Source organism: Gossypium hirsutum, chromosome A06, assembly GCF_007990345.1.
Source record: "Gossypium hirsutum isolate 1008001.06 chromosome A06, Gossypium_hirsutum_v2.1, whole genome shotgun sequence".
NCBI classification, from domain to species: domain Eukaryota; kingdom Viridiplantae; phylum Streptophyta; class Magnoliopsida; order Malvales; family Malvaceae; genus Gossypium; species Gossypium hirsutum.
In genome coordinates, this window is record NC_053429.1 from 15757669 (window position 1) to 15818184 (window position 60516).

Below are 60516 nucleotides of genomic sequence, written 5' to 3' on the forward strand. Positions count from 1 at the left end.
ATGAAGTGTGGTAATGAAAAAATACATGGGTTGTATTGTTCCATTTACTTCTTTGGGTTATTTGATTATTATGAGAAATGTGTTAATGAGAAGGTGCATGTCTAGGATTGGATCTAGCAAGGAAAGGCTTGGTTTTAAGTGGTCAAATACAAATCACCTCCCTTTCTTGGGAACCTACCTAGTGCACGGTTCACATTCATTTCTTTGGTTTTTCCCTTAAAAGAAAAAGTGTAGAGAATCAAAATTGTTTGGTTGACTCTTGTGAATAATTGAATATGAATATTATAAAATTGTCATAACATATCATGCATATATGAGATAAGCATGTTATATAGTTTAGGAAAGAATGTCACATGTACTTGTCATACATATATTGATCATACATGATTGAAACCGAAAATTATAAAAACCTTGCATGCTTTTTTAAAATATTAAATGAGAGAAGGTCTTTAAACAATACCTACAACCTCTATCAATGGTCTCTTTTAATGGCAAGGCAAGTACGCTACCCCACATTAGGATTGTTATGTGGATTTCTTAAAAGTAAGAAGAATTCTCTTGTGATCAAATGATAATTGGACTGACCCTTGTGGTAGGTATTATCATGTAATAGGTCAAGAAATTCTATCTTCAAAAGAGGAAAAGTAGTCAAAGCATGCTACTCGGTCAAGTTATCCCACAATGACTCATTTGTGGTGCATGATGCAATAAGTGTTAAGTTGATGGTTATACACTCAAGATCTTCTAGTTAAGTAACTCCTACGAAGCTCTACTTAAGTTAGAATAATGACCAAACTTACACGATTATTAGTATGTGTGAGTGCTTAAGGAATTAGGTTCATGTACTAATTGGATGGAAATCCATGTTCTTACTAGTTGATCATGATCAACCCACGGTGGCTTGATTCAATAGGAGTAGGAGTTATTGTTGCAACGGCTTACAAATGTTTTCAAGGTTTAATGTAAGACACATGCATTATCTTAATTTATATCATTATGTTGCAAAATGTTTTCAAACATTTGCTTAATACAAAGATATTAACATATGGATGTTTTTATTTTTAATTCAAAAATGACATCAACTCCCTTATTGAACATACTCACTGAAAACAAACTAAACAGAAACAACTATAAGGAATAGTAAAGGAACTTGATAATTGTCCTAAGCTGTGAGAAACTTAAAACAATTCTTGATACTAAGTGCCCTCCGATTGCTTAAGCTGAGGCTAGAAAATGCTAGGAAAGGTCTAATGAGATAGCTTGTTATTATATGTTGGCAAGTGTGACCAGCACTCTAAATGAGCAATTGAAGAGTTGTAAGATTGCTAAAGCGATTCTAGATAAGCTAAAAGACATGTTCAAAGGCCAAGCAGCTTTGGCTCAAAAGTCTGCCATAACTAGCTTAATGAATGCCCAAAAGCCTGACACTCTAGTCAAAGACCATATGATAACTTTTATGGGCTACTTTATCGAGGCTGCGAACAATGAGGTCAATTTGGACCAAAACACCCAAATAGAGATGTTGTTCAAAAGCTTGTCCAATGATTTTACTGGTTTTCGAGTCGCATATAACCTTGGTAACAAAAACCTGATGCTTACACAACTTGTGAAAGAGTTACAATCCTATGAGTTGATGTTAAAAGGCGGTCAGTCCATCTAAAGAGAATAAGCAAATATAGTCTTCTCTTCTTCCTCAAAAATAAAGGGAAATCACACTAAGAAAGGCAAAGCTAAGGTCTTTGGGCCACCGCAAGTGGAAAGGAAGAGAACCAGAAACCCAAAAGACTTATTTAATTCTAAATGTTTCTTCTACAACAAGAAAGGACATTTCAAGGCAAACTATAAAGAGTGGAAACTACCAAAGGCAAAGGTACGAAACTCTTGATGATAGAATTTTTTTTACTAGAAGATTTAATAAACCACTGGGTCATTGATTCGGAAGCTACTAATCATGTTTGCGTTTCTCTGTAGGGGTTCAAAGAGACGAAAGATCTTAGAGATAAGAGCTTATCGTTGCGGACTAGGACTGGGAAAAGTGTGGAAGCTGAAGAAATGGGAGATGTAGATCTTTATATGAATAATCTTAGGAAGATTATTTTAAAAGACATTTTCTATATACCAAGTTTCAAAAGAAACTTAATTTTTGTTACATATTTATATAAAGGCGGCTTGATCGTGACTTTTAATGATGGAATTACAAAATTTAGAAATCACAACCTTATCTATAACAGATGGATGTGAAATAATCTCTATTTTATCAAATCAAATATGTACACACTACTTGAGACTGAAATAACAAATAAAATACTTAAAACTTCTCAATCTATGAAGCGTACCTTTGGCATTTGTGACTTGGTCATATTAACTGAGAAAGAATCACTAGACTCGTTGATCTTCCACAATGTGAATCTTGCTTGGAAGGTAAAATGACTAAGTTATTTTTTAATACAAACGAACGAGGGTCGGAAAACCCCTAAAACATGTGCACACTAACGTATGTTGCTCTATGAGCATTAGTGTAAGAGATGGTTATCAGTATTATGTAACTTCTATTGATGACTACTCTAGATATGGGTATGTATACTTTATACACAAAAAGAGTGAAACCTTTGATAAATTCAAAGAGTTTCGTGCAAAAGTAACTAGGTTTACCCATAAGAGACACTTTGGTCTAGTCGAGGTGGGAAATATTTATCTGATCAGTTCTTAGGGTACCTCATAGAGAATGGAATTTTATCCCAATTAATTGTGTCGGGCACTCCACAACAGAATGGTGTGGTAAAGAAAAGAAATCAAACGTTGTTAGACATGGTACATTTGATGTTAAGTTGTTTGAAGCTGTCAATCTCTTTTTGGGGATACATTGTATAAATGACTTGCTATATTCTAAATGATGTGTCAACTAATGCAGCATCGAAAACCCCAAACGAATTGTGGCATGGAAGGAAACTAAATCTTAATCATTTTAGGATTTGAGGATGCCCAACGCACGTATTGGATAAATATGTGAGGAAATTGGACTCACGAATAGAATTGTGCATTTGTAGGATGTCCAAAGGGAACAAAGGGTGGTTTGTTTTATAACTCAAAAGAGAAAACTATTATAGTCTCAACTCATGCTACTTTCCTTAAAGAAAGTTACATGAATGACTTCAAACCTCGGAGTAAAGAGTTACTCGATGAGCTTTCAGGAAATATACGAAACCCTACAAAAATAATTTCAGAACCAACTACTAATAGTAGACCTAGAAATGGTCAGCAGCATAGAGAGCCTCAACGCAGTAAGAGGTTCTCTCATAGGCTTAAGTTCCTCCAATCTGGTGAAAGTGTTTTTAACATTGAGCCTTCCGAATAGGAAGATAATGACTTACTCACATATGATGAAGTGATGTTGTTTTGCCCTCAACCAGAACTAAATCACCGAGTCCAGATCTTGGGTGTTACATCACAATATTTAACAAAATTTCACAACAACTTTATTTAACTCTTAACTTAAAATGTTTTTCTTATTATTTTATCTAGAACCTCTTTATCAAGAAAACAAAGAAAAGTAATTAAAGATAGTTTAATACATCAGACTTATCATAACTTATTACAACACAAAATTTTGTTAAAGACAAACTATTTAAGGTGAGGATCTACTATATGCCACTCTCCAAAGTTTTCCACTGTATGTATAATAACCCTTTTCGTATAGTAAACCCTCACCATAACATAACATTTGTAAGTTACACTAACTTAGTGAGTTTAAATATAAAATGCTTTTGAACTATTCTTGCTGAATTCATCATCTTGAATATTTGAATTACCTATTTCTGCTTTTGGCAGATACCCTTCTCATTGTTAAATAACTATACATAACTATAAGCCATTTACCATTCTTTACTTATTATTTTTCACTTACTATTTGACTGATTCCCACACTTACCATACATACTACCTATTCTCTTCTCTTCTCTTCTTTTCTCCTCAAACAACCTTCAATATTTATTCTAGAACAGTTGATCACTAGTACTATTCTTGGCGAATACTAATTATGGATCTTACATTTGGTGGATTCCTATACTAACTTTGCTAAACCAGATCTTCAATAGTTCATACTCTGATTCTAATCTATACATACTCATACTGATAAGGAACTTTCAAGGTAATATATGGTAATATAGAAGAAATCCAAACATCTATATTTCTTAACATATCAGATTTACCAAAAACTTAAATTCCAACTACCCCCAAATAAGACATGATACTAATCACATGTGACAAATTTCAAATGATTCAAATCTCAGTCTTCCATAGCGTAATCCAAATTCATATTAATGAACATTCATACCTTTTGTAATCTGAATACACCCATTTTCTAAAATGATAGACTTGTATGGTGAATTCCCTTTTGAAATACAGACACGAATTTCTCATTCATATTATACCTCGTACAACTTTTCAAACTTTATTACCAAATTGAATAGCCCAATCCATATTCAACTAACTATCAAAGAGATCCTAGAACTTACCCAAATTTTACCACAAGGGTGAATAAACACATTCTACCATACAAGTATCATTGATACACTAATGGAATGATATAGAACTTACCACATAGGCCATAAAGAATACGCCGCCAAGGCTTTGCAGATCACGCCATAGAGACAAGTATTCGGAACCACGTGTTTACTATCCCGACAGACTTTCATAGAAGGTGCCACGGGTTCCTCCCTTATGGACTTATACATAAATTTATGTCATGATCTTCCAATTTGATTACATATTATCAAAGGCCATACCATGAATATTCATATCATCATATCATATTAAGCCATGGGTCTAAGCTACATGGGCTTACACACTTTCATGTCGTGATCTGTCAGTCCAGTCTTTATCTTACTAGAGGCTACACCATGAATGTTTTTATGTCATATATTTCTATGGGTCTAAACCACATAGTCTTACACTTATTTTCGTATCAAGATCTGCCAACCTGGTTAGCATTATAACTGCCCTACTAGAGACTTCATAAACAGAAATTACTCAAAATTCACTTACCAGATTGTTCACACACTTGATTGATTCATCTTTTTCCTTATATCAAACCTTATCTGCATACTTACCAATCACTTTCTATTCATACAGAAGTTCATACATAATACCATTACACACACATAGCATCTTTACTATGCTTCGCCCACTTACCTATTATTCGAGGTACTATCATTGTATATATCTTTATCGGAACAATTAACATGTAGGAGTTAAAATAGAGACTCACCTAATACTCACCTAAATTGTAGCTCAAAGCTCTAGACTAAAAAATCCATCTCGACCCAGCAACAACCACTACTTAAAGAACATAATTTCACTATTTAAAATCTATTTTCATACAATTTGCTAACATCTCAATCATAGATAACCTCCATGCAAAACCTTGCATTCATACTTACTGTTCCTACAATTCTTAACATCTTTACTTCTTTAAAAACTTAACATGCAGAGCTATAATACTAACCGAGAGATGAAACAACCACTGATTAAATAAAGAACCTAAGCTTCCAGGTTAATGAGAAAAGTATAACATTTAGATTTAAGAAAAAGGAAACAGGGAGTAATACTGAAAGAAGATGAAAATTTCCTCACAAACTCTTCTCATCCACATATATATAAACCAACTTCTCATTGTTGGAACTTGACGAGTGTCGTTTGAATCTAGAATTTTTCCTTCTCAACGGCCTACAAGTTCCAAGAGAAATATAAATGAACATGTTGTATAATTGATACTTGACTAGTCAATCTAATTGACTTTTAACCAAATCTCATTACAAAAGCCAATTAACATGGTACTTAGCCAAACTGGGCACACCATGCATATGGCAGTAACTCAACCGGCTTATACTTCACTAGATATACCCTTTTCTTAGCTAACAAAATAAGAATAACATAAAACCTTTATTCACCTTTTCGACGATTACTATATGCCACACTCCTATTCACTAGAAGACAGTAACATGGCGGATTTCACTATGCCTAACAAATAACTTCACAACTCTTCATCTTAAACTCGGACCCACTAGACTCGAGGTGTGGCAGATGCAAAGTGTTGATTCCAAGCTCTGGAAATAGCTATGAAAGCTGAGATGGACTCTATGTATTCCAACTTAATGTAGGACTTGTAGACTTACTAAAAGGGATAAAACCCATAAGGTGTAAGTGGATCTACAAGAGGAAAAGAAACGCAGATGGAAAAGTGAAACTTATAAGGTCAGAGTTGTAGCAAAAGGTCATACTTAGAAAGAAAGCATCGATTACAAAGAAACATTTTCTTCGATTTCCATGCTCAAGTCAATCCACATATTACTATACATTGTGTCAGCTCTCGATTACAAAATCTAGCAAATGGATGTCAAGACAGTGTTTTTGAACGGCTATCTTGAAGAGAGCATATAGATGATGCAACGTACCAGATATATGGCTAAATGAAACAAGTACAAAGTTTGTAAACTACTTAGATCCATATATAGACTTAAGCAAGCATCCCGCTTATGGAATCAAAGATTAGATCAAGCGATCAAGACTTTTAGATTTGAGCAAAATGTAGATGGACCTTGTGTTTATAAATGTTTAAAGGATAGAAAGGTGGTCTTTCTTATTCTATATGTCGATAACATTCTATTAATTGGGAATAATGTAGGGACATTTTCATTGGTTAAACTGTGGTTAACCTAATAGTTTAACATAAAGGATGTGGGAAAAGCTAATTTTGTTCTAGGCAATCAAATCGTAAGAAATCGAAAGAACAAAATGATAACATTATCTCAGGCTTCATACATAGACAAGTTATTGGAACATTATTCAATGTTCGACTCAAAGAAGAGAAATTAACCTTCCATATCATGATTTCATCTCTCTTTAGAACATTGTCCTAAGATAGCGGAAAAAAGAGAGAATATGAGAAAGATTCTTTATGCTCTGGTAGTAGGAAGTCTTATGTATACTATGCTATATATACATGCCCAAATATTTGTTTTGAAGTATGGTTGGTAAGTCAATATCAAGTGAATCCAGGACTAAGACACTAGAAAGTAGTTAAGCATATACTCAATTATTTACGGAGAACAAGGGATTATTTTCTTGTGTATTCCAGAAGAGATCTCACTCCTAACGAATATACTGATTCTGACTTCCAAAGATGTTGAGATTCGAGGAAATTGACATTGGACTATGCTTTTGTCCTAAACGGTGGGGTCATAGTGTGAATAAGTGTCAAGCAAGGTTACACTGCTAACTTCACTATGGAGGGTTGGTTACACTGCTAACTTCACTATGGAGGGTTTAATATGTGGTATGAAAAAGCTAGTGTAACAACCCGCTTTTTAGTGGTGTCGAAAATAGTGGTATCGGGGCCACCAAATTCGATAAATAAGTTTGTAAACATTATTATTTAATATTTATGAGTCAAGCATGGTTTTAAAAAGGTTTTTGATATAGTATTTTTATTATATAAGTGATTTATTAAGTTTAAGTGGTATGACCCTAAGGTCAAGTGGTTTTAGAAAATGAGGTATTGGGACCTCATTTCTATAAACCGAGTCATAAATATTTTTATAAATATTTACGGAGTGTCATTAAGGTAGTATTAAAGTTCCGTTGAAAATTTTCAACGTTTCGATAGTTAATTAATTAAAAAGGTCAAGATCGTAAAAGATGTAAAATTTGATCACTATTTGATTTGAGTGATTAAATGGCTTAATGAATGAAAGTATATGGACTAATATGGTAAATTTACCATATTATATATGAGTGGGCAGTTGGCTTTGTCTTATTATGAAAATATGTATGTTTTATTAATTAAAATAAAGCAAATTAAAAGGAAATAAAATAAAGTTAAAGATATCATCTTTTTCCTTTTATTATTTCGCTGAATTTGAGAAAGAAGAAAGCCAGTGATAAACCTTCAAGCTTCGGCCAAGCTTCATAGGATGCATGTAAGTCTGCTTTAGCCCCATTTCTAGTAATTTTTATGTTTTTGATATCGTTGCAACTAGGTCCAGCTAGCTCATACCTTTGATTTGAAACTGTTAAAGAATTTGAATATTGAAATTGATGAACCTTGTGATTTTAGATGTTAAATTATTAATTTGGAATGTTGGTTGATATTTAAAAGTATTTTATTAAGTGATTTTTTATGAATTTTTTGATTAGGGACTAAATTGTTAAAATAGTAAAAGAACAAGGGTTTGATGTAAAATTGTCACAAATATGGGCTAATATGGGTGCCATGAATATTTAGCTATCATGAATTGGCATTAAAAATGGTTAATGTGCATGTTTTGGGCTCAGTGACTAAATTAAATACAAGTAACACTTTAAGGGAAATTTTGTAAAAATGACTAAATTGTATAAAATAAATTATTTTACTTTTTAAATTAATATATTAAATTAATTTATTAATTTAGGTCAAGATCGGGTGGAAAATCGAAAAGAATGAAAATTACCAAAATACCCTTGTACTTTGACATTTCTGCAATTTAGCCAGGTAAGTTCGTATGAACTGTATTCTATATAATTTTGATTAAATTGAATGTTAATATGTGATTATATTGTGATTAAATCTATGTGTGAGTGTGTGTGTATGTAATTTATCTTGTAATGAAACGATAGAAATCCAATGATGTTATGTTGAATACCGAGCCCCGTTTGAACCTTAGGAATTCATAGATACCAATGACATGTCATTACATGATTTGGGTGCTGGTCTTGAATGTCCTACCGATGATTGAGGTCCGACATGTGTTGCGGATACTCTATAGCTCATGTAAGCAACATCGTATAGCTACGTTCTAACCCACAGCTTGTGTGAGTAGGCCCATTTTCACAGCTCATGTGAGCATTCTGATTCACAACTCATGTGAGCATTCTGATTCACAGCTCATGTGAGCATACATGTACATAAATTAACAGATTACAGTTATATGAGTTAGCATACTATGTGTGACTATCCCAGGTATCCAACGGTATTCTAAACGATTCAATGGGCATGATTTGAAAGGAAATGGTAAGAGTTCAATATGAACTAAGACATGTTCACATATGAATTGCATTGAATTGGTGACACATGGATAAATGTAAGTTGAGATGGATGATATATTCATATGTTGCATGTTTAAATGCTGTGATCATCTATGAGTAAATTGCCTGTGTCTTATGATTATATTGCTAACATATTTGGTGTGAATGCTTAGGCTTTGGCCAAGCTATTGGATGGGTTGTATTATGCTTACGTATAAGTTATGCATTGAAGTGGTAAGTGCCCAAATAGAAATATACTTGTGTTCATGAAAGAGTGGTATGGTTTAAATTATGTAATTTCTTATGAAATGGTTTATCATGTGGTTAATTTCAAAATAACTATGTTTAAATGCACTAGCTTGTAGCTATGGTTGATGATATGCTTATGTCTTGTGTGTTAAGCATATGAAATGGGTGTGGAATGGTAATGAAATAGTAAGTTCATACTTGAAGTGTAAAATGATGAAAAAGGGAATGATAAGTTAAATTGATATTGTTATTTAAGCTAAAGAAAGTAAATAAAAAGGAAAGTAATGAAATGCAAATGAAAGTAAGAAAATTTGAAAGGGTTTAAAGTTTTATAAATTCCTACTATGCTAGGGATGATATGTATACGTGATGCTATGGATTTATTCACTTTGTGAGTTATTGAATATGGTTTCATGAATCTTGCGGTATTGGTATAGGATTATTCTTTATATGTAAAAATTTCATATTTGAAATGGATTAATATGACTAAAGTTTATAGGAGCTTACTAAGAATTCATTGCTTACGTAGTTTTTTTCTTTACTTTTCAGATTATTAGAAGCTCAATCAGGTTGAAAGCTCGTCGGAGATCTATCACACTATCCAGCGATTATATCAGTAGATTTTAATGTCTTGGTTAAGGTTATAATGGCATGTATAAGTGGACTTATGGTTGATGATTTGTTGAATGTTAGTTGATAAGTTTGACATGTATATGTCATTTGGGGTGAGTAGCCTTCGTACATTTGGTGCCTTCTTGATATGTGTTAATTTGATAATGTGTTAAAGCATGTTTGAATGACCAAAGTGATATATGATGAATTGACCTCAACATGGTCAAGATATGGCATGCTTTAGAAAGGGTTTGAATAGATGTGCATGATTGAAATATGGTTTGTATACATGGTGATTGTTGGAACCATCTGGATATGGTTAGATTTGTATCTTTAAATGGCCAAAATGGCATGGTTATTATATATCAATTATGTTATGTTTTGGTATGAAAACAAGTTAAATGATAATTGTTTAAATATATACATGTATAGGTGTTTCAGTTGATATTATAGCCATTATGTTTTAGCTTGTAATTATGGTATTTTGAGTGATTGAAATGGTTGTTAGGTTGATATATGTATGTGGCCTTATGATGGTTGATTTTGTAGTCTTTATGATGCTTAAATGATGGAAGTTGAAATGGTATTTAAAATGTATGTAATGGCATGTTCTTTGACATGGTCAAATGTGGTCATTTTGGTATATGGAATGTAGTTGACATATATGGCTAATGATGCTAAATGTTAAATGGTCAATTTGGTAGTATAAGTGTGGATTTGATATGTGAACAAAATGGCAAGTTTTGGCTAAACTATGCATATAGTTGTATACATGTTTAATTGTTGTGATTGAGGTGTCTTTTGGGCATATTGGTTGTATGAATATATAATTTATTTGGATAGCTTGTTGTTGCATGGTTTGATGCACTTTACGATGCTTGATTATACGTGAGAAAATTGGCTTGCAAAATGGCCTATTTTTTTGTCCACGGTAAAGACATGGCCGTGTCTCTCAGTTGTGTGTGGCACACGGCTATGTGACACGGCCGTGTGTCCCCTGTAGGTTTTTAAAGGTTGCATTTTGAGAGTTACACGGCCTGGCACGTGGGCGTGTGGTTTGGCCGTGTGACCCAAGTCAAAAGGTTACACGGGCATGGACACGGGATGGGACACGGTTGTGCGTCCCTATTTTAAATGCTCACACGGCATAAGACATGGACGTGTGTCTCAGCCGTGTGATCCTTGTATTTTAAAAATTTTCACATTTCCCCTAAAAATTCTATATGTTTTCGATTTAGTCCCACTTATTTCTAATGTGTTTTTAGTGCCTCGACAGCTCGTATAAGGGACAATATATATGTTATTATTTGTTTTTGCTCTTACTGATGTTGTGAATTAAAGTTTTAAAATTTTTTATTGTAATGACCCGAACTTTACGGTTATAGGAAAAGTGTATTTTCGGGTCTTCATTTTTGAAAAATGGATTCGTAAATATTTATTAAAAATATTTACGAAGTTAAATGAGTGGTTAATTAAAGTTTAATGAAGTGAATTTAGCTTAATTAAGGATAAATGGATAAAAGGATTAAATTGAATGAAGTGTGAAAGTTTAATTATAGAATAAAGAAAATTGAGGGGATTAAATAAGTAAATAAGCCAAAATGAGTGCCAAGTGTGTGATAAAAATAAAATACATATGTGATAAATAATATACATACATTTGTAATACATGTATGTATTTACTTATTATTTAAGTAAGTATTAATGTATTTATTATTATTAAATTGATATTATATGATAAATAAATAAAAGTAAGACCAATGTATAGTAATGATTGGATACAAATGTATTAATAAAAATACATACACTTGTAATACTTGTATTTAAGTATTAATAGATATTTATTATTTATAAAAGATATTTATTAATTAAATAATTATGTTATAAGATATTTATATGATAAATAAATTAAATAAAGACAAGTGTATAGAAATAAATTGATACAAGTGTATTAATATATATGTATACAAATGTAAAAGAAATAATTGATTATTAAATAGATATTTATTAATGTTATTATATTTTCTATATATATATATATAAACAAAAAAATGAAATAAAGGAAATAAGGAGAAAGAAACAGAATGTGGAACGAAAAGCAGGGGAAGGAAAGAAAGAAAGAAGAAAAGAAAGGAAAAAGGAGAAATAGGGATTTTAAAGCTTGGAAGTTTAATAGGTAAGTCAATTTAGCCCTTTTTTACTTAATTTTAATGTTTTAGAAGCTTTGGAACAAGATTTTGATGAAATTAAATTGATATTTTGAAAGTTATTAGATTTCTAGATAAAGTTCATGTTGAGTAAAATGATGAAATAAGGGATAAATTGATAGAAATTCAAGTTAGAAATGAAATAAGGATTGAATTGTAAAGTAATTCATAAGTTTTATGTTGAAGGGCTAATTTGAGGAAATTTCGAAACTAGTGAAATAAGCAGAAAATTTAGTAGTTAAATTTGAGTTTGGATGGAACTTGAATAGAAATAGAGTATGAATTAAGTTAGTAAAGTGAATGAATTAGTTAGGACCTAATTGAAAATAAGGTGTAAATTGAATAGAAATTCAATTATTTGTTATAATGAGTGCTAAAAATTAATGGTATAATTATTTTAATTCCCGTAGCTAATGTTGTCTCTCGAAATCTCGGCTAAGCAAGGAAAAAGACAAAGACTACGGGAGTTAGCTCGGAAATTACAGTTTGTACTTCTATAATCCGAACTTAATACTTAAATTTTTGGATTTATTATTTAATATATATATAGTAGGTATTTTGAGATGATTATTTGAATTGGATTGAATATTGATTATATTGAATTGATTTATGAATATATGTGAATGTTTGAATTGAAATGAATATTGATGTGGAAATTGAATAATAAATATTTGTTATATTGGAAAATATATGTAGTTGGAAGTGTGATGAAATTGATAGAAAAATGTGATTATTGTGAAATTGAATATTTATTAGTGAAAAGTGAATGGAATTATATTGAATTGAAAATATATAGCTAATTAATTAAAATATGAATTAATTGAAAACTGAAAAGTGAATTAAATATCCTATTAACTAGTCGGGCTAGTCGGATATAGTTGGCATGCCATAGGATATGTAAGAGTACGGGTTTTGCCGGCTTACTGATCAGGCACTTATGTGCCGACTACTGTTACTGTTACCGTTACTGTTACCGATTCAGCACTTTGTGTGTCGAATATTGCTACTGTTACTGTTACTATTACTATTTCGAATTTGTTCCGATGAGGTACTCTGTGTATTGTACTGTTACTATTACCGTTCTGAATTTGTTCTGATGAGGTATTCTGTGTACCATACTGCTACTGTTACTGTTACTATTCCGGCTTCGGCCAATGAGGCACTATATGCCGTACTGGTGTGTTGGTTGGATCCGTGTATCCGTCTAGGTCCGAGTCATGTTAATAGGGGTAAATAAAAGAACTAGAAAGATCGACTATTACTGAATAATTTAATTGTTACTGTATATCTGATTTTTACTGAATAATTGATTGTTAATGGATAACCGATCAATTGATTGATACTGAATAACTGATTATTATTGAATAATTGAGTGTTACCGTTTAACTGACTGTTACTGAATAAATAATTGTTTTGATTGACTGATTGTTAATGAATATTACTGATTGATTAATTGCTATTGAAAAATAATAAATGATTTTGAATTTAAAGTAGACCAAAACATTGGTTGGAAAGTGAATGTTTGAATACTCATTGAGTTTGAATAGTTCAATATATATAAATTAATATGTTTTGTAATTGTTTAAGTGTTCAGATTATAGAAATACCACTGAGTGTATACTCAGCGTATGATTTGTTTCCGTGCACAGGTTAAGTTAAGGCTAGACCGTTGAATCAGCATCCTAGGCCGATCCCGAATTCGATGAGGTAAAGTATGTTAAGTATTGGTAATGGCATGTACCTAGGATGTCTTATGAGAGTCACCTAGGCTGTGAAAGTATTGATAAAATAAGTAAATTATGGTTGGCAATGGTATATAGTATGAAGTTGAAATAATTGATAAAGTAAGTGATATACTTAAAAAGATTCATTGGATAGGTTATAAAATGTTTTAGATTGGTAAGATTTGAGTATATTTAAGTGTATTTGGATTATTTGAATGTTGGCAAATTGTTTTGGTTGAAGTTTTAATTTGCAGGGTTAGAAACATTTATTTTAATAAATGACTATAATTGAACTGTACAGACCGGTAATGCCCTGTAATCCTGTTCTGGGGACGGATAAGGGTTAGAGGATGTTACATTTAGTGGTATCAGAGCTATACAGATTTAGCCGATTCTCGGACTAAATCGAGCTCAGAATTGAGTCTAGAGGTACATGCCATAATTGAGTCGAAATTGAATCGGGATTGGATGCTGATATATTTGTTTGTCTCTATTTTATAGTGAAAATGTTAGACGAAAATATTGATAGTATTGATCATGAAATGTATACTGAAAATAAAAAGTCTCGTGAATTAGATAAAAAAACTGAATTGACAACACTGAGTAATAACTTAATGAGTAATTAACCACTGAGTGTCCATTGAGTGTTGAATAATGTAATGATAAAGAGAGAGATAATACGAAACTGTTTAGAATTATAACTAATGTTCTTCAGTGAGTAGAAGAAATTGTATCTACTACAGTGTCTACCTCTCCTGTTTTTTTAATCGGTTCCCGAAGTGCTTCAAGGTACAGAGCTTGTCTGAACGGGTAAGTTGTCTGCAGTTAATGATCTGTGTAAATATAGTATGGATGAATTGAGAATTACAGCTGAAAATGATCTTAAAAGAACTGAAATCTGGTTAGAGAATATTATCGAGATTGCAAATGAATTGTTCTGTTCACCGATTAAATGTTAGAAAAGTATGATATTTCTATTAAAAAGATTCAGCTTGCTAGTGGTGGAAAACATTGATTTCTGTTGTGATTAAGAAAGGGTTATTTGGAAATTTTCTGAGATGAGTTCTGAAAGAAATATATATATCACTCAGAGATTTCTTCATTAGAAACGTACAGAATTCTTGAAGCTTAAACAGGATCATATAACTGCAACTGTATATGAGGGGAATTTGTTTGATTGAATAAATATATTAGAGGTTGTATTCCGATAGAAACTGTAAGGTACAAATGGTTTGAAGATTGTTTAAAGAAGGCACAAAGCTGAAGAATGTAGAATAAAGAGTGGAAAATATGATTAGATATGATTCTTCTGATCAGTATTTTAGTGATTTCTCGAAGGAAGTGGAATCAGATACTATTCAGACTTCAAGACTGAGTAATACAGCTATCAGAGGTAGACTACTCTGTAATTCTGGAAATACGAATGATAGTCGAGATGTGACAAATGACTTCACTATAAAATCTAGAGAATGAACATCAGCCAAGGCATATGTTAATCGTATATAAGAAGATATTTCTCTACTGGATGTCATTACAGGTACTTTATTCTTTATCGACACTGATATGATTATTTTAAATTGATCTTGATTTGACTTGTTTATATGATTGCATGAATCCAGTATCTATTAAAGATTTATCTGTTGAGTTTGCTGAATTTTTGGTTGAAGTATCAAATTTTCAGGTCAGTATTTATTGAATGATAGAATCTGCATGAACTATCTGACAATGATACTAAGGTACAGTTTTCTGATCGATTTGATGTTATTATTGTTCGATGTGATTCTGATAATGGAATGGTTAATTTTGCATGATGTTTGTGATAAATTATAAGCAGAAGTATAATATGTTGCAAGATCAGGATGATGAAATGTTTTGTTTTGAGCAAGAGAAGATTGAATGATTTGTTTATTGTGATATTAATTATGTCAACACAGAAGTGTGCCAGAAAAGGGGTTATGATACTTACTTTGCTTATATATTGGGTATTGAAGTATCTACGTCAAAGTTTAAATCAGTAACAATTCTGATATGTTTCTAGAAGAGTTATCTGAATTATTGTTAGCTAAAGAAGCTGAGTTTGCTATAGATCTTGTGTTTGAAATGATATTGAAAAGTGTATTTGAAAATAGAGGCTTTTTGAGACTAGTCGGTTAATACAGAAAGATGTGGCAATGGAATGGTCCGGTAAGTGTCAGCAAGGTTTGGTTAATTGAAACCTCAGTTAACTGAAGCATTAGTTCTGGTTTAGTCTGAAATCCGGTAAAGAAACTTGTGATTTATAGGGATAGCAGTGTTTTGATGCAAGTAAGTGAACTAATGGTTTATGTTACGAAATGTTAGAATCACATGGGAAGAATTATTTGACACCTGATTCAGAAGTGGTAGTTATTGTTCTTACATTAAAAGATCAAGATATGATAATTAATTATCATCCGAGAAAGACAAATGAATGTATGTATATTCAGAATTGAAAGCTTTGTTTTGTGTTATGAGCTATGAACATCTGACTGTTATCATTTGAAGAAGGCTCAATTTTAGTTGAGATAAAAGTTAAACTGACTTCTCTACAGCAGATCTGTAAAGTTCAGAAATGTGATAACGAGTTATCGGTTAAATGTGTATATTATACAGATGACTTTTAATTTAAAATTTTAGATTGGATTTGATGATTATCTACTATTTAGAACAGAAGCTGTACTGAAGAATTCAAAACTATTACAGTCAGTGATGATATCAGAATGGAAATGGGATAGAATTCTTATGGGTTTGAATTGGAATTATCTTTATCTGCAAAAAAGGAAAAATGATATTTGAATAATCATCGAAGGTATGACGAAGTCTGCATATTTTATTCCGGTATGAATAAATTTCCTACTTGATAATTTGTCTGAAATATAGGTCTTTGAGATTGTCAGATTACATGGTATGTTAGTTTTTATTATTTTTGGTTGAGATATATGGTTTATATTCTGATTCTAGAACAAGTACAAGAATTTCTGGGTACGTGATAATAGTCTTCAACACTATATAAAGCTTTGTATGATTGTGAATGTAAAACATCATAGTATTTGATTGAATATGGTGAGAAAAGGAATATGCAGAGTTGTTTGATTTGTGAAACTGAAGAAAAAGTGGAAGTAATTCAAAACAGACCGAAAGTAGCTTTTCATAGACAGAAATTGTATGTAGATTTAAATGTCAGGATATCAAGCATTCTGTCAGTGATGCAGTATTTCTTAAAGTTTCACATTGGAAGAAAACTTTGAGATCGGGATGAAAAAGGGAAATTGAGTTCTCGTTCTGTTGGGCCATGTGAAATTTCAGAAAAAGTCAGACTGGTAATATATTATTAGGTTTTACTTCCGAAATTATAGGAAATTTATGGGGATTATCAGGATTTGGTGCTCAAAAGATGTAGATCAGATCTTTTACATGTTAATACGATAGAGGATATTAGAAGTTGATCTGATTTATCTTATTAAAAAGAGCCGGTTGAGATACTAGCTTGAGTGGTAAAGTCAGAGCATTGAGGAAGCAACATGGGAACCGAAAGAAACAGTGAGATCTCTATAACCCCACCTCTTTTCAGGTAAATTTCGAGGAAAAAAATTATTAAAGGGGGGAGAATTGTAATGACTCGAACTTTACGGTTATAGGAAAAGTGTATTTTCGGGTCTTCATTTCTAAAAAATGGATTCGTAAATATTTATTAAAAATATTTACGAAGTTAAATGAGTGGTTAATTAAAGTTTAATGAAGTGAATTTAGCTTAATTAAGGATAAATGGATAAAAGGATTAAATTGAATGAAGTGTGAAAGTTTAATTATAGAATAAAGAAAATTGAGGGGATTAAATAAGTAAATAAGCCAAAGTGAGTGCCAAGTGTGCGATAAAAATAAAATACATATGTGATAAATAATGTACATCATTTGTAATACATGTATGTATTTACTTATTATTTAAGTAAGTATTAATGTATTTATTATTATTAAATTGATATTATATGATAAATAAATAAAAGTAAGACCAATGTCTAGTAATGATTGGATACAAATGTATTAATAAAAATACATACACTTGTAATACTTGTATTTAAGTATTAATAGATATTTATTATTTATAAAAGATATTTATTAATTAAATAATTATGTTATAAGATATTTATATGATAAATAAATTAAATAAAGACAAGTGTATAGAAATAAATTGATACAAGTGTATTAATATATATGTATACAAATGTAAAGAAATAATTGATTATTAAATATATATTTATTAATGTTATTATATTTTCTATATATATATATAAACAAAAAAATGAAATAAAGGAAATAAGGAGAAAGAAACAGAATGTGGAACGAAAAGCAGGGGAAGGAAAGAAAGAAAGAAGAAAAGAAAGGAAAAAGGAGAAATAGGGATTTTAAAGCTTGGAAGTTTAATAGGTAAGTTAATTTAGCCCTTTTTTACTTAATTTTAATGTTTTAAAAGCTTTGGAACAAGATTTTGATGAAATTAAATTGATATTTTGAAAGTTATTAGATTTCTAGATAAAGTTCATGTTGAGTAAAATGATGAAATAAGGGTTAAATTGATAGAAATTCAAGTTAGAAATGAAATAAGGATTGAATTGTAAAGTAATTCATAAGTTTTATGTTGAAGGGCTAATTTGAGGAAATTTCGAAACTAGTGAAATAAGCTGAAAATTTAGTAGTTAAATTTGAGTTTGGATGGAACTTGAATAGAAATAGAGTATGAATTAAGTTAGTAAAGTGAATGAATTAGTTAGGACCTAATTGAAAATAAGGTGTAAATTGAATAGAAATTCAATTATTTGTTATAATGAGTACTAAAAATTAATGGTATAATTATTTTAATTCCCGTAGCTAATGTTGTCTCGGGAAATCTCGGCTAAGCAAGGAAAAAGACAAAGACAACGGGAGTTAGCTCGAAAATTACGGTTTGTATTTCTATAATCCGAACTTAATACTTAAATTTTTGGATTTATTATTTAATATATATAGAGAGAGAGAGAAAGAGAGAGAGAGAGTAGGTGTTTTGAGATGATTATTTAAATTGGATTGAATATTGATTATATTGAATTGATTTATTAATATAAGTGAATGTTTGAAATGAAATGAATATTGATGTGGAAATTGAATAATAAATATTTGTTATATTGGAAAATATATGTAGTTGGAAGTGTGATGAAATTGATAGAAAAATGTGATTATTGTGAAATTGAATATTTATTTGTGAAAAGTGAATGGAATTATATTGAATTGAAAATATATAGCTAATTAATTAAAATATGAATTAATTGAAAACTGAAAAGTGAATTAAATATCCTATTAACTAGTCGGGCTAGTCGGATATAGTTGGCATGCCATAGGATATGGAGGAGTACGGGTTTTGCCGGCTTACTGATCAGGCACTTATGTGCCGACTACTGTTACTGTTACCGTTACTGTTACCGATTCGGCACTTTGTGTGTCGGATATTGCTACTATTACCGTTACTGTTATTGTTTCGAATTTATTCTGATGAGGTACTCTGTGTACCGTACTATTACTGTTATCGTTCTGGATTTGTTCTGATGAGGTACTTTGTGTACCGTATTGCTACTGTTACTGTTACTGTTCCAGCTTCGGCCGATGAGGCAGTATGTGCCTTACTGGTGTGTTGGTTGGATCCGTGTATCCGTCTAGGTCCGAGTCATGTTAATAGGGGTAAATAAAGGAACTGGAAAGATCGACTGTTACTGAATAATTTAATTGTTACTATATATCTGATTTTTACTGAATAATTGACTGTTAATGGATAACCGATTAATTGATTGATACTGAATAATTGATTATTATTGAATAATTGATTGTTGCCGAACAACTAACTGTTACTGAATAAATAATTGTTCTGATTGACTGATTGTTAATGAATATTACTGATTGATTAATTGCTATTGAAAAATAATAAATGATTTTGAATTTAAAGTAGACCAAAACATTGGTTGGAAAGTGAATGTTTGAATACTCATTGAGTTTGAATAGTTCAATATATATAAATTAATATGTTTTGTAATTGTTTAAGTGTTCAGATTATAGAAATACCACTGAGTGTATACTCAGCGTACGGTTTGTTTCCGTTTGCAGGTTAAGTTAAGGCTAGACCGTTGAATCAGCATCTCAGGCCGATCCCAAATTCGATGAGGTAAAGTATGTTAAGTATTGGTAATGGCATGTACCTAGGATGTCTTATGAGAGTCACCTAGGCTGTGAAAGTATTGATAAAATAAGTAAATTATGGTTGGCAATGGTATATAGTATGAAGTTGAAATAATTGATAAAGCAAGTGATATGCTTAAAAGGATTCATTGGATAGGTTATTAAATGTTTTAGATTGGTAAGATTTGAGTATATTTATGTGTATTTGGATTATTTGAATGTTGGCAAATTGTTTTGGTTGAAGTTTTAATTTGCAGGGTTAGAAACATTTATTTTAATAAATGACTATAATTGAACTGTACAGACCGGTAATGCCCTGTAATCTTGTTCCGGGGACGAATAAGGGTTAGAAGGTGTTACATTGATAGTTTTGAAACATAAACATCGATAATGCTTTATAAACCTATTCCGGCGACAAATATGGGTTAAGGGTGTTACATTATGGCATTGTAACAGTGCGGGTATAGCTAAACTCAAAGAAACCACATAAGGACAAAACACATTGATACAAAGTATCATAAGGGAGACCGAAGTGTTTGACGAAATAGTGGATGTAGTAAAAAATCGCATTTGAGGAAAAACCCTAGAGATTTGTTTTGCCAAGACTCTACTAACTAGGGAGCTCTTTGGGTAACATATAGAGGGACACAAGAATGTGAAGCTAGACTCATCTACTTTACTAGGGCAAGTGGGAGACTGTTAGATTTGGTGCCCTAAATGTAGTATTTTCGTTTAAGTAAACTTGTAATTTTTCGAACAAATTGGTTAATAAAACAAATTCATTGGTTACATTAATATACTTTGATAATTTTCCTCACATGGTTTTTGCCTGCAAAGCAAAATGGAAGTAAATGTTACTCATTGGTTGTCTAAATGTTTAACAAATACTAAGCGGTATTACGTAGTCGGGTCATAGTACGAAAAGATAGATTTTATTAGTAGACGAACCTAAACATGTACTTAGTCTAATCGAAAATGATCAAATCGATTAAAAGACTAATATTTCGTCTATCAAGTCCAATTAGGGAGATGCCTTGTCTTGAGCATCAGAACGGATGACTCCCAAAAGATAGAGACATAGATGTGACTGATTGGACTAGTAGTACATCGAATAGGACCCAAGCATAATAGATCTTGAATCCATTTATGGATTTATTCACTTGTGACATTCTAAGTGTGGCATACCTAAATCCTAAATGGATGACAAAATATGTATGTGTGACTCGTACTCTCTGATGTTAGTAAAAGCCTGAGTTCAAATAGATAAGGAACCGAAAGTTGGTGTGTTGAGTGTACGACTTTTGTAGTATGTAGCTTCATTCAAAACAGTGGAATTCATAGCCCAAAACATGGCTAAATGATATCCTCTCATTAGCATTACATGTTTGATAAAAGGTAAACGTGACCACAGGTCGTTCATCTTTGTGATGGATAACTTGATCACTATTTCATAGTGATTGATTTTTCATGAAGGAAGATGTAATGGTTACCATGAGATAAAATAAGATCATATTGGGAGAACGAATATTATCTCAAATAGATCAAGAATATCTTATGAGGGTAACACACTTATGATAAGATCCTTAGACGAGCACTGAGTAGTTTCTTTCGTAATGGTATGTCGTTGGGAAGAGCTCAATCATGATACTATAGTGGAATGACCTCGTGACTAAATGAGTTTATAATTAACAGGTAAAAAGTTAAAACTTAATTATAAATCATTTGAGCTTTAACTACATATGTTCAATCTGTCTCTCCGCTAGCTCGTTGAAACAAAAAATAATTTACGTGTTTGAATAGAAATGAACATAATGAATAAGAAATGAAAAATAAGAAACATTCAGGGATGATTGTTTTCTCCGAAATAGAGAAATGGAATCATTTGGAAATGAATGTAGGTTTCCAAAAATGGAAATGATCCATTTGCAATCCTATATGAATTACTTAAAAATGATTGGAAAAATAAGTTTATGTTTTTAGGCTGTTTTGAAGCCCGAAAATGAAAATAAATCATTTGGTCATAGTGAACATATTAAGTCGTGAAATGTTGGACACATTTTCTCGAAATTTTACTAAGGGCAAAATCATCAAAATTTTACTAGAGGTAAAATCGTTAAAATTTTGTTAGGGATAAAATAGGAATGAGAAAATTGTTTTATATATAAATATTAAAGTTTATTTTGGTAAATAGAAAAACTGAATCGAGTTAGATTTTAGTTCAAAAAGACCCTAAAAGTACTTGTAATTAGACCCGATGTTATAGAAGCCCAGAAACCCCTAATGGACATGAAGGGGACGACAACCCTAGTAGGAATACTAGGGTGTGTCGTCCACTCTAATCCTATTCTAAGTAGGATATTGTTTTTCTATTTGAAATAAACCACTACAACTTAACAAGTATTCTACCTTCTCTTCCTATAAATAGATGGCATCAATAGAGTTATAAACACAACTTTGAGAGATTGTTATTCTGCTAAAACATAGAGAGAATTTATTCTCAATTATTACATATATTTTTTCAGAATAATAATTCTACTGGTTTCTATTAAGAAGAGAGAATTTTTGTTTTTTCCCCAAAAAGAGAGAAAACTTTTCTAGTTCTGTGTTTTGATTCAATTAGTTTGAGCCCACACTCGAAGCAGTTCATGATACGCGAATAGCAGAGAAGGTCGTTTGGTTGAAAGTTGGGAACAACAAACATCCGCTAAGCCGAGAACGCAAGTACGAATTTAGTTAAGGTTTGTTGCCATAAATATCACAAACAAGATTGATTTCAAAATTTTATTTTTTTACTATACAAAAAAACCGTTTTCAAAATGAGATTTTTCCAACTGATGATAAGAAAAATAGTAATAATTTAGTGACTAGTACCAAACTTAAAAGCATCCAATTTCCCTTGCATAAAGAAAAAAGAAAATGGAAAAGCCTTTAAAAGGCTAATTTTTGCATATATGCTAAAAAAATTTGAGAAAGTGTACTGAAATTTTTAAAATTTACCAATTTGTGCGCGTTTCACTGTGTGGCAGTGAAAATGCATTTTACAGGACATGCTTTCAGCCACGTCAACTGAAAACGCGTCCTATAAGACACGTTTTTACTAAATATTTACAATTTAATTCTTTTAGTTAGATAGTTAAATATTACTGCTTTTGTCCTTGAGTCCTGAGTTCAATTCCTCTATTACAATTTTTTTTTAATTAATCAAACTTAGAACTTAAGCATAAAACTACATGAAATAAAAAATGAAATATAAGGAGAGAAATCTAAGAGAAATCTAACTCATAACTAAGGAAAAAACACAACGGTGAAAAGGCGACCTATAGATTTCAGCAGGCTTTATGAAATAAATAAAAAAAAAAATCAGCATATACATGTAAGTCACCCACTTTAAAACCTAGTATTGTAATTTCAAAACCTGAAATTCCAGTATATCCTAACATAAGGGGTGTTTGGCTTATTAAAGAAAGAAGAAGAAGAAGAAGAAGTAGCATCAGCAGGAAGGGGAAGGATTTTTTATTCTTCTCATCTCTACTTTTATTTGTTAAAAGGGGTTCCTATAAAAGCAAAGAATGAAGCTGAAACAACTAGAAACCCTCTTAGGCGATCTTCAACAATTCACTACCCCAAAGGTCTTCTTTTCCGTTTGTTTCATTCCCCCCAAAAAGAAACTCGAAATTTGTTAATATGGAAGTAGTTATCGAATCTGCTTGTGGTGGGTTCTGTTTTATTCAATGCAGGTGGAGCTGGAACAGTACCCAACTGGACCTCATATCGCTTCTCGCTTGCTTTACACTGTACGCAGTAATCTTCTTTTATTTCCCCTATACACGTGCTAATGACTAGTGGGTAGTATTGAGCTTTTTCTTCCTTGTTTCTTGTTTTTGGGTTTTTCTTTCTTTAGGCTGAGAATTCATTTGATGATATTAGCAACAAAGTGGTAGCAGATTTTGGTTGTGGATGTGGCACTCTAGGTGCTGCTGCAGCTCTCTTGGGTGCTGAGTAAGTAAACCCTTTTTTCTCATTGTTTCTTCCCTTGTCTTTGTTAATTCCTTGACCTGAATTCGAGAAACAGAACAAAGAAGAAAACTATCTGTATTTGTTTAATGTGGGCGTTTTGTTGCGTGGAATAGGCTGGTTATTGGCATTGATATTGATCCTCAATCTCTTGAAATAGCTTCAATGAATGCAGAAGATCTTGAGGTGCTCTCCTCTTTATTGATTTTGATGTAGTAGTAAAGTCTAGAGCTTGTATTGGCCCGAGTCACAAAATTCTGACATCTTTTTCTCCTTTACCTGTCTCTCTATGCTATTCACTTTTTATATCACCAAGTTAATTTCATTATTTGCTTAGTAATTTACATGTTTTATGATATCTTCCTTATGTTGCTTTCTTAATTGAACTGCAGTTGGACATAGATTTTGTTCAATGTGACATCAGTAACCTAGGATGGAGAGGTAATAGTTCCTTCCCCTCTCTTTTCCTCTCTATCCCTCGGTGTCTCCAGAATACTTGATTCTTCCTGGAAAATATTACCAGTCATTCTAATAATGATATGGAAAAGCTACCCTCTGTAAGCTATAGAATCTATGGTTAGTTTGCAGACAGCAGTGTTTCTCTGGCACGGAGGAATTTTTTGGGTAATCAAATATATAGAAAGTGTATAGCTAGTCATTTTCATGCCTGGGACATGGCATTACGATAATTCAATTTGTTTCTTCTTTGACGTCAATATATTTTCACATGGAAGATGCAATAAATTGAATGTATCTGTTACTTTCTGGCCATTATCTCATGTATACTGAATCAATCAAGAGAAAGATAGTAGGAAAGTTATAAGTTTAAAATAGCATGAATGTTCTATAGACTGTTTCTTAATCTTAAGTTGTGACTTCTTTCTTCATCTTATGGTTTCACTCCATGTTTAGGTCAAATTGTTGATACTGTTGTGATGAATCCTCCATTTGGAACTCGAAAGAAGGGTATTGACATGGATTTTCTATTTGTGGCATTGAAGGTAAAGCTAGTCACAGAATCAAGATTTTTCAGTCCACCTTTTTATTTTGGATCTAATAGGCATATTGTCCACATTGTGTCTGTGTCAGGTAGCTTCTCAAGCTGTTTATTCCTTGCATAAGACCTCAACGAGAGATGTAAGTAATTTGCTTTGAATTTTCTACTAGTTGAATAGGAATATATTAGTAATGCTTGCTGTGCCCTTGATTTATTTTCTGTAAGTGTCGGAATTAAAGCTAAAATAGCAAATTAACTATTCATTAACTTTGACAAAGGTTCCTTCTCTGCTATTTCATGTATTAGTTTATCTTTTTGTATGTACTCAATAGTTTCCTCTACCCTATGGAGTACACAGTAATCACCTTATCGTAGAGAAATTAGTATTTTGCTCATAATTATCTTCAATGGATTATGGTTATACTATCAAAACTGTCTTTTCTACTTCCGTATATTTGCTTGCTAATTAGCAACATTATTCATTTGGTTCAGTTGTAATATCTCATGGATTTGTCTCATGTTGTCTATTTCTTCTATGCCAAGGCATATCAGTTACCTGTTCTGTTTGCATAAGGATTTTAACATGACTAAGAATTGTGATAATTTATCTTTTCTTCACTGTAGTATATCAAAAGGACCTCCTTGAGGGACTTAAATGCTAGCAGCGCTGAGGTCTTGTGTGAGGTGGGTAAAACTAGCTTCTCAATCTGATTACATTTCTCTTATGAACCATAAAATGCTGTCACCGTGCATACACATTCTCAGAGGAGATTATTTGGATGGCTTGCCGATAAGCTGTGAGAATGGTCTGGGGTTGGGCATGTGTGTGTGTGTGTTTCTTTTTCTTTAATGCTGCCAAATTGCTGTTACTCTATTTTTCAGTAAATATTTGCCTTATTGCTGTTTTGTCTTCTCTTATCCCAATCTCACTCCCCCAATCTATCTCCAGCTCCGTTTTGATGTTCCTCAACTATACAAGTTTCACAAGAAAAAGGAGGTAGATATTGCTGTAGATCTATGGCGATTTGTACCCAAAAGGAGTCAGGTAAAGGACAATTAGCTGCCGAAGTGCACTTTGAGACCATGCATGAAGCACATATAACGCAGTTAATCATTCGTAAAGATCGATCCTCATTCAACTGCTGTCTAGGTTGGGGTCACTGGTGTGGTTGATTAGGATGAAACAGATTCAAAGATACAACTTAGCATTATAGTTGATGATAACGCCCTACGACTCTTGTTTATTTTTTGTTAGTATGAAACACATGATCAAATCTCTATGTATCAGATGCTTTGATAACCTGGGAAGTTTTAGATACTTTGTTCTCGCATGTCTTTGACAATTTTGTTTGCATTTTTTTTTTTTTTGCCTGGGATGATATGGGTATGTCTCCAATGCAAGTTTGGACACCCTATAATGCATGTTAATTTGGGCATGCTTCCAATATGTGTTTTAAGACCTAAAAGCATGTCTGATACGAACTCATTTATTATATTATATATCATGTTGAGTTGAGAGTAAATAATTTTGACACAAGTACTCTTAGAAACAATGAAAAATTCGTGTAAAATAGAATTACAGACCAGCTTTTTAGCTAATTTAATAATTCCTCGCTTATCTCAGTATTTCCATTTTGCACAAATAAACTGAAGAAACAGTTCTCAACTTACAAGATCAAACAGTAAGCTTTAAGGGCCAATTAAAGCATACAATGAAGGCCACTACAAAAAAGAATCAAGTTATTCTCTCGTCCAAAATTAGTTCCTACCTCCATTACTCCCACTGGATGCCAATGGAAGCTCCTTTTCTCATGCTTCAGTTCCTGTTTTGGTATCTTCAGTTGTCTCTCCAAGTGTAAATCGAACAAACCTTCGGACTTTTATGTTCTCTCCAAGTGCTGCAACAGTTTGCTTTACCAAGTCTTTAACCAACAGACTGTCATCCTTAATGAAGGGCTGTTCCAAAAGGGCAAGCTCTCCAAGCCTCTTTGAAACTCTGCCTTCCACTATCTTCTCTCTAATGTTCTCTGGTTTAGATGCGAGATCATCTCTTTGCATCTCCAGCTCTTTTTCTTTACTCACGATACTCTCCGGAATGTCTTCAATGGATACAAACTGCACTTGTGGACTGGCCACAACTTGCATTGCTAGGACATCAACCAACTCCTTGAACTTTTCACTTCTACCAACAAAGTCGGTCTCACAGTTGACTTCAATTAGTACACCAATCCTCGAGTCATGAATGTAGGAACCAATACTGCCTTCAGCAGCGAGCCGGCTGGATTTCTTGTCAGCAGTTGATAGGCCCTTCTTTCTAAGGTATTCCTGAGCCTTCTCAAGATCACCTCCGGTTTCAGACAGAGCTTTCTTGCAGTCCATCATCCCGGCTCCTGTTTCTTCACGTAGTTGTTTAACAAGTGCGGCGGAGACAGCTGCTTTTGGTCTGCAAAGAGAAATGGGTGTATATAAACAACCTAAAGAAATGATAATGGATTGGTAACAAATTAGAGCCATGGAAAACAGCAACTTACTTCTCATCAGTTTCCTTGACTTCCACTGAAGTCGATTGCTCTTTTCCAGCGGAAGAAATGGGTTTTGCAGCAGTTTGGGCAGCCACTTCAGCAGCAAAATCCTGACTTTTCTTCTCCAGCCCCTCTCCAAGATTGAACCTCACAAATCTTTTCACTTTTATGTTCTCTCCAATGGTTGCAATAGTCTGCTTTACCCAATCTTTCACCACCATCTTGTCATTCTTAATGTAGGGTTGCTCAAGTAAAGCCAACTCGTCAATTCTCTTCTGTATCCGTCCTTCAACAATCTTTGATCTAATCTGTTCTGGTTTAGATAAGAGATCTTCCTTTTGCATCTCTATTTCTCTTTCTTTGTTTACAATCTCCTCAGGAACATCTTCTGGAACAAGATATTGTACTTGAGGGCAAGCAGCAACTTGCATGGCTAGATCATCAACAAGCTCCTTAAAAATGTCACCCCGTGAGACAAAATCTGTCTCGCAGTTAACCTCTACTAGGACACCAATCCTGCTATCGTGAATGTAAGAACCTATTCTTCCTTCAGCAGTGACTCGACTGGATTTTTTTTCCGCACTTGCCAAGCCTTTCTTGCGGAGAAACTCCTGAGCTTTAACAATATCCCCACCAGTCTCTGCGAGTGCTTTCTTGCAATCCATCATTCCTGCTCCAGTTTCTTCACGGAGCTGCTTTACTAGAGCCGGTGATATAGTTGCTGCTGTTAATGCATATGAATCAGTAACAGAGGAATACATAATGTCTCAAAAATATAAATATCATAAATGCCTCAACACAGACATCCCCATCAATCAAAATTGAATGTTGTATTTGACTTGGCATAATATTTTATTAAAAGTGTTTTGACTTTGGGGTTCTTATATATCAAGTGGTTATCTCATATCATTTAAGTATATATTCATATTGAAAAGTACAGACAAACAACACAATTTTACAGCTTTAAAGTTTCCATTTTGGATTAGAGCCTAACTCAAAGTTTATAAGATGCATTTAATATGTAGAAAATTGTCAAAATGAAAGTATAAACCTGTAGTCACATTTTCCTTGGACATAGAGCCATTTGAATCAGTAACCTCGTCGTTCTTTTGAGGTGCAGAGTCTGCTTCTTCAACTTCAGAAGTAGAAGGAATTTCATCCTTAGAAACTGGTGTCTCTATTTGCACTTCATCCTTGGTATCCTCGGGTTGATTTTCTACTTCTTCAACTGCTTCACTTCCTGAAGACTTAATCTGATCATCAGCTGATTCTTGAGGTGGATCAGGACCTGCCTCGTTTTCCACTGTATCTGCGCAAAATCAGCAAAAAGAAATAGTAATACATAGATGTAAAACAAAATGAACTAAGAAAACATATCCTCAATTACTCTTTAACTCTTTGTTTCCCACATAGAACCATTGCTTAGTTAGAAACGACAACTTTATGACATGACACAAGTCATCTATTGCATTAAAAACTTACTCCTCAAACATTGACAAAAGAAAGAAGGAAATGAACTAATGAAGTTGATATGTGTCAACTCTAAAGCGGCTCAAGAAAAAAAAAAGTACATTATAAAAGGTTATTTTTCACTCAGCAACTATTCATTTAATAGAGAACTTCTGAGTTGTATCCCTTTTAGAAAAGAAACAGTCTAAAAATAGACTTTTTGCCCTCATTAATATTGCAGAAATCAGACAGTAATTACATGTCTGTTTGTTCTGTGTATGTACGCAAAACCACAGATACTTCGTTTGCAATTATCATTTTGTGCAGAATAACGAAAATAGGATATGAATTTCTCACAGAATAGGATTGCTAGCAGTGTAATGGTTATCTACCTTCGGCATCTTTGGGATCAGTAACATCTGGTTGTACAACTGAACTGGCAACATTGCCATTTTCATCCGGAACAGCTCCAATTTCTTCTTCTTGAACAGATGAAGCAGAGGGAGTTTTAGCCTCAGCTAGAGGTGTTTCTACCTGCTCTTCGGGAATACTTCCGATTTGTTCCTCCTGAACTGATGCAGCAACCGATGTTTCATCCTCAGCTAGGGGAGCTTCCTCTTGTACTACATCTTTTTGTGTAGACTCTTCATCAACTGAATTTTCGGAAGTCACTTGGTCAACTACTTCTCCAGATGATCCAGCTATTTGATCACTTTCCACCACATCCGCCAAAGGAACTTGTCCACTACGTTCAGGAGACAACGCTTCAAAACTGTCATCTATTTCCTTCTCTGCAGTTTCCTCATCCTTGTTCACAATCTCAGCTATTGTATCTGTTTCCTGTACCACTGTTTCATCCACTTCAGTAGAGACAGTGGTTGTCTCCACATTAGCTGCCGGTTGAACCTCTACTTTCTCTGCCTTTTCTCTCTGATCCAAAAATGCAGCAATCTCCTTATTCTTACGGAAAGCCAGCATAAAGGGATTTGTTGCAGTGTACACCACACCTTGGCTAAGCTGTGAGTCCAATTTGTCATCATCCTCTTCTTTCTTCATTGTCAAGGTTACCTGTCCCCTTGTGATGCGCAGCACACGAACTTTGACTTCTTGGCCAATTTGCAGTGATGAGTTCCCCATCATGCTCATAAGTCCGTCATCAGCTTCTTCTGATTGGGGCAAGAATCCTTCTTCCCCCTCGGGGAGAGATATGAAAGCACCAGACCTAGTTAAATTCTTTACCGTGCCATCTAGTTCTTGTCCCTTGACGAATTTTGAGCTTTTGAAATCTTTTTTTGAGCTGGACTTTGAAGCATTCTTCCTGGAAGGCCTTGCCTTATCAGTACTGGCAGGACCATCTTTCCGTGGCTGGCGCTTACTAGCATCATCATTTTCACGCATGGAAAGAGATATCCTCCCATTCTCAGTGTTTACTTCAACTAACCTCACCTGCACCTCTTGTCCAACAGAAACAACACTTGCAACATCCTTAACAAAGCTGTTGCTCAACCTGGAAACATGCACCAGTCCATCTGTGAAAGCTCCAAAATCAACAAAAGCACCAAATGGTTGGATTGATCGTACTTTCCCAGTAAACATTGCACCAGGAATAAGCTCCTCATTCTTTACAGGTGGCATCTCACTTTTCCTAACAGGTCTTGCTCGTTTTGATTGAGTTGGAGGAGTAGAATCTGGTTGGCTAGTCGAATCTTCACTTGTTTCAACGGCATCTGAAGGTATTTCGGATCCTCCACTGGAAACTTTTGTCACAGAAGAATCAGATTCCTCCACCGCCACATCAGTCCCTGCGGTTGATAAACAAATTCCCAGTTTTCCATGTAAGGCATACCCTGTTCCGTATTTTCGAAATGAAGTAACAGAGGTTGATAGAGGTAGGATGAATCTCTGAGAGGGTAAAGCATATCTCGTGTGTTTCCTTGATGAACTGCATCTTGTCAAACTAGTGTTCTTCCTTACTGTACAGGCAGCTCCAGGGATGAATGTAATGTTGCTAACAGAATATGGGATCACAGGAGTCATGCTGACTTGATTGAACAGTGAAAATTACAGTCTACACTAAAATAGATTTTTCATCTGTATCTTCACCTACAAGAACATGAATGATATACTCAAAAACATAAATTTCCCAAGTTTGCAAGAAGGCATGAGATGTCCTAGAAACAGTCATACTCAAACCAATTTCACTAACATCGTCTATAAATACAGAAAGAAACTGTAATTTAGTTCACCAAGCAGATATTTCAATCCCAGGCATTATTCCGGTGATTTTAAGTTTTTCATGCAAATCTAATTTTCATGTTCAACTAAGGGCGTTATACTAGAGGCATACTTGGTTGTACCTGTTTATTAGCTATTTTCCATATATTCATTCCTGAAATTAAAGACTGATTTAGATAATAATCTACCTTGTTTGTCATAGATATTTCACAAAGCATTAGGACTTGGGGAGTTCATATTCCAAATTCTCAAATAGGCATGTTTTGTGCCTATTTGGCCTATGTTAAAAATTCAGAGCCGCAACACACAGATAACTCTTTCATATAAAAGTTCTAGCAACTGGGAAAAATCTGTACCTTCAGATAAAAACGTCAACTACAAACAGAAAAGAGATTTAACAATTTTTCCTTCTTTTCCTTCTAAAGGGGAAAGAAATAATATCCAAACTATAACATTGTGCATTTGAATAAGATTCTATGAAGTAGCAGCACCTATCAATAAGCAATTCTTATAAAGTTCATTATGAACCAATAAAACACTTGGATGAAAACTAACCGTAATTCTAGCTTAATATAATAGATGAGTTCCGTATTAAAATTTCATTTCTTCACTGTTTTTATTCTTTATTATGTTTTAAATAAATGGATTGTCTAATACACATTATTGTCACCGTTATACGTAATAGAATTTTTCACTCACAAAATAAAAGCCAACATTTCCCTCCCAATTAACTAAACAAGCAAAGCAGATTCATTACCAAAACACCATAAAAATCCATACGTCACATAACTCTGGCTAAAGAGAACCAAAACTGGGAAAATTAACAACAACCCAATATCAGTAAGTGGCAGAAAAACAAAAAGTTAACTTCAAAAACAATGACCCGTTAGCTTATGACCAAGTAAAAACTATACCTATTTGAGAGATAAAGCTTACTATCAGAGAAAAACCCAAGGTGTTGTTTGGTGATAGAGGCTATTCATCATATGAAGAAGAACGAAAGGTGGGGCTTTAAATCCTTATCTTAGGCTTTCTTCATGGATATATAAAATTAAATAAAAAATTGAAATGAAATAAATACGATGAAGAATTTGGGCTCATCTTGGCTCTTGCATATGAGTTTTTTTCTCAGCCTTTAGTTTTTGATTGGTTAAGGTGGACTTGCGTTGGTTTGGACCAAAGACTAAACCCATAGCTTTGGTATTAGATACCGAATTGGTTTGGACCTCAAATTTCATTCATTTATTTTTCACTTAGAAAAATTGGACCTATGACCCTTTTTAATGGGTTCTCAGAAAACAAAATAATCACTGTCTGGTGAGAATAAGAGAGTAAATACCATCTTTTACCTTCAACGGATTGGTAAAAAATAAAATTGTGTTAGCTAATACCAATATTGAATTTGATTCTATCCATCCAACTATTAAATAAGAGTCTAATGAACTTCTATACATTTAAATTCATAATCTTTTGCACTAATAACAATGTCTACACCAATCACACTAAGACTTCATTAACAATTTTACTTCTATCCTTTATAAATAAATAAAAATGACAAAATTAACACATTCAGTTTTATCATATGGAGTTGAATTGGATTTAAATATAACCAATTGAGTAGTGTGATTTATTAGTATAGTGTAAAATTTTTAAGGTATAATGATTTTTTCTCTCCGATTTTATAAAAAAAAGTTATTTTAGTTCTTTATTTAATTTTTTGCATATTTTAATCCTTAGATTTGTATATTTGTCAGATCATCTTGAAATGGATAAAAAAATTAACATTTGTTAATTTTATTAACGTGGCATATACGTTGATTGCCACGTAGATGACACGTACGTATTTAATTAATTTTTTTAAAATTTAATTTTTTAAAATATTTTTATAATGCTTATATATTTTTTAATAGTTTTAATTACTTTAATTTTTAAAAATAATTTTTAATTTTTTTTGAATTTTTAAATTTTAAAAAATTAATTAAATATTTACATGCTATCCACTTTATGAAATGTCAATAAAGTTAAAAAAAACATTAACTATTCTATTCATCTTGGGGTGATTTGATAAAAAAAATGTAAGCTTAAAAACTAAAAGAGATGAAAAATTAAATAGAGAGTTAAAATAATTTTTTTTATAAAATTAGAGGGTGAAATAAATTATTTATATAATAATAAAATTATATAACTTTGAATATAAAAATGCTTCCCATTTTATGACCTAGAGAAATTAAAGAGACTGTGTGCCCCTTCTCAAATGGCTCAATCCATTCATGGCGACATATAGTTCAAACAAGCTTCAATGCTCAACAAGCTTATATAAAAATTAAAAGCATGGTATTTAGTTCTGCACCGATTTTGGGTGTATAAGTTAGTGTACATCATTCCAATATTAATGTACAACAAGTGATATTCTTTTTTATATTGATAAAAATTTTGGTCAGTATCAGTGGCGTTAACTTGTTTTGGTTAATTTTAGTTACACAAATTGAAACATAAAGCATCAAACAATGTGTGAATAATAAAAAAAATATAATTTTTTTACTATTTATTATTATGTTAAATATTTCTTTTTAACACATTTTTTAAATTTAAAATATAAAAACTAAAATATAATAAAAAAAAATCCACTCATCCTGTTATCAAATAAAAAATTAATAAGAAAAAATCTCCACCTATCTCTCAGTTTCTTTTTTCTTATTAATTTTGGTTTTATTAAAAGATGTATTTTTGTTTGTAAAATTTATTAATGAATATTTTATATTTAAAATTTATTTAATAATTTTAAATAATTTTATATTATTTTTTAAACATATAAAAAAACCCAAATCAATACACTAAACTAAAACTAATATCTAACAAAAAAAATGATTTGACAAAACAATCAATGCATAAATTGAATCTGAAGCATCGCATTTTTCTACGGGCATCTCAAATAGTCTGCCATATGCCACTTTAGAGCCTGTTCTACACACACACGCAGACAAAATGGGCTCAATCCATTTAGTGCCACAAACAACCCAATAGAGCTTCAGCGCTCATCAAAAGCCTCCGCCTTTGATCAGCCCTGAATGATAGAGCCCAAAAATAAATCTTAAAGCTGCTGCCTGCTGCCACGTGACACGCAAATGAGAAGTATATAAAAGCCCGTTTGTTTAGTTCCTCGGTAGATTCGATCTGCATGTCTCAGTTTTGATTATATATATGCAGGTTGTCGTCAGGCCAATACATATATCCTATTAAAAAATATGGCTTAGGTTACAAACTGATAAACAAAGTCTTTTAAACATTTCCCACCTCTTCCACTTATTTAACAGTGAGGGGAATGGCAATGATCTTGCTAGAAAATGCATGTATAAGAAAAGAAAACTGATACAGTTACTTTCTTGGCTTCGGGATCAAATTCAAACCCCCTTTTTTGTTACCTAACTCATTTATACAATAAACTATAACGTGGTAAAGAGCTGCAAAAGTTGAAGTTAAACTTATAATATATATAATATATATATATATATAAGTTTGTTAATTGCCACATGCATGCATGCGATCAAGGTGGGTAGGTAGGTAGCTAATGTAGGCTTTTCTTTTGTACCTTGAAAAAGGTGTTAGGGTTAGGCAGGTGAAGCAGGAACCAAATTCCGCATTGTCATTCATTCAAGAATGAATAAACTAAGAAAGAATGCAAGCATGGGCAGCAGAGTTATGCATCAAACAACTCATATTCCCATCCGTAGGAGTCATGACCTCATACCTTTCGTAATACTGCAACTGCAACTGCAACTGCATCATTTCATTTATTTTAAAATTTTCATAATTCAACAAGAAAGTTCATATACAGGATTCATTTTTAGTTTATTATGTGTTGGGTTTCATTTCTTTTTTATGAGTTCTTAATGCCACAATGTTGTATGTGGTAATATGATAACAAAATATTATCCAAATGGATGTAGTGCTATTTTTAATATTTAAAAATTAATAATAAAATATATATATTTTTATCAATTTAGAAGCTATTATTTAAATTAATTAACTAAGTGTATGTAATAAATGAGTGAATATTAAAATTTTAAATATGAATATGATACATAGATTAAACGTATCAGATTAATAATATCTAAATATATCATGTTATGTTTATTAAATATTTAATATATATATATATATTATAAGATCTAGTCGATACTCCTTCTATTCCCAACGCTACAAAGCAGAGTTTTATAAAATCCATCCCACGTGAAAAGGTGACAAATTAATTGGGGCTCATATTTTGTCAAAATTGCTACCATTTGATTATCTTGAGTTACGTTAAAGAGGTATTGAAAATAAAGTAGATTTAAAGGAAAATAATGCAAATATAAAAACTAATAACAGCCTGTTTTCTAAATTAAAAAAGAATTACCAAATCTAATCTCAATTTTTTTTTTAAATATGGGATCTTTACATTGAGTTCCAGCTAAATCTAAAATCTAGCCCAATTGAATTCTTAAATAGAAGGCAAAGCTTTTCCAACTTTCTCCCTTCAGAATGTTTATATTCAAGTCTTTATTTAAGAAATATTAAACTTATTACTACTCAGAACAAGAGTTGGTTATATAATCTTAACTAATTCCTTTCCCATACTATGTTTTGACTAATTGTATGTATTAATTAAAATATATTTTATTTTAATTTAATACTAAAAATTTTAAAAGATTTGATGTCAAATAGAAAAAAAATCTGAAAGTAAAAACATAGAATAAAATATATTGAAAATGAAGAAGTTAAAATACTATACTTTAAAATAATTTTATACATAGTTGTGGAGATTTAAACATATTTTTTAAAAAATAAAAAAATTTAAATATTTGGTTATCTTAAATTAAATTAAAGTTAAATAAAAAAATTTTATGATAATTTTAAAATTTAATGAAATGATTAAAAATAAATAACAAATTTAAATATATTAAAATAAATAGTATTTATCTTTATGACAATTAAATAATATTTAAATTTAAAATAATTTTATATATTTCTATTTTCTTACATAATAAATTTACATAAAATTTCAAATTTTACATAAGATTTATCAAAATATTATGGTTCACCCTAGATGCCCTTTCTCAAAAATTTATTCAGTATGAGAAGTTGAAAATCTTATTAAAAGACCAATTACTTTAAAAAAGAAATTGACGTTTTTTTTGCCTGAGAAAATAATTAAACGTCTGGTATGAAAAAATAAAACAAGGCATAAAAGCTAGTTGGACTGACATCTACATTTAAAAATTTTTGTATCCAAGCTATCAAATTATATATGGTTCTAACTCTTTCACTATAATAAATCTCCGAATAATATTGTGTGTATCAATCATTTCAAAAATCTTTCCTTTTTTTTTAAAAATAAAAATAAAAATTCTAACTTTTGAATTCATTTTCTATATGATTATTCTAGCTTCTCTTATGAAATCTAATAATTTCAATGCCAACAAATGCAATATATATATAATGAATGAATGATCTACTTACAATCTAAAACCAAGAGATATAGTTAATCATTCTGGATTTCTAAATCAAACAACATCAGAAAACCATATCCATGATAGATCATAAGAGCACTGGGTATGTTGGTTTTATGAATGGTATATTCAATGATGCAAGCAGACAGTGAAAGCACTATATTCATTGATATTGCCTCATTTCCAAGTCACCATTGGGGCCCTTACCCTATATCTCCATAACCCCTCAAAAAAGTCATTGTTAAAATTGGATGGATTGATTTTAGAAATCAAAATAATAATAATAAATCAATATTTCGAACAGTTATGGAATTTTTTTTTACATTTTTTTGTTAATTTTTTATATTTAAACTGAAAATCGATAGTAGCGTTCATATAACAAGCATATCCAGAAAGAGCCAAGTGTTGAATTTCAGCAGCATCTTCCTCATGTGCGTAAGGATCTCTCCTTGCAGTTTCCAAGGGAACCTCCCAAGCAGTTTCTTAGTTGTATTCTCAAGAGACTTCTTGCATTTTTTATTATTATTAAAAGTAATGCAAGAAAATCTTCCACCTAAGCTAAATATGGATTTAATGATTTTTTTTTCCTCCTTGGCTCAGCTCTCTGCTAAACTGATTAAAGAGATCTAGGTATCTTCAAAGTTTATTAATATAAACTCAATCATTCAATTTATTTTTGAAATTAATTATGGGATCTTGGTCATTACCTAAAGCTTTTAGTATATATTTTTGTTAAAAGCACATGATCCACCAAACTATATGCTGTACAATTGGTTGAATATAATATAGCTTTCTACACATGCAAATATTTTGGATAATTTATAATTTATGCAGAATTCGGAGTTGTCGGATTATTTATATAAAGCTATAGGGAAGAAACAATGGGACCTTAACAAGGAGGAAATTCAATTTAGAGATATGTGTGTATATATACATTATGGTATGGTATTGGTGGCATATACCATAGACTTTTGTCAAACGTACATGGACAAAAAATTTTGTGGAGACTAAACATATTCTTATAATGAAATAATAAATATTACAACATGTATATGGCTCTCGAGAATTTCCATACATAGATAAAGACCAGAGATTAAAAATAAATGGTACTGAAAAATACATGATTTTAATCATATCTGTAAGTTTCAACGTTGGATTATGGACGAATCATATCTTCTAAGTGATAAAAAAATATTAATTAAAAGTGATTTAATATACACTACAACAAAATTGCCATTTACTGACGGGTAAAATCTGTTGGTATAAACAACCTTTACTGACGGAATTTTTAAACTGTCAGTATAAGGGTGTTGATTTAGGTTATATGGAACTATTGTTATTTGGTTTTGATAAGAATGATGTACTTGTGTTAGTTAAATAAGTAATTTTTGCTTATTCCAATAGTTCTAGATGTTTTGCATATTTCAATTTTGGATCATATAACTCATAAAAGACTAAAACTTACGAGTGTTTTTATCATCTACAGTTAATGCTTATTTTATCATGAGTAATGCTTTGACATTTTATTGTGTTTGATGTAGGAAATGAATATTTTTTTTAGTTTGGTATACTTTCATGAAAAAGCTATTGGAAATGGAATATGTATAACATTCATTATGTTAGGAGCAAATGTACTAAGTTTAAAATATTTGTGACTTATGACTTAGTGTTTTTCTTGTCTTCTAAACTCTACTTGATACATCAATTAATTAATTATAAGAGAATTGTTCTCTCTAGAAATTATAATTATTTTTTAAGTTTGATACTTTTTAGTGAAATAAAATTATTATAAAAGTACTAATAAAATTAATTTAATAACAAAAATGCCTAAATGGTGATCAAACTTTTACTGACGGGTTATAACTTTATACTAACAACAAGTAAAGAAAAATGTTTAAGATAAGTTACTGACGACATCTATCAATAAATGGCCATCACTATAACATGTAGTAATATACTGACAACTATAAAATTGTTGATAAAAGTTTGGAGAAAAGGTGGAATTTCAACATGCTTTTATTGACGAACAGGTCATTGCTATAGAGAAGTGGGTATACAACAACAGATTCTGATTGTTGATAAAAGCTTATACTGACTACCCTTATACCAATGGCTTGAACTTCATCGAGGTATCCCATTTGACTGTCGATATTGGTTTTTGGGGTCTATACTAACAATTTTTGTGCTTTTAATGACGCTTTTTTGTCTATTAGTTTATGGCTATTTTTTTGTGGTGATAGTTAAAGTTAATAGAGCTTTGATTATCAAATAAAATATAAATTAAATATGTATAGATATTCAATTAACTAATTTTTAATTTGTGACGGGCTAAATGAATTTTAAATGTATATGTGTAAAAGTTATATTTTAGGGTTACGGTGGTTAACTTTTCTAACATCCCATCTTTAAGGGGAAAAGAGACAGTTTCTCTAAAACTAATGTGTTAATTTAGAAAATCAAAACAAATGACTCAAAATATTTCAATATATCTATGGCTTTGAAGATGCTTCCACATCTAATTTATTTCCTTGATGATCTAACTTGATTGATTTTGGTAGATTCAATTTTAAATCAAATTTATTATAGTTTTAACAAGGTTGTTAAAATATGCTCAAAGACTAATCATCAGATAATTGTAATAATACTTTTTACCTTATTTTATTAATAAATGTATTGTCATTATCATGTTTAACCTATATTATTGTGTATTAAATAAATTAAATAATAACTTCTCTAGTATAGTATGACTATTTTTGAATTGTCCCTAGTTTATTTCTATTGTGGATTAGGGAAACAATAGTATGTTGAGGCTAGTATGCAATTGATTGATAAAATAATGTTTTCATTGGTATGACATGTTGACTCAAATGCATAAGTACATGTTAGAAATCAAATGTACTAGACCAACCTATCATGAGAATGCTTTTGGATTATTATGTGAAAGTTAAAACAATTCTTATAATGACAATGATGTATGTGATCTTTAAACTTGAGGTCACTATAGTTCTCTAAACCAAGAGTCATACATTTGATGTAGTCAAACATCTTTTGTAATTGGATGGATTATAAAGGTTTTTGTTGGATATTGACCGCCTCATGATGTAGTAATATCTAGAGTGTGAATATTGCAATCAAATATAAGAGTTAGGTGGCTTCCACAAGTATACAGGTCAGGTTGTAATATAGTTATACAATGAGGTATGGAAGTACTCTGAGGATTGTACCCAAGGGAGACGAGAATAAACTAATCCTAATTTCTACGTTAATGGATCTAGTTAGTATTTTAATTAAACTATATTATGATGAATCCTAAGGTTGTGATAGAAGCTATTTTATTAAACTAATAAAAGTATATAAAAATAATCGGGGAAAAAAAATTATATATTTAATCGGATCCAAACGAAAGAAGACTAACTCGTTTCATTGTTCATGATTAACTCCTATTTCAAGTTCTATCCAATCAACTAGTCATTAACTTAGCAGGGCCTCTCGGCCTTCTACTAACCTAATGAGTCGGCAGGAACTACTTATCTCTCAACCTCACAGTACAGGCCGAATTGGGGTAATATTTTCATAGATAGGCAATATCAATTTTGGGTTCATTCCCACCTATGTGACTTCCTAGGACCGTCAAGCCTAGGGTTTTAAGTTCTTCTTATCCCAGCCAACTAATTCGTTAAGAAACTCTACATAGAAGCTAATTAATCCCATATCCACTCTTTAATATCCTATTACCAGATTAGTTCCCCATGGATCTGACACACATCATGAACTTTATTAAAAAGATAAACATTAAAAGAAAATCAAGAAAAGAGATCAGAAGAATCCTGATATATTAATAGTGGCGCGAATGGTTATCCGTCGAATAGTTTGGTGGATCCACAATTTGAATTCCGTGAAGAACGAAATACAAACTAAATTATAAATACAAATGAAAAGAAACCTAAACTAAAAGTAAAAATAAAACTAAATAGGATACAGAAAATAAAACTAAGTAAAAACTGTCTATAAATTATGTAGAGCAGCCCTATTTATAGGCCTAGGGTTGGTCGTCGGTCCTTGACCTAATTCAATTAACTAATCTTCTTTAAAGTTTATTGTGTGGATGAAAACACCCTTAACTTATTAATTAGCCTCGTCACGTCGGTGTCATGACACACTCTAGCTTGTGTTGCGACAGGGTTGGCAGTCTACTGGGTGTGTTTTCAAGGTTTTGTGACAATAAATTTATAGTGTTTTATTCCAATAAAAACAAGAGTACATCAAAGTTGAAGAACATATAAATTAAATTATTGGCTGTTAAAGAAAGATTTTAGTGTTGTCAAGTGTCTATAAAGCATATTGGTATGCTCCATGCTTGCCTCTCTATTTACTAAGGGACTACCATCCAAGGTCATTGATGAGCACACTACTCATATAGGTATCATGTCATTTGAAGATATTCAGTTTTAGTGAAAGTTTTTAATTTTAGCTGTTTTTGTTATAAATACTTTTTTAGTTATTTAAATTTATGGATATTTTAATAATATTTTTATAAAATTAAAGTTTCTTAAGGGGGTTATTCACACTTTAACTTTTGTATGATCAAATTTCAATAAGGTTTAAGGAAAACAAATTAGAAATAAATATATTTAGATCACATTGCATGTGACTTACATGCTACAAATCCATGCTTGATTTGTATCATTCAATTTTGCTAATATGCATGAATAGGGATAGATTTAGTTACAACATATGTAGCAAAAGTTAGCCTTGTTCTATGTTGACATAATTGATGGACAAGATTGTTAAGAATACTTTTGGTTATCTTATAAGGTTATATTATTGCATGTAATCATAAGGTGATATGTATATGTAATCGAAATGGGAGATTGTTGGATTACGGATTTAATATATGTGTAATAAGTAATAATTGTATGTTATTTGTTATCTTAAAAGGCTAGTCCAAATTAAAAGTCATTCAATATTATTAAGGCTAGTTAGGCTTTAGTTAGTAAATGAAGTATGAGTTGAATATGTGTAGATACTCAAGTAATTGATTTTTAATTTATAATGATCTAGCTAAAGATTAAGGTAAATGCATAAAGTTACATGTGAAGGTTATAGTCTTCAAATTTCATGTAACACAACTTATCTGACATCTCATCTTAAGAAAATAGAGTCACATTTTTTAAAAGTTGCATGAAAATTTGAAACAGAAAAACCAAATGACTCAAACATTTCAACGTATCTATGGATTTAGGTATTACATCTACTTTATTTTCTTGATACTATGACGTAACGAGTCTTGGTAGATTTAGTTTTATACAAGATTTATTATGGTTTTAACACTCAACACCTTTATTTGATGCAATATTGTTGAATATCTAGAAGAAAAAATTATTACATTAAACATATAAATGTTAAAAACATTCTTCTTATACTAAGATATAAGTATGTCAACACATTGAAGAAAACTTAAGCCCACAAGCTAAAGCCCTCAACATATAATCAAAAATTGACTAAAGAGCAAGGCATTTGATTTGACAAGTAGTTATTAAAGACCAATTATGTTGCTAGAAAGAACTGAGTAACCGAATTTGAAGGACTAGCAAATAGCCACCTGGCAGACCATGACACCAACACGATCAATTGAGCAAGTAATAAGCATAAATTAGTATGGTTACTAACTTTGCGTCTCGCTTATTATTTGTTTGTGTCAAATTATAGAATAAAAATTTAAATATGATATTATGCTCTAAATTTCTATACACTCTATATTAAAATTTAGTCTCCTACTTTTATTTTCTGGAATTTAGTCCCTTAACTTTTTGAATTTAAAAATTTAGCTTTAGTTGTTACCAATGTTAAAATAATTCTATTAATGTCACTAGGGTGACATTTTAAAATTTAAAAAATTCACTTGGTAGTCACGTAAGGATAAAAGTAATGTTGAAATGATGATGTGGATTTTTCTTTAAAACACACGCTCGAACTCGTCATAATAAAATAGTTTTTTGAAATATTGTTCCTAATTAAGAAAAATTGGCATCAACATTTTGACTAAAATAGTTAACAATATTAACTATTTAGACCATCTAATGACATTATAAAAGTAGATGAATCGAATTATGTCAAAAATTAAAGTATATAGATTAAATTTCAAGTTTCAACATAGTATACACACTAAAATTGAAGTTTAACCATTGTCTTTCTAAAAAGAAGCAAGACAAACTCATAAGAAATAGAAAGCCGCGTATTTGTCTCTAAAACCCTTATGACATTCAAATTATATATATAATCATGTAACAATTTAATTGAAAATTTAACGATATTAATTATTTGGACTAACTAATAATATTATAAATATACAAGAATCAAATTATGTTAAAAATTAAAATATCAAGATTAAATTTTAAATTTAGGTATAATGGAGGGACCAAAATTGAAATTTAACCATTTCACATTTATTCAAAAAAAAAAAGAAAAGAGAAAGAATGTGGAACACCTGTCCATGTAGGAAGGCCTATAAGTCTAAGCCTCCTCCTCTCTCAAAATTTATGTATTATATTAAGCAAAAGGAAATATTTTATTTTAATGAATAGTACATATCTTTTTCTGAAATAATAGAGCATCCTTGATCTCACCTTCTCTTTTTCCAAAGTTCATATTAGAAAATATTTATATGCACTTTTCTAAATCATGGCAATAGAAAATCCATTTGCAGTATAAAAAAACCATAACAAGAAAGTGTAAATATAGTAATTAATATACTAATATTAAAGACCAATCATTTTCCAAGAATCTTAGGATATTATTTTTAGCTTAATTTATACATAAAAGCTATGATACCTTAGTCCCTATTGTCTCCCTCATCTCTTAACTGTAAATTCATTATATACATATACACTATATATAAAAGGAAGTGTTTTTCTCATCACACGTGTCAAATGGTCATTTTTCTTTTGCCATTATACAAATAATGGTAAAATTTCTATTTTGATCCCTCTAATATGCTCACATTTAAGATTTAGTTATTTTATTTTCATTTGATATAGCTTAGTTCTCTAGATAGTTAACTCTCTTAACTATTTGATTAACTAATGACATTAATTTTTCCTTAAACATGACATGATCAGTTGGAATAAATATTAAGAACAAAATTTTGATCTCAATATGTTAGCCAAAATAATTAACTGTGTTAACAATTTAAATTAATTAATGATATTATAAAAGTATATGAATCAAATTATGTTAAATAAAGATATAAATACTAAATCCTAAATTTGAATATAGTAGAGAGACTAAAACCACAATTTAACCTAACACAATCTTTTACCATTTAATTTTAATAAAAAAATTGACGTTTCAAAAAAAAATTAAATTAAATTAAATCAGTTCAAGTAATTATTTATTTGCTTGAAATATATTAATTTTAAGCTTCTTCTATATATAAACTATATATATTGATTTGGTTTATGTACTTTTGAATATAGTTTATAGATATGGGCCTTCTTTAAATGATAGATGTGTATTCTAAGTTTTTTTAATTATAACATAGTGGTTAAAATTTTTTTATCCCTTTATTTTTTTTAAAAAAAATATGTATAATAATACTTAAATTTAAGTTTTGGTCCCTATACTATAGAGGTGTGCATGGGCCGGGCTACCCTGCCCGGCCTGAAGGCCTGCCCGAAAAATGGGAGGGTTCGGGTAAAAATATAGGCCCGAAATATGGGTTTGGGCAAAAAAATGAGGCCCGTTTAGAAAATGGGCCGGGCTTGGGCAAAACTTTTTTGGACCAAGCCTGACCCGGCCCGACCCGAATTATATACTAAATATATATATATATTTTTTTATTTTTAATCATATTTATATTTTATTTTCAATTTTAATATAATCACTTTTTATTATATTTTTAATTTGTGTATTGTTTTAAGAATTGTTTTAGTATCATTTTTTATTTGTTTCTTATTTTAATATTTGTTTTAAATGTATTTGATTTATTATATTTTAAATTTTTTTTATTTAATGAAATAAGCTAAAAAAAAGTAATATGGGCCGGGCCGAGCTGGGCTCGGGCTTAACAATTTTATTTCGGGCAGGGCTTGGATAAATTTTTAGGCCCATATTTCGGGCAAGGCCGGGCCCGAGCCTAGAAAACGGGCCTAAAATTTTGTCTGGACCCAGTTCGAACCCAGCCCGGCCTGGCTCATGCACACCTCTACTATACTACATTTATATTTGACATTAATCTCTATATCTTTTACATAATTTAATACCCAACTTTTACAATGTCATTAGTTAGTCTAAATACTTTATTCTAATTAAAATGTTGATGTGGATTTTAAGAATTGTTAACATTGTTGAAATTATTTGTTAAATTTAAGTCCATTATAATGTTAATTATTTTATCACATAACTACCAAGTCTGTTTTTCTTCAAAATGTCACAACAACTAATTTACCATAGGAATTTTAGTAGGTTAACAACTAGACTTGAATTTTTAAATTCAAAAAGTATAATGACTAAATTCTTGAAAATAAAAATATAAATACAAAATTTCAAATATATGAAAAGTATAGAAACTTAGAGCATATTATAACCTTTAAATTTTTACCTTATAATTTAGTCCAAAAAAAGTTAACCCAATGTGAAGCATGGGTGAAATGATACTCGTATAAAAATCAAGTCTAAATTCTAAAAACATGATAAAAAGTTGACTTACATATTTATTTGTTCAATATTTTTATAAAATAGTATTTGATGTACCATTAGTGCTTGAATTTTATGGATCGTCATTGAATATTAACACAACTTCTCATTATTAGATAAAATAAAAATTAGTAAATGACTTAATTATGATATATTTATTTAAACATAATAAATTATTAGTTATAATTATTATAAGTTTAGAGTTTGTATCAAATTTTTTTTTTTGAAAATGTTTATATCAAGATTCGAGTTTAAAGTTTAGGGTCTGAATCATGGAAGAATTTAAGGGGTATGTAGGGACTTAGTTTTCCAAAAAAAGGAAAAAGAAAAATAACCTTTCAGTCCCTCATAAATAATAAATTTATAAATTAATATATGATAAATTTACAATTTAGCCTTTGAATCATTTTAGTCCTTTCAAAAATAATGAAATTGACATCTCAAAAAATGTATAATTCAATTTCGACTTGTCCTAAAAAACAAATTCCTAGATTTGCTCTAGGTTTGAATTTAAGATTTGAAATTTATATTGAGTTTTGAATTTAGGGTTTATGTTTAAATAAAATTTGGGTTACAATACAAATCTGCCACTATACTTCACTTTATTTGATATTTGTCATTGTCCGTATGAATTAGAGATAAATTTATCATTATATTTAGCTTTGTTTTGAATTTTGTTGCTTTATTTTTATTTAATTGAATTTTATCACTAAAGTTAAAATTTTAATTGAATTTTACTATTTAATTTTAATTTAAAATAATTTGAAGATAAATTTTAATGAAATTACATTTACATTTAAATTTAATGTTTAACACTAATATGTTAATTAATATAATAATAAAATTAAATAAAAATAGTTATTTATAAAAATAAACTTATTAATGTTTCTTTTATGCAATATGCAATATGCAATTTTTATTTTTATTTTTCAATCTTTATTTCATTAAATAAAGATTATAATTTAATTTATTAATTTTTAATATTTATAAGTTAATTTATTATTAACTACCAAAATAAAATATTTGAAAGGATTTTTGTGATTTAACTAAAAAATCAAATTTAGTCGGAATATTTAATAAAATTTAAAGTCAAATAATAAAATTAAATTACATAAGAGTTGAATGATAAATTTACTCATATTTTTAAAATATAACGACAATATAATAAATATCAATATTCACCTGATAAATTAATATTTTAACCCTAAAATTTTTAATATTTATTTATAAGTGTATCATAATATTTTATTTCACTCGCGATGAAGTGTCACATAAAAATACATTATATTTTACTATGTCTTAGAAAAAGTAAGTGGTTGGTAAATGGATTGATAGAGATTTTAGAAAGAAGAAATAATAGGAAAAAAGTAAAAATGTAAAAAGCATGGAAGAAATTGCAGGGATAGGGTTGGGGGCTGCTTCGTACAGCTTATTAATAAAGAAAAAGAGATGATAGACACAGCGATTTCCTAGGGATTATATTTGGTATGCAAATCGTGTGAAGTAATTGCAACCTGTAAGGCTTGGCATGTGCCTACAAAATCTATTGTAGATATCATATTCTCTACACCTCTCTCCACTACACTTTGTCCTCTATTTAAAAAAAAAAATTATTGTTCCAACTGCATTCCTCATTTTATTTGTTACAATTTCTGATTTTATTAGCTATATATTCTTTTGGCATTAATTACCAAGTTAAATCTTAAGCCAATCCAATATTTAATTTACTTTATTCTAATTCATGATTGGTGTTGGGGAGAATATTCATGACTCAGCATCGAGTGACTACACGTGGCGAAATCTAGTGAATCCATGGCCAGTGAGAAGTCACATTTTATTTTCTTTTTCCATGGAATTAAATATTGCCCAAAACTTTTAGCCATACTGTTTAATTGGATTCTGCACATCTCTATTTCACTTTTACTTAACCTTTTAATTTAATTAATGTTGAAAAAATCAATATTTATCTAAGAATGTGTTTATTTTAATAATTTCATTATTATTTCACCAACTATGTACATAATAATATCTTTATATCTAATCATTCTATGAATACATCTTTGCTTATATTTTAAAGGGACGTTATGACATCTTCATCATAAAGCTTCCTATGATGAATCTTATTAATTTAAAAAGAAATTCAATTTTTGTATATCTTCGAAAATCTAGAAATCAATAGATTCATTTCCCCATACTTAATTACATTTAGAGAGAATATTCAATTTAAGTTATGCAACATTTTATGTTTAAAAATTCTTAAAATAAACCCCTATATATGTCTAAGTATTTTAATTTAATAATTTCATTCCAAAGTGGAAAAAAGAATTTATCATTTTATAATTAAATCAAAATTTGCATTCTAGAAAAAAATGCACAACTGTCGAATTATAAAGCGACACGTGGCTAACAAATGAAGCCAAAAAGTCACCAAAGTTGTGACGAATTTAAACTGTAGGTATTATTATATATACCTTTTTCATCATGATGATGCTTAACTAAGGTTATTGAAAAAATAAAAACCTTTTTTGCTTGCATTTATTCATCATGATTGTCAAATTTAGACTATGAAAATCGTTTTAATTGATGAATATAATTAAATTAGTTTTTTAATTTTTACAGCAAAAATTTTGGATTTTTCATTTGTTATTATGTATTTTTAGAATTTTTTAATTACTATTAATTTAATTATAGATTTCAATTCAAAATCCAACACAAATCTGAATTACATTTGCCTTGAGAATGCCATAGTTTGGGAGAAATATGATTTGTTTTTTGGGTAAATACAAAGTTCACATGCCTTTATGAGAAAAATTGAAACATACAACTCATAATATCTGACCCACAAATCATGCGTTAAACAGTTTAATTAGATTTGTTCCCCTCAATTTTACATTTAACTTCATTCATTTTCCCCTCTATATCTCTTTCCAGAAATACGGTTCTAATTTACTATGAAGCCTTATTATTATTATTATAGTCATTTAAAAACAAATATTAACTTTTTTATTATTATTATCTGTTTTTGGGTGATTTAATAAAAAAATATAAATTTAAAGACTAAAAAAAAGAGAAAAATTAAATGGAAAACTAAATGATTTTTCTATAACAAAAAAAGTGATTAGGATATATCCTTACTGCTTACTCAGTTATAATCTCAAGAATATCTTATCTTTAATTTCTTCTTCAACAATAGAATCCCTGTTAAGCTGCAAACATGATTTTTAGAATCTATAAATTCTTTCTCTAAACTATACTTATTTCCTTTGCTTTATAGTAGATTTCTTCCCATAAATTTCATATATATATATGAGATAACATTTTAAAGCTTAATTTTGATTGATTGCTTTCTTTAAAAAAAAGGTTTTGAAGTTCCCAAAGGAAGATAAGATAGAAATAAAAAATTATAATTATTGAATGAATAATAAACAAGTAAATATTCAAGATTTGTAACTTAGACATGAAATTTGTAACAAGGTTTCAGAGTGTTTAAAGCTACTAATGTATTAAATAAAATAATGAATACTTGGGGTGTGTTTCTAATATATATATATTATATATATATTTGTAGTAATATAAAAAGATGGAGAAAGTACTTGCAAAATAAGGGTAGTGGAAATAAAAAGGGCATAAAATCTGTGTAAATACAGATATATATATCTGTGATAAATCTGTACAAAATCTGATCCAGCGATGCAATAATTTGCTTGGGTTGCAAACACCTTAAAAAGGGGGCAGCACTCCACATCTTTTTGATTCCTCAGCAACTCCTTTTTTTTTTCTCTGTAAAACACAAATTTAGGCTTGGGGATTTGCGATAGCTACCTATACTTGAATTCAATCTCTTTGTCTGTCTGTCTCTTTCATTTGACATATAATACACAATCATCATCATCATCATCATCAGTAGTTAAGAAAGGATGGGTAGCAGTTATTTTGGAGAACCAAACATGGGGAGTGAAAGGGGAGGTTCATCGTCTTCAAGAAAAGGCAAGAAGGGTAATTCAGACAAGCCTAAGCAACCCCAGAGAGGGCTTGGTGTTGCTCAATTGGAGAAGATCAGATTACATGGTCAAATGGCTTCTACCTATCTTCCTCTTCATCATGGAACTTACCCTGCTAATTTCAACCAGGTATTTTCCCTTTTTCTTGTTTTTGCCTGCAGGTTTCAGTGATTGAATGAATTGAAGTTTTATCATATTTGAGTTTGTGGGTGGAATTTGATTATGGCTGTACATGCAGGAAGATAACATGAGAGCTTATTCATCTATGGCCTCATCATCTTTTTCTTATTCATCAACTTCCTCGCCTTCTTATGGTTTCCAGTACCCCAACATGATGGTAAGTGAACCACCTCACCCTCTTTCTTCTCTCTATACAGTATACCATCAAATTCCATATTTTTTTTAATTTTCATTCAAAAATAAAAAATTGAAGTTTCTGATAATTTTCAGTTAACCCTAGATATATTGAGTCTTTGCTACTTCCCATTGTGACCTCCTCCAGTTCTTTATGCATCAATAATTATATTAATGAAATCAACTACTACAATTATATATTATTACAGATGGGGGTTGGAGAATACGATCAAAGGGCAAACATCAGACATGGTGATTCCCAACCAAGCAGTGGCTTCTTAGACACCCAACATTTTGCACAACCAAACATGACCAGACAACTTCTAAACCTAAATGTTGAGGTTGCTACACACATTTCCCTTCCTTTTTTTAGTTTATCTGCCGTGTGATTATTGTGTTTTAAAATTTAACTTGTTTTAGTTCCTTACATTCTTACAGGATTCACATTCAAGGAGTAAGAAACATCGTAGTAATTCATTGGGATCGAGCAGTCAGAATTCAGAATCAAGCGACACACAAGAGCTAGATTTGGAGCTTAGACTGTCACTGTAGTTAGTAAATCTTTTCTGCCACTTTAAATGCATGCTCATGGAATTGCATTTTATGCTTTCCTAGAATTGTAAGTTCAAATAAGGTGTTGATCTTGCAATTCATACATACAACTTAAGCAAGTTGATATGAACTAGTTTGAATTTTTTATAAAAAATTTCAGAGGAATCTTATGTACTTAAAGGTAATTTGACTTGCTGCATGAGATATAGTGAAAAACATTGATCTTCTTGTTCATGAATTTCCATTTTAATACATCTTCAAATTAAATTATACATTTCTCAATAATTGGATTCAACATATTCGTCATAAAAAAATTTAAAACTAAATTTATCTAATTTTACATATTATAAAATTATATATAATTAATGCATCAAATTGAACCCTAACACTACAAATGTACTCACTTTCCCAAGGGAGTTGAATGAACCAATTCATCCTATGATTGGTTACTTTATTAAAGATAAATGAAAACTAAAAATATGCCAAGGGAAACAACATTTAACGTACTAAGTGAGGAGGATTAAAGGTTCTCAATTAAGATATAAAAAAGTGATATAGTTAGGTTTTTTTCCCCATAGCTAATAAAATTTAAATTAATATCAAACCATTAAAAATGGGTTAATATAAAAGTGTAGAATTTTGTATATCGGTAATGAATTAAATGATTATACATCATTCAAAATAATGTTTAAGTGATTTTTTTTATAATGTGTTTTTATCTAATTTATTGATAATGTATAGAGTTATACATCATTAATAAATTAAATATAAATATATCATATGTTTATAACAAAGAATTTGTGAGGAAGTATCAATTTGCCCTTGGCAAACAAAAGGAAATTATAGTTTTTTTTAAATAAATAAATAAATAAAATAGAGAGAGAAACATGGTTGAGTTGAATCTCAGTGTCATGATTATGGTCCTTTATATACTTTGGTTTTATTCTTCAAACTAATGGTACTATATGTATATTATATATAGTACCGGTAAATAGAGAAAGTAAAAGGTGAACTAGTTTACCCTAAGGAATCAAGATTGTGAATGTTTTGCAACTTGCTTTGCTAGTGGCTCCCAGCTGCATTAAAAGTCTTAATTTGGTTTCCATCTGGTTTTGGAATCAATACTTGTATACTATTTTTGGAACCTCAATTTCAATATTTAGGCTTATATTTTCATTTGCTATATAAATTCTGTGAAATATACATAAATCATGTACAATTTATTGGTATATTTGAAAGATAAAAACATGAATTTCCAAGTTTCAAATATTTATATATAAGAATTTCAAATTCCCAATTAAATAAATATCTAATAAATTAATAAGTTTGAGAAATAATTATATGTAAACATTACATCATTATTATTTTCTTTTCAATTATCATACAAAATACACAGATAGTATGAGAAGATGCAATCAACATAATCTTTTCCTTTTTGAGACAAGCAATTGGAGGAAGAAATTATAAACAAAGAAATAGAACCCTAAATTAAGTCTAATGCCAATTAAACTACAGCCAACACAAATTTTACTACTAGACTAGTGGCAGAATCGACAAGTATCTTGTTAGATTTCCTATTATTCTTAATTTTGGCAGTCTATCTTACCATTAACCATAGAGCTACAAAGTCCTAACCCACGTTTTTATGTGCCAATAAATCATGTATTCTCTCTTTGTTGGACGATTCATTAATTGGGAGAAAAATATGTAAAAAAAATTAATGTTTCTGTTAAATTCTTTCAATCAACTGTTAAGAAAGAGAAACATACTTAACTTGAAACTTAGTGAATCATGACATATATATATATTTGGTTTTTATTTTCAAATTAATGGTGTATATAGTAATAGTACATAGAGAAAGTAAGAGGTGAACTAGTTTACGCTAGGAAATCAATACTTTTAATGTTTTGCAACTTGCTTTCCCACTGGCTCCCAGCTGCATTAAAACTTTTAGTTTAGTTTTGATCTTTCTTTGGAATCAATGTTATGTTTGGGAATCTCAACTTGAATATCTAAATATATATATTTTTTTGCTGTTCAAAAGAAATATACATAAATTAGGTGTAATCACTACAACAAAACAGGTTTTTAGCGGCCTTTTTTTGGGCCTATAGCCGCTAAAGACAACGCCGCTAATATTTTTGTGGCGTTTATGTAAAAAAGCCGCTATAGAACATGACCTTTAGTGACGCTTTTTCTACAAACGCTGCTATAGAACATGACCTTTAATGGCGCTTTTCCACAAATGTCACTATAGAATAGACCTTTAGCGACGCTTTTCTCACAAAGCTGCTAAAGAACATGACCTTTAAAAAAATATTTTAATTAAATAATATTTATTTCTATGATAAATATTATATTATGTTTTATTTTTGAAATTTTAACTTTAAACTATATACTTTTAAGGATAAATAAAAAATATTAATTAAATTAAATTTTCTATTAAAATTTTAACTTTAAAACTAAATCTAAAAATTAATGAATTTAAATTTAGAATTTAAAATAATAAATTAATAACACAATTAAAATCCAAAAGTTAGAATTCAAGTTATCTTAAATATTAAAATAAAAATAAAAATAAAAATTTAGAATCAAAACTAAAATAAATAATAAAAATTAGATTAAATATAAAGATATCAATAAAATAAGATATTATAATGAAGTTACTTAAATGAAATAAGGACTTAAATCATAACCATGTAAAATATAAGATTTGAATATCCATTCTCATGTGAAATATCAACATTGATTATTTAAATTGATTAAGTTGCTAATGAATATTCTCTTTTCTAAGTCAAAATTGCAATTCGTGTTTTTCTTCTTCAACTCAAATAAAAATACAATGTTGAAAATAAAACAATTAAATAAAAAAATAGAATAATTAGTTGACACGAGATTATTATTAAGTATATGCAAATATGAAAGTAGACGATTACAAAACTGGGTGTAGTTTTTGATCAACTAATTAGTTGATCCTACTACAGGTTCTATCTATAATCTGCTTAACTAACATACAAACATAAGGCACTCTAATACTTTTTTGCACATAAAATATCTGAAACTCACGCCTGAATTCGATTCAGAGCACATACGGTGTCAACTGCATGTTGATCAATACCATTCTTATTCGTTGCTGCAATGCCTCCCACAAGCATTCGTAGAGGTAGGAGCCAGTCATTTTGTGCCTTCTGCAAATTGATCTTAGACTGCAATATAGTGTATTTGGTTTTTCCTGTTCCATTTGCCACTAGTCAAAACATAAAAGAGCTATTGCCACACAAAAAGTAATCATCAAAACGATATCCAAATGAAAATGAAACAAAAAATGGATATAGAGGGAGAAAGAAAGAGACAAATAGACATACTATATAAGACAAATCTTTGCTTGTCTCGACATCCCATTTTCTGACAGAGTGATCCCATGATACCGAATAAATTGTATCATATTGAGGCCAAACCACAGAGGAGCACTGTGTACGGCCCACAAGTGTAGAGGCAGCCTCTCCCTGCACAAAACATGAAGGATGTAAAAGAAAAGCCAATGCTTATAAATAAATTCCCAAGATTCTTTAGAATAAAATTGTTATGTCATAAATGCTTAATATCGATGACTAAAATGTTATAGATGACCACTAAACCTTCTGAGTTGATGATATGAACAGATGAAATTACACCACTGTGTCCTTCTAGCATATGCGTACACCATCTAGCTTGTTTCCATATCCTTAAGGAAATTATATAGAAAAGAAAACAAAAACATGATTTCTGTCAAATTAAATTCCTCCGAATAAAATGTCCATAAAAAAAAACATGAAATTTAATCTATTTACCTCCCCAAACTATCATAACAACTAGTCAAAATGAACCTGCAAAACAATGTGTACTAAGTAGTGTTATGGAAGTGTAATGCCAAAGAAATCAAAGTCATTTAATCTTCCTTTATAAATAAGACTAATACCCAGAATAACAGTAATGCTATATTCCAGCAAATTAAATTACACTTGCAAACAATGAACAACCATGAAACTAAAAAATAATCTAAGGATAAACAAGAATTAAATACGTTAAAAACATTATCCATTGATGTATTTTCCAAACCAAGAAGCTATAAATTATTTAATTTAAGGATAAAAACCAAGAAGCTATAAAAACATGATCCATTAATGTATTTTCCAAACATCTATTTAAATACTTCCATCCAAAATGCATTTGAAGATAAAAAAAAATTGGCTTAACAAAATAATAATTCAAAAATTAATCTAAAGATGAGCAACCATGAAATTATATATATTGTATTTATATCACAACAAAGTAGCCATGAAAACTTATATAATAAGGCTTAATTTATATATATATATATATTGAATATAACCTCTAAATATCCTCCAAATATAATAAAAACTTAGAAAAACCAAACCCATATCAATCAGACAAACATTGGTCCAACTAACAGTACGTCCCAGTAATCTATATAATAAGCCTTAATTTTTATATCAATTTTTATATAATAATCCCATATCAAGCAGGGAAGGATGTGAGAGTAGAAGAAGAAAGGCAGATAATACTCGATGTCATATCACAAGAGATGACTAACCTTCTCCAAATATTTGGTCCGGAACCTTATTACCTTCTAGTTCTTTCAATCTCTAGAATAGCTTATTGTTATTTGTTATATACTACCATGGAGCTCAGAATGCAGGTAAAGTTACAGTTTCTATGCCATGGAATATGGATGTATCTTATCAAAGGAGTCTGGAATATGCACCAAAATCTCATTAAAACATAGCATGAAGTTTTAGCAAAGATAATCAAATGAGAACAAGCTAACTATAACTAACGGAAAGAGTTCAGATATATCAAACAATAATAATAATAACATAGCAATCATTCAAGGATCGATCATATATAGGAATAGATGAACAACCTTGTTTCTATTGTCAGGAACAACAACATATAAAGCATTGTTATGAGTTCAAAAGACCCAAGAACAAACCTTCAAAATCGATTTCAAGGTTGCCGATTTGGGGAAAAATAGTTGGGCTGCTGATTTCAAGTGGAACTTAGGGATTTCGGGGGGAAAAAAGAGTAAAGAGAAAAGGTTGGGGAAAAAAAGCAGAGGAAAAAAGGTTGGGCTACAAATTTTCGGAGAAATTTAGGGGGAAAAAGGGGGAAATGAAATTCAAAAAAAGGGGGAAAAGAATAAAGTTCATTGGGTTTATTGGTTGGGTAAAAAAGGAGGAGAGCAAAACGATGATGTTTTGCCTAAAAGAAATCAACCTTTGCGACGTTTATCCATTAGCACCGCTAAATCCCTACATATTGCGGCATTTAACCAAAAAAGCCACTAAAAAACCTACAAAACGACACTGTTTTGATTAAAACAAAATAACATTTTGTATCGTTTTCACCTAGCGCTGCTAAAGCCAGACCTATTGCGGCGTTTTAACAAAAATGCCACCAAAAAATCAAATAAAACAGTGTCATTTTGATTAAAACATAATAACTTTTTGCGACATTTTTTCACTAGTGCCGCTAAGCCCCGACATATTATGGCAATTCACCAAAAACGCCACTAAGAAATCCAATAGAACGACGTCGTTTTTATTAAAACAAAATGATAAAACGCCGCTATTGCTTACCTTTTGCAGCGTTTATGATTAAAACGCCGCTAATGCCTTTGGTACTACTAAATATTTAAAGAATATTTTTATAAAAAAATATTTATTTTGTCTGCTAAAAATTATTAGTTAAGTGATTTTATAAAATATTTATTATTACTATTTTTTATAAATTGGATTTTTATAAAAAAAAACCAAGTACTGTCAAAATAAATATCATATATTTTAATAAGAAAACAAATTATTAAATAACTATAATTAATTATTAAGTTAGAATTATCCCATGTAAGCAACCAATCTCTCACATATAAAATTTCTATTAAAGATTAAGACGTTAATCACGATTTTATATTATTCTTTTCCGATCTAATTTCCATTTTATTAGAGATATTTCTTCTTAACTAAAATACTACTATTTTGCTAGATGTTCAATGTGGAATATTTTAGTTTTTGTATTTCATTTTATTTGTTATAATTTGGTCCTATCCAAAATAGATAGTTACCTATCCATATCAATCTGTTACTTTATTTATTTATTTATCAATTTTTTTAAATCTAATATTTAAATATATCAAATGGTTTACATTAAATATTTTTAAATATAAAAGCATTAATTGATTGTATAAAATTTCATCATTTAACAAATCTCAAGTAAACCTGTTTTGCTGTAGTGAATTAATTGATATATTAAATGGTTAAATATAAAATTGGTATGTTTACTTCTCCTAGATTGGTACATATAGTTTTTTATTTTGTCTTAGATTAGTACTCGAACTTTTTCTCCATCAACTAGTTTGGTACTTTTTTTTAACGCCATTAAGTCAGGGACAGGTGACAGAATAGAGTTTTGACATGTGATATTGTAACGTCATGATGATGTCATAATATACAAACTATATTAAAAATCAATAAAAAATATTTTTTAAAATTATTTCCATTTTCTTTCCATTTTTTCTTATTTCCTTCTTTTTCCTGGTATTCATTTCTTCTTCCTTCTTCCTCTCATCACTTTCCCTTTTTCTTTTTTGGGTTCTTTCGAAAAGTAATTTAATGTTTGATGTTTAATGTTTTTGGCATTGCCCTTTGAAGTTTGAAAGGAATTAGATGGTCTACTGTCATTGATCCATTTCCCGTCTAATTTTGATTTGGTTTTTGTTCCATGTTTTCATGGATTTGAATACAAATTGAAATTCAAATCCCAGCTTGGTGGTCGTTGTACAAATATCGAGTTGACTGGAAATTGAAGAATAGTGGCGAAAAACCAAACCGATCTGTTCGATGCTTATTTTAGGAAAGCAAATTTGGACAGCAATGACCAGATCAGTGTAGCTGAGGTTGTTGCCTTTTCTCAAGGCTCCAATTTGCCTAAACACGTTCTCACTCGGGTCATTTCCCTTTAACAATTTGCCTTTTTGAAAAGAAATTTAAGAACACCCATTAATCTATTAAAAAAAATTCAGAAATTTAACATCATAAACAAAACCCATGAAAAAATTAACATAACAAATAAAACCCATCAATTTATAAGAACACAAAACCAAACAAAAAGAAAATGATGAGAAGAAAATCAAAACCAAGGCTTATTTTGGGCTTTTGGGTTCTTGAGATTCAAGCCACGGTCAATAAATCCAAATGGTCAAGACGTTGGATGCTGTGAAGAGGAGCCACGGTCAAGTTCCAAGATGATTCAACGATGGTGACTCGATTTGACATCGGAGAGCAATGACAGTGAAGCGACGACCAAGGGCTTTGAAAACAAAAAATAAAGTAGAAAAGAATAGGAGAAGTGGGAGAGAGAAAGAAAGGTGGATCATTTGTTGCTTCTTCGATCAGTAATGGCATTAGAGTGGAAGTAAGTTAACTGGCGAAAGAAAATCCCAACGGATTTTATAGAGTTCTCTATGAAAACAAATCAAAGGAAATAGAAGAGCTGGAGGACAAAGTTTAGCGGAGAACAAACGTAGGTGACAATACTGAAGTGTGATAGTGGTACATACTAGCATCATCATGATGTTATATAATACCACGTGTCATGATCCTATTTTGTCACATGTCTCAGACTTGACGGAGAAAAAGTTCGGGTACCAATTTGGAAAAAAAAAACTATAAGTACCAATTTGGGAGAAGTGAACAAGTTTAGATACCAATTTTATATTTAACTCTATATTAAATATTATTATGTATTTGAAAGATATAAAAACATAAAATTCAAATTTCCAATTATCTATCTGTAAAAATAAAAAAATTACTATTAAATAAACATCTAACAAACTATTAACTTAAAAAACAATCATCAACGTTACATTACTAAAATCTAACTCTCCGCCTAAAGGTGTGCATGGCCGGGCCCAGACAAAATTTTAGGCCCGGGCCCGGTCCGGCCTGAAATATGAGCCTAAAAATTTGTCCAAGTTCGGCCTGAAATAAAATTGTCAAGTCCGCCCAGCCCGGCCCATATTAATTTTATTTTAGCTTATTTCATTAAATAAAAAAATTTAAAATATAATAAATCAAATACATTTAAAACAAATATTAAAATAAGAAACAAATAAAGAGTGATACTAAAACAATTCTTAAAACAATACACAAATTAAAAAAAATAATAAAAATTGATTATATTAAAATTAAAAATAAAATGTAAATATAATTAAAAATATATATATTTAGTATATAATTCGGGCCAGGCCAGGCCGGGCTCGGGCCAAAAAAGTTTTACCCGAGCCTGGCTCGTTTTCTAAACAGGCCTCTTTTTTGCCCAAACCCATATTTCGGGCCTATATTTTTACCCGAACCCTCTCATTTTTCGAGCGAGCCTTCGGGCTAGGCCTTTGGGCCTGGCCGGATAGCCCGGCCCATGCACACCTCTATCTCCGTAATATCAATATTCTTTTCTCTTGAATTATCATATCCAGTTAGAAAATAATATTGTTAATTTTGGCATCATATAGATACCAATTTCCTAACCCACTCTTTCATTTCTTCTTTGGATGATTCATTGATTCGGAGAAAATAAGAAGTTTATGCTTAATACTTCCAGTCAAGTGTTAGTAGCAGCCATTGTGAATGTTGTTTTTCACATGGATTGAAAGATTACAAAATCTCTTTAGCCCTATATAATGCTAAATTGCAGCCATTGTGAATGTCAACTTTTTAACATACATTGAAGAAAACAATCTCTTTAGCCCTATAAATGATTACCAATAAGCTTTATGTTGATTATAATGACATCTGACATCAGATCATAAACCTTTAGCTAGCCAATTAGGGTTCATTTATATATGATCTTCCTAATTTATTTCTCAAATCCAAATTAAATATTGAAGTTTTTTATTAAGAAAATAACATTATTTGTTTTTTTTTATGATTTCTTCGTAAGTGTACTATTTATGATTGTACATGTAACTTCTTCTAAAACATACCATATTAAATCTGCTCTAATTATTAGCTTAAATTTGATTGACTCCAATCTTAATTACTAATGATTTTATATTAATTCTTTATGTTTGTCCAGTAGTGATGACTTTTTGACTACTTACCACTGTACATAAAGTTTCCAGCTTTAGTATGCAGTGCAAAGACTATGAATATAACCCTAGAAAACACAACTATGTTAAATATGTCAATCAAAAGCTTTATAATTAGTCTTCAATTTGATAGAAAAGCTTGTGTAACATATTACTTTTGGGGTAATATAATTATAACATCTATGATCATTTTTTTCAAAGGTACTAGTAAATCTAAGAGGAAAGGTAAGGTTAAAGTTTATTATAAGTTTTTATATCATGTCATTTTAATTTCTCAAAACATTTTAGTTTGTGTAGGTCTACAAATTTGACATTTTAGTCTCTATATGTTAACTTTGTTGTTAATGAAATTGCATGACTTAAAATGATGGTTGACATAGTATTAAATCAAATTAAAAAGCTAAACAATAGTTTTGAAGATTGAGTAGAAGTGAGAAATTAATTTTGCTTTTACCCTCAAATTGTTTTCTATTCTATTTTTTTTAACAAATTTCTTGTGTATAAATTATTTGTAGTTTGGTTCACATCAACTACTATTAAACTACAACATTCCATTTGTTTTTAAGACCAGTAAGCTTTTTAATCAGATTTCATATTTAATTTATTCATGTTAGTCATTGCTAAGCTATGACATTCTATTAATAACAACGATAACATGCAATGACTAAACTTCTACTTTTCATATATGCAGAGATTAAAATGTTTCTTTTAATAGTAAGGGATTACAATAAACTTTTTGATATGATGCAAGAACTTGTAATAAACTTCAACTAAGAAACCACATATTTACTTAAGATGTGACTTCAACTTAACATCTCAAAAAAGGGCGAAACCAAAGTGGCTGGCAGGGGCCCCAACCCCCCTTAAAATGAAAAAATTTTCATTTAGACCTTTTAAATTTTTTAAAATTTTAAATTAATAAAGGTAAAATTACACTTTGCCCCATTCGAAATTATAAAAGATTGATTTAATCCTTTAAAAAATATAAAAATATAG

At 30.4% G+C, this 60516-nt stretch overlaps 3 protein-coding genes and 1 long non-coding RNA gene across 9 annotated transcripts; 2 read left to right on the forward strand and 2 right to left on the reverse strand.

Annotated features, from left to right (window-relative positions):
• Window positions 1–23336: 23336 nt before the first annotated feature.
• On the forward strand, window positions 23337–26400 carry LOC107962753 (rRNA N6-adenosine-methyltransferase METTL5). The gene is made up of 9 exons (XM_016899249.2): window positions 23337–23700; window positions 23809–23865; window positions 23973–24070; window positions 24202–24271; window positions 24478–24526; window positions 24998–25086; window positions 25175–25222; window positions 25707–25766; window positions 26032–26400. The coding sequence occupies exons 1-9, from the start codon at window positions 23641–23643 to the stop codon at window positions 26140–26142; spliced, it is 642 nt and encodes a 213-aa protein (XP_016754738.1). The 5' UTR covers window positions 23337–23640; the 3' UTR covers window positions 26143–26400.
• Window positions 26401–26625: 225 nt separating this feature from the next.
• Window positions 26626–32466, reverse strand: LOC107962752 (polyprotein of EF-Ts, chloroplastic). Of its 6 annotated transcripts, none has more exons than XM_041115207.1 (6): window positions 32203–32330; window positions 32046–32099; window positions 29446–31156; window positions 28656–28913; window positions 27614–28325; window positions 26626–27525 (listed from the first exon to the last, which is right to left on the reverse strand). In XM_041115207.1, exons 3-6 carry the CDS (start codon window positions 31088–31090, stop codon window positions 26892–26894), a joined length of 3249 nt encoding a protein of 1082 aa, XP_040971141.1. In that variant the 5' UTR covers window positions 31091–31156; window positions 32046–32099; window positions 32203–32330; the 3' UTR covers window positions 26626–26891. The 6 variants fall into 6 exon arrangements, with proteins under 6 accessions (XP_040971141.1, XP_040971139.1, XP_016754734.2 ...); XM_041115205.1 differs by having other exon boundaries at window positions 27614–28328; XM_016899245.2 differs by lacking the exon at window positions 32046–32099 and having other exon boundaries at window positions 27614–28328; window positions 32203–32466.
• A 16649-nt stretch (window positions 32467–49115) lies between these two features.
• Window positions 49116–50590, forward strand: LOC107963555 (protein SPEAR1). The gene is made up of 4 exons (XM_016900021.2): window positions 49116–49601; window positions 49711–49809; window positions 50036–50167; window positions 50265–50590. The coding sequence occupies exons 1-4, from the start codon at window positions 49389–49391 to the stop codon at window positions 50376–50378; spliced, it is 558 nt and encodes a 185-aa protein (XP_016755510.1). The 5' UTR covers window positions 49116–49388; the 3' UTR covers window positions 50379–50590.
• Window positions 50591–53251: 2661 nt separating this feature from the next.
• Window positions 53252–55678, reverse strand: LOC107962749 (uncharacterized). The gene is made up of 5 exons (XR_001701755.2): window positions 55372–55678; window positions 54209–54244; window positions 54017–54102; window positions 53744–53884; window positions 53252–53610 (listed from the first exon to the last, which is right to left on the reverse strand). It is a non-coding gene; the product is annotated as an uncharacterized lncRNA (long non-coding RNA).
• Window positions 55679–60516: the final 4838 nt, after the last annotated feature.

Bases quoted from the DNA above. Each gene is read 5' to 3' on its own strand.
- LOC107962753 (XM_016899249.2), top strand. From the start codon at position 23,641: ATGAAGCTGAAACAACTAGAAACCCTCTTAGGCGATCTTCAACAATTC. The intron at 25,223-25,706 runs GTAAGTAATTTG...TCTTCACTGTAG, and splicing joins ATAAGACCTCAACGAGAGAT to TATATCAAAAGGACCTCCTT. The intron at 25,767-26,031 runs GTGGGTAAAACT...ATCTATCTCCAG, and splicing joins GCGCTGAGGTCTTGTGTGAG to CTCCGTTTTGATGTTCCTCA.
- LOC107962752 (XM_016899245.2), bottom strand. From the start codon at position 31,090: ATGACTCCTGTGATCCCATATTCTGTTAGCAACATTACATTCATCCCT. The intron at 28,329-28,655 runs GTTTATACTTTC...ATGCATTAACAG, and splicing joins CAAGGAAAATGTGACTACAG to CAGCAACTATATCACCGGCT. The intron at 27,526-27,613 runs GTAAGTTGCTGT...TTCTCTTTGCAG, and splicing joins GTCAAGGAAACTGATGAGAA to ACCAAAAGCAGCTGTCTCCG.
- LOC107963555 (XM_016900021.2), top strand. From the start codon at position 49,389: ATGGGTAGCAGTTATTTTGGAGAACCAAACATGGGGAGTGAAAGGGGA. The intron at 49,602-49,710 runs GTATTTTCCCTT...CTGTACATGCAG, and splicing joins ACCCTGCTAATTTCAACCAG to GAAGATAACATGAGAGCTTA. The intron at 49,810-50,035 runs GTAAGTGAACCA...ATATTATTACAG, and splicing joins TCCAGTACCCCAACATGATG to ATGGGGGTTGGAGAATACGA.